This window comes from Dermacentor variabilis, chromosome 8, assembly GCF_050947875.1.
Source record: "Dermacentor variabilis isolate Ectoservices chromosome 8, ASM5094787v1, whole genome shotgun sequence".
NCBI lineage: Eukaryota > Metazoa > Arthropoda > Arachnida > Ixodida > Ixodidae > Dermacentor > Dermacentor variabilis.
The window spans coordinates 56459560-56531648 of NC_134575.1; the positions used below are offsets into that span (position 1 = coordinate 56459560).

The window sequence follows — 72089 nt, forward strand, 5'->3', positions numbered from 1 at the left end:
CGCAGTGTCTCTGGCTGCTGGTGATAAGTGTTTTCTGGAAATGTTTGTGAGGACGTGCATGTTTTTATATGTGGAGCTCGATTCTATCAAGACATCGTTGATCACTCGAACCTTAGTTGTTGGTCACAGTTACAGTAATTCACATTGTGGGCTACGTCCAAGCAACTGTAACCATCGGGTAAACGACGTTCTAGCAACTGCTGCTGGAACGGCTCAGTCGTAGGAGATGGTAGAATAGAGTAAGATGTCTCAGCTTACGGACAAGGAGGCAGTCTCGGGCTGCGAACAAACCAGTCAGGCCGAGGCCGTTCTCCAAGTTGTCCGCGCCAAAATGGGGCTTGAAGTGGCCATGGGGCTCCTCTGCGCTTGAGGACCATGACACATACCAAAGGTTGTCAAGAAGCGCGCAATGCAGTATGGGTCAAGTGTTGGGGCGAATAGCCAAAAGTTGTTGCATGGCGTTGCAAGCCAGCGTCTCGTGTCGCAGCAGTCTTTAGTACAGTATCTGCTGTACGGGGACGAAATGTAGGTGCACGGGTTCACATCGACACTGGCGATGGTTTTCCCGTTTGCTAGTCATGAAGATATTGGCACAGGCGAGGGGTTTTTCGCGTCTCAAATTCACGATAGTTCACGACATCTGAGACAGAAGTATAGTCGCTAACAACTTGAAAAGGTCAAACGAGCTTGACCCAGAAAAAACGCTTTGCACATGCACTTCACCTCTAATAGAGAGCCGAGCCATTTGGAGTTCAGTCATGGCTTAGTAACACTGATCGAATTAGAAAATATAAAAACGTTGCTTAAAGCTAAAATAATAACTTCTGCACAAGGGATATATCAGAATTCCAGCACGAAATTTTCCCTACATATTCAGCGTTTATGCTGAAACTAGTATTACAAAAACAGATCTGTACGGGAAAATTCCGCTCTCTTTATACACGCGTTACCGCTTCACGTTAGGCAAATAAGCAAACTTTATTGGTTGCAGATACGTTGTATGTAATTGTGAGAGGGCCCCACTTCTTCCCGGCTTACTTTCATGGCTGAAAAGAAGGTGCATTCCTCCATTACTTTTTGTAATTTTTAGATTGTCAGTAACTATTATTTGTTTTCTATCTATAAAGAAATCCTGAAGATTCGACGAAATGCATGATACAGGCTTCCCCAGACACGATTGAATCTACTGTTTGAGACACTACAAGAATTTATCTTATATCTGCAGTTCCCGTTTGTTTTGATATTTTGTCTTTTTGGGGTATTGTTTGTTCCATGCGCTTCCGTTTGACGTAGGAATTGCTAAAACGCTTTTTAATTTCCTTAACAAATGGCTTCCACGCTCTTAGGGAAGCCACGTAATTTTCTTACTGCATCAGTGTTGTCTCCATCAGACATGACAAAACACGAATAATGCTAGGTCACGGAAAATCAATGGTTGCAGTACCTCACGTTTGTTTAGTGTGTTAGCCACTCGTCAACACCTTCGCCTACACTTCATGTCGATGAGCGTAGGCCCACGTAGCGCTGCGTATGTTCAAGTGAAATCAAGTTTAGCGGAGGTACAAGTAGGGATGGAGTGTGTCCATCACCGTCCTAATCATGGTGAATTCGTTGTCGAGAGAGCGAGAACACGGCGGCTCCGACGAAGTTCGTCGTATGTTGTGTCGCAGCACGCACATCCCACACGATGTTACACCCATGGAAGGCGTCTACTGAGAGGCCAGCTAGACGTAGTCACGACGTTATTCACCAAGCGCCTACCGAGATTCAGTTAGGCCTCCGAAAGTCCTCTATCTCTTCTCCTCCCCTTCTTGCTTCCCGCACATTCTGTTGTGAAAAATTGATACGCATGAAGGATTGCCCCACTTTGATTGCGATTATTGTGTTGTTCGACAATCAGTCATCCTATGCTACCATAACGTTTACGGTGTGGATATGCGGGTAATTGGAGATGACTAGTTTAAGAGCTTTCTATTTCTCTAAATTCAGGCACCACTTGATAAGGAGAAAAACATATGGGTACTGAAACCATTTATTCCTTCGGAATTACCATTATTTTCCCTGTTTTTTTACCCGCGATACGTGAGATGGCTAAAGTTGCACGAATATGACAGATATTCCCAGATATAGCACAAATTTTATACTTAACGGAAATGGCTGCCATGTAAGGGTGACTCCTATGGAAAAATTGCACTGTGGGGCTGAATTAGGTTGATTTAAAATAATTTTGAATACACTTCATTTCTAATTTTCAAGTGGCATGCAAAACCTGTATTTACTTTTCCCGGTCTCCTCGGTAAATTATGCGAAGCTTGTACCTTATATTTGCTAAAGTTCGAAGGATGTTGTGATTAATTAGTTTAGGTTATTAACAGTCTCGGAAGAGAACAGCAGTTTACGATAGGTAGCCAGGCGCTGGAAGTGGTAAGGGAATGCATCTACTTAGGGCAGGTAGTGACCACGGATCGGGATCATGAGACTGAAATAACCAGAAGAATAAGAATGGGGTGGGGTGCGTTTGGCAGGCATTCTCAAATCATGAACAGCAGGTTGCCACTATCCCTCAAAAGCAAAGTGTATAACAGCTGTGTGTTACCAGTACTCACATATGGGGCAGAAACCTGGAGGCTTACGAAAAGGGTTCTGCTGTAATTGAGGAGGACGTAACGAGCTATGGAAAGAAGAATGATGGGTGTAACATTAAGGGATAAGAAAAGAGCAGATTGGGTGAGGCAACAAACGCGGGTAAATGACATCCTAGTTGAAATCAAGAAAAAGAAATGGGCATGGGCCGGACATGTAATGAGGAGGGCAGATAACCGATGGTCATTAAGGGTTACGGATTCCAAGGGAAGGGAAGTGAAGCAGGGGGCGGCAGAAAGTTAGGTGGCCGGATGACATTAAGACGTTTGCAGCGACAACATGGCCACAATTAGTACATGACCGGGGTAGTTGGAGAAGTATGGGAGAGGCCTTTGCCCTGCAGTGGGCGTAACTAGGCTGATGATGATGATGATGATGATGATGATGGCCAGACTTGGGAAGAATACGTTTCTCACCTTATACTTATATACACTTACATACTACTTCTGCCGCGAGAGTTCGGGAACGAAAAACGAACTGAAAATCTACTTACGATATCATCACATATTTGTAAGAGTGTATCGTCCTCTCACATCCATCGTTATGTCTTGCTTTGAAGACTGACTTCACACAGTGCCATGTACTGTTAAGATAATCTTCTAGGTCCATCATTTGTAGATGAATGTCTTTCTCATTTCGAAGAAACTTGGGAAAGAGAAATGAACACTGAGGCCAAGTACAGCTGCACATAATAAACCTGGGACAGTCATAGCTATTCACGAGCATATGTAATTATTCGTGCTTAGATATTTGTGATAATGAAAATCTGGCTCGAACTGGCAAAAATTATATGCCTACGATGTGTTTACGATCACAAAACAGGCGCACTAGATTGGACTCCAAAAGGAACATATTGACCGCGTGTACGACGTGAATGCCTAAACATTGCTGTAACATGACCCGATAATACGACCATATACTTTCACCTTCAGTAGCAGGCAACCCAGGAATTATGCAATGACATACACGCTGCAGTACAACATTGGAAAACGAATATACCCAAAGGCAGAGAAAAAAAAATGTAAGAATGCTCTAACCATGACATTGCTAACTGCTCGGCGCATCTGCTTTTGAAGAACTCAGTGTTACGGGCGCTGTGCAACCAGCGATGGTCGCACGAGAACGCAAGAAAATGTAGTTCTCTTTGACCAAATGGAAATAACGTTGCCGAGGAAATGCCGGATTTTCACGTGAAATATGTTACCACGATTAGAACGAGAGAAGGGACACTTAGTGCCTTAGAAGTAGAACACACACACAAACACACACACGTATATATATATATATATATATATATCTTACGAGTATAACTTGACGTGCCGCCACGAAACAGGAAATCTCCCATAAAGACGGATGCCTGCAGTGCGCTACATGATCGTTGCTGTGAACTACCCATCACAAAGTAGAGTGAGAGCCCGATTGAACACACTATTTAGTCGTAGTCAGTGCTGACGTCTTTTATACTGCCGATGAGAAGGCCGTCGTCCTCCGTGGCACTTTTCAGACATGCCCATCGAGAAGAATGATGTGATTTGTGGATGGTTACAATGTGTGATCTAATGCAGCGCTCTGTACACAGTAGCAATTACGGCAGTACCTAATGGTTAATCTCACTGCGGTTGAGCCTCGACTGAAGATGAAGGAAAATACAGCCTTATGTTTATGTTACCAGCCCCAGATATATCGTGAGGCGTGTTTTCTTCCTATCGTCAAACTTGGAAAACAAACTCAGGTATTTTCGTGCAAACGAAGCCTCGCAGCAAATACAACGATGCTGAAGCGTTAAGAGCTCATGCCATATTAAACTCTTGCTTTCTGGAGGAAACGTTCGTAGTATTCAGAGAAATGAAGCTTAATTTGGCGTTGACAGCTGCGCGTAAGAGCTAATTTCTAATCGGGTAGTGATGTCAGACCAATACACATATGAAGTATGCGCGCTTGCCCCTGAAGAAAAAGAAGTAAAATTGTGATGTTCATTATACCTGTCAGCGGAGTTTCTTGCATTTCTTGTGCTTGCATATTGTGATACATTCAGCAAAAATTACTAGAACGAAGTAACAATGAAAAATACGTACCTTTAAAACTTTTTCTAAACATATACGTGGAAATAAAGGTGTTCCTTCAGGTTCCGCCGGCGCCGCGGGGATGTCCTTCGTTTGGTCACAGGCTACAGCCCATTATTCCATGCATGAAAGTCATCAGTGTACAGTTAGCTAAAATAACTTTCACATAAATTTATCATTTGAAGAGGGTGAGTTCAGAAATCTAATAATGTTAATTATAAATACGTCGCTGAGAAGCTCCCACGCACAACTTAAAGTAGGGTTCGTCTCTACATTTTAATTATTATTATTATGCGGTAGGGCGTTCTTGTGTCAAGAGATCAAAAGTGCGTTTTACAGAAATATCTAATCCGCGCTTCTATGATTAAAGTCCGTGAGCAACCGGTCCCAATTGGAAGAACTCATCACTCTATACAGCTTACTCTATAAAGCTGGTAAATCAGCTGCGAGAAGGCGGAGAACCCTTGATGTTTTATTGATTTTCATTACATCACCTGCTGTGGACGCGCATTTCGACGACTGTATTCGAGCTACAGCCTAATCAAATTCCTTTCTTGTGAAGAACATCAGTTAGATGTAAAACTAATTAATATCAGTTAACTTGCTGGAGGTATTATCCTATAGTTATCGTGGGGTATGCTATCAATACCAACATTATGGGCCATCATATATTTTTTCAATAAATGTAGACACAGAAATTTGAATTTCTTCGCAGAAATGCCGTCTTTCTGAAGATCATGTGTCACTTATACCAAGAAAGGCTATGGCAAGCATTCGTGCAAAAGCCGTTGGTCTCTTCTCGAGGCCTACTAGGATACATCATTTTGGTGAAGGCCTTGTCTAAATGAACTTCCGCACAGTATCCAATTACCTCTTCTAGATAGGTTATTTGTTCATTATCGACCGTTCTAGCATTAGCTACAGTCATAGAGGAAAATGTACTGGAATGAAACACTGGACGGAAGCATAGACAAAATTAGATCATGTTTCCCACCATGCAAACGGTGGTCATAAAATTTATCTGAAGAGCAACAATAATTACATTCAGGCATATCTAAAATAAGTAGACCAACGACATGTTTAAGGTCGCTTTCCCACGGACAGCCTTGTGCAGCTCTGAATCGGGAATATTTAGGTAGTGCAGCGATAACCTTTAGGAAAGGCACTGTCAATGGTGAACTGTGTCGAGCATGCCCACGGTGCTTTCCTTTCTGCACAGTAGTGCTTTAGACGAATGTAGACGACTAATGAATGAACGAAATGTTTTGCACAATATCAGCAATGGCTTCAACAAATAACAGGACGTTCCGCTCAGGCAGCATTCTGCATTGTTTGTGCGCCACCGCATTCTGAAGTTGCCCTCACTTTATAGCGATATTTGGCGATATCTAATTCAATGCATAATCCACAGGCCCCATTTACAGCTATACCATGAAGTCAAAGGCTCGGCATGTACCAGTAAATAATTGTGCTAAGCAGCACTGTTACAAATTTACCCCATCTCATAAACTGTGAATCTACACAACCGAACGAATCCATATGGAACAATTTCTAAAGACTGCTCGTCGTTGAAGCGCCTGCACGAAGCGCTCGGTAGTTGTTGCTGCACTGAAATTCTGGGAACGGGAAAACACATTGCACAGAACCAGTCAAGGTGTATTTTTTTATAAAATGGCGAAATATGAATCATAGCAATAGCTGCAAAAAATGTACACTTTACCAAATGAACATATGAAGATAGTTTGACGGCTGCAGATTCTGGCCTGTAGCTAAGGCTTCAAATGTGGTACACTGTTTATGTCCGCTTAAGATGCTGAAATCTTGAAGGCAAGCATCAAGGTACGATGGAGGGCGGGATCATGAAACTCATAAGTCATAGAATTGGATGTAACCTTCCGGCACATCCCGCTTATTGGCGTGGCATATGTTGTGTTTCCACAAATTGATTTGTTATTTTCTGAAGCCACTTGATGTATCACTGGCTAAATGAATTTCGCTACCGGCAATAGTAGGATCACGGCGTTTCGGCAATGTGAACTCGTGTTAGGATCACAGTTTTCCGTTCCTTAGCTAAACGTTAAACTGCGCCAACAAGTCCTGAGACAAGAATGGCGAAATGAATGCATTGTCACGTTCAAAGGCTCCAAAGGGCGAAGAAAAATTGCTCGTGATTTTTCGAGACCTTACCGATTTTTCCAAGCTGCTTTCATACGTGTGCTCTATTAATTTGCCACGATGGCATTTCATTTCCAGCGCAAGGAATTGCTTTGCAACTTCACTTTCTGAGCAATCCTTTCAAGTGCTGTGTTACATTATTGGTCATTCTTCGTAAACCTTCACAAAGAACGTGCAGATTGTTCCTTGCTCAGAATTGTCAGTGAGTTTTACTCATTGATATTTGGCTCATTCATCCATGGACATTGTGGAGGCACATGATCCCATGTCCATTTATAGACGTGCATTAGCCGTGACACGTTCAAACGAAGATTCATCCGAACTCATCTCACGATGGTTCTCCATGGTATCGCGTTTATCATTGAATCAATATAGCGACGCAATGTATTTCTATTGTTGAATTGTGTAATGTATTAGACAAGCACTGCAGTCTGAGTCCTCTTTCACTTATCCCTACAAGTACTCTGCGCCAGCTAGCGTCGCCGCCACCAAGCTTGCACCTATCCTCGGATATTCTAGGAGCGCCGGTACCTGCTGCCGCTGACAAACGCGTCCTACAGCAACCGTGCTACATGCAAAGAATGGAGGTAGCAGCTACCGCAGCGACCACAGTTGCCAAAAATCTGATCTGGCGTTCATACGTGTCGGCTTTTCTACATCTCTCATGGAAGGGTCCACAGTAATCGCCGTGCCCACGCGCCTTCCAGAAAGTTCTCCACAATTCGCGTTACACATGAAATTATATCCCACAAGCTTCAGAACAACAGAACCATTGATAACATTGGAGAAACTTCCGATACATGCGGCGCGTCCCGGGCTAAACGATAACATTTGTTAGACAGTAGAAACCGCTCATCAGTAAAAGATGAACAAGTCCACGTGTCAGTGCGAAAGAATGTCAGTGGCGAAAATGTGTGAGAACCACTTTTGCCCTAAAGAACCCTTGAAACGCGAGCATCTCGATGCATTTTCTATATATGACATCCTCTGGCGAGAGGATACGCGAGGAACTTAATCTGTGAGCCGAAGTCGGTCCCACCACTCACGGCCTTGCTGCCGGATGCAGAACAACTGTTCTACCGCAGGCGCCAAGTTTACGTCAACTTTCAAGGCGAAAGCAACTGATGAATTAACCCCCAACCGCTACCTGAAGGCATCAAAGCTAGCGGCTTCGAGTCTCTCGCTGTGCAATGAACTAGAAAAAGAGAAAACGAAAGGCTCGATTTTTATTAGTCATATCATAGCGAGCCAGAAAACAATGACACCAAGGACAGCATAGGGGAAATTATCTGCAATGCATACTTGAATTAAAGAAGTGATAATTAATGACAATGAAAAGGCGCCTTCCTTCTCATTCATTACAAATCGATGGTTTTTCATTCCGACAGCTTTGATTCCTGCAGGTAGCATGTGTGGGTTTATTTACCAGTTGCTGTCACCCTAATGGTTCGAGTAGGCGTGACGCCTACCGTAGCAAGGATGTTCAACATCCGGCACCAAGGTTGTGAGTGGCGGGGCTGGCTTCCGCTCATAGAGTACGTTCTAGTAGATCACCATAGATATCCCAGAAAGTGGATGGCAAAACGGTGCCACAGTAGCTCAATTGATAAGAGCATCGCACGTGTAAATTGAAGACGTGGGTTGGGATCCCCGCTATTGTGAAGAGATTTTTCACTCGTTTATATTTGATTTATCTATTATTTTTTCTATTCTTATATTAACTGCAAATAATTTCTGGTATGGTGTCCCTGGCGTCATTGTTTTATGCATTCCTGTAGTATTTTCTTTACGTTTCACAGTCGGCAGTAATGAATCGGCGTCAACCTAGAGACACTTGTTTTTGAGTGCAGTACTACTAATTCCTTGAAGAATGGACCGATTCCTGCATAATGCACGCCGGCACGTGAATTAGAAGCGTCAGAGTAAAACTCCCCCAGTAAAATAATACTTCAAGTAAAGTTCTAAAAATCAAATAAAATATGACGCCCTCGATAGTGTTCTGTCACCACTAGGAACCATTTACCGTATTCTATGAGATGTCAATGCCACGTATCAATGTCTTTAAACTTGACATAAGATTGTTCTCCGGGATTTTAACCCTCTATTGCATGGTGTCCCATGTTTGGCACATACCGGTTACCATTTTCTTTCGCGTGTGTGACATTCCCAGTTGAGAATGTGATACCATCCGAGTAATTCTCATAGTGATGCGCACTTCTTATGGGCAAGTGCTGCCATCTCTTGAGCGATAAGCAAAATAGAGGTGAAGAATATTTTGGGAAGCGACGTGAAACTCGGAGGGGGCAAACACGAGCAATTGGTATGTTTTTTCTTCTGAAAATTTCCACCGCGGAAACAGAAAAATTATTTTGACATATTTTTGGTCACACCAATTCAAGCCAGTTATTATTTTTCTCAATTTCGTCTTTAACTACAGCAGAGAATGTGAAATCGGTGTGTGCCATATTTGGCACAGTATGCACTTGAAAGACAAAATATGGTAGTTTGCTGCCATCTGTTACATAGCCCCAACCTGCAGGTCACTCTATCACAAGATGGAATTTTGTCGATCGGTACGGTGAGGGTGAATCGTCTACCAAACTGCCGCCTGAAAAGCGAAAAGGAACTGAAATGTAAAGGACGTGGTGCTTCAGAAGCACTTTCAAGCACGATAGATGACGTGGAGTTATCATGTGTGCGGTGGTACGATAGCCACGCGATGACATTTCTGTCGAGCTTTGTTGGGAGAGTTCCAGTCCAAAAGACTAAGCGCTGGTTTACCTCCTCCAAGGAGGTTTGCGAAATTGATAGCCCCAGCGTAGTACAGGTCCACAACAGGCACATGGGCGGGGTCGACCTGCTGGACTCACTGATTCGACTTTACCGCATACATATCAGGTCGAAGAAATGAACCTTTCGAATTTTTACGCATATGCTAGACTTATCGGTAGTAGCAGCATTGCTATTGTGCAGGAGGGTGCAGGAGCAGCTTGGGAAGAAACAATTACTACCGCTGGCTCAATTCAAAGCAGATATTGCCGAATGCATTACCTCGCATAACAAGTGCCTACCTAACAAGCGACCACGAAGGCCTTCAAGTCAAAACATCGAATTGCAGGTTCAAGTCAAAAAAGCACAGGGACCAGTAGCCGCAATGCCACCCAAAGATGACTGATCTGACCAACTCAGCCACTGGCCAGAATTTAATGAGAAGAAGCAGAGATGTAAGCGGCCATCTTGCAAAACAAGTCGGCGGTGAAATAGAGGAAGTGCAAAACTCATCTCTGCTTGTAGGCAGCAAACAGCTGTTTCATTTCATTCCACACATCGCGCTAAAATTCCCACCGTCCGTGAAGCTTTCTTTTCCGCTCGTGGCAGCAGGAGCGCTCGGCCATCTTCATGGTGTGCCATATTTGGCACAAAGCTGTATCTTAATTAATACAGTCGTTATAACTCTGAAACTTTTTGTGCATGTGTTTGTTCATTCAATCAATAATAAAAGCTGAAAAAAAATTTTTAGAATGCCTTTTTCATAATTCATAACAATAGAGGGTTAAACACCCGATTCCTCACAAAGATTAATTACCCGAAGAGAGAGTTAAAGAAATGAAATTATGGGGTTTTACGTGCCAAAACCAGTCTCTGATTATGAGGCTCGCCGTAGCGGAGGACTCTGGAAATTTCGACCACCCGGGGATCTTTAACGTGCACGTAAATCTAAGTACACGGGTGTTTTCTCATTTCGCCCCCATCGAAATGCCGCCGCCGTGGCCGGGATTCGATCCCGCGGCCTCGTGCTCAGCAGCCCAAAACCACAGCCACTGAGCAACCACGGCGAGTGAAGAGAGAGTCGTCTTCAAGCTACAGATGCAGAATCAAACATTATTGTATATGTCACATCATTTGAGGTTACGTATGGGGGATGTACTGGGTTAGCGTCTAATTTCAGGAACTACATGAAATTGGAGTACCATTTCAGAAGTGGAGCGAGAGTTGATTAGCTACTACATGGATACTCTCTTTAGGGCTTGTTCTGAAGGCATCGGTCGCCAGATGTATACCTAGGTGATAGATAGAGTCCAGCTTATTTGAGACACTTAAAGTAGGCACTGATGCGCTATGGCCCCATTACTTAGGTTCGTTTGTACGTAGCATCTGAGAAGGTTCACGAGGCATATTAAATTACTTATTTATTTGGAATAGCTCACATGGCCATTGAAGGCTGTCTAGTAGGCTGAGTAGCAGCCTATAAAGAACAGTGAAAAGCTAGCATGAAATAAAAAGGCAAGAAAACAATGTATGCTACCTGGCGCTACCCAACCTGAAGTGCTAAACGATTTTAAAAATGTTCATTGCTTTTAGGCATGCTTTATGAGGTACTTCAGGTGGGACGTAAAGGTTAACGTAAAAATTATATAAAAAATAAATTAATTAATGTTATTATTAATTAATAAATATTAGAATAAATACTACATAATACCGTAATAAAGACGAACGTATAACTGTGCCAAGGAATATGTGTTATTTGTTTGCAGTAAACGTGAACCGTGCAGCTCAAGAAGGGGACCTAAGGCCAGGTCTCAATTTTTTGAAAAGAAGTACGCACGATCTTCCTAAGTTTAAATTTAGCTCAAATCATTTCTCTTGTGTAGATCTAAAAATTTCGCCAGACCAAAACTGAACCTGCCGCTCGCACATTGCGGGATCAGGCTATTTAAATGCCATCTGCCCATTATTGACATATGGAGAATAAAGCATACTTCTCGGTGTAAATTAATATAACAAATCCATTTTACAATAGAAAGGGTACGACTAGGTACTCCAGTATCCATCACATCGATATATATCCTGGAGATAGCACCGCAAACTAACATGGAAAGCGCTTAGAGAGAGGAGGCTAAAAATATCATGTAATTAAAACTTTTATTACCAATAGTACAAACAAGTAAATAACTTTATATCACGTGAATCATGTTGCCACACATATCTACTTCCCAGAGACCTTGCAAAATTCTTTAGCGCAATGTGATGTCATGAGCCTATTCTTTATCAAGGAACACTGACAAGAACTGTTCATGAGCAAAAGCTCAACTATTGTATGCCTGTGCCCGGAATGGAAGCCAGTAGTTGATCTATCACCTCTAAATCCGCATTGCTAACGGTAAGCCAATTTTACTATTCCTAAAAAGTGTGATCACCCGAGACTTTTCAAAGGTTTTATTGTTTGGAAGCAGTTTCCTATGCCGTAGCTCTCTTTCAGCATTTTTTTAATGTTTTATTGCATTCTCATGTAAGAATTCAAAGTGTAGTGGGCAACATATGTCACACGCCCAAGCGCGCAGCGTGCTTACTATTGTTTAGTAGCATTGATACTCACAATTATATCTGTAGTATTGCCAGCATAACTGCCATTGGCACATACACATATAAAAACATGAATTTCTCGAAAGGATGCACAACGGCCCGTATTCACAATGCTGCAGTTGCTAGAGTAGTGCTGTGCTTTCTAGTAGGCTTGCATGTTTTCTCTCTGTTTTTGTACAAGCTATCATCATTCGTACAAGTAGGCATTGTAGCAGTTGCAATTCTGTGTCCAAATACATTATTTTTTGCATAATGTGATTCCAGCATAAACCACACAGTTAACTACTACATCTCTCAGTAAAGAAGCTCGCAATACCGTCCATAGTGCTTAATTGTCTACTTGCTCTTGACCACCAAATGAATTTTACTTCAACAGCGCCTCGTAAAACATTCTGTTTGGCTGTGGCAATTATTATTCGGTGCTCAACAGTTGTTTCTTATGTGTTGAGATCCTTTCTATGTGTTCTGTTTCATCCTATGTATTTGCTAAGCGCTGTGAGCAGTTCTGCTTGGCGCGGTTATGGTCCGAATATGTTCAACCAGCAAGTCTAAATTCTAGTGCTATCTGTTAGACTTCGTTTACTCGGCGGATAAACTGAAAGCAGTATGTGTAATCCCAAAGGAATCTCTGACAAAAATACTTATGTCTAGAACAAGCATCATATGCACTGCCACTCACATGCTATTAGTTTGGGTATGCAAGTATCTATATCCATTTTCCACATATTAGCAAGTGTCTTACCTACATGAATGAGCCTATGTTGCGACTGCTGAAGTTAATTCTGTGGTTGATGCGCCTGCTTGATTTTGTTTTGTGCACCTACACGTCTGTGGTGCTTAAGCACTGTAGGCGTGTGAGAGCTGAAGTATTGCAGGAATGTCGAAGTTGGCGTCTGCCTATTATTGCTACAGTATGCAAACAGATACCTGTCACCGTATTTGTGCATGTTCTGAAGACAAACCATGTCCGCTAGGTGAAATTTGTAGTGTCCTTATGAGTTTTCCGGCCAGTTCATATAAGTTCTCAGGACAAAATTTACGTAGGGATGGAAGGGAGACAATACAACATTAGCGCTGCTAACAACTGATTATTTTTATCGAAAGATGAAAAATGTCAGTAGCACTAGATGTGTGATTATATTGTGCAATATTTTTTCCACTGGGAAGGTGTGCGTTGTAATTCAGAGGGATAAAGACTCAATAAAAGGTATGTAAAAAAAGGAAATAAGCACCATCTAATTTCTGTCGCTTGCGATTTAGAAATGATGCCTTTTCTCATGCATTGACAATGAGGGCTTGTTATCTTACGTTGTACGTTTCCCTGATTGCTCTTGTAAATTTGTACCGCTTCCCTTCGTTCAAAACCGGGGGAAGTAACCCGGCGGCTGAAGTGGATCGTCGGCGAATTTCTGTAAAGCGAACTAACGCGTAAATGCAAATAGAAGAGACAAAAAATAAAAAATAACCAGCAACTGCACAAAAACGCGTGAAGTGATTCCTGCTGTTTTAAATCAGTTTAGATAGTTGTTTAGCTCGTCTTTATCCAAAAGAAACGCGCAATGGCTATTAGGTCTCAAATCTCGCTTCATAAGGGCTCGGTGCGGGAACTTTGTACACATTGTGCTTCTTTCTGCGCCAAGATTAAGACGCGAATGCTCGAACCGAGCTCATTCGTGCCGATATTTTCTCGCGTTTAGAACAACATAACTAAGGTTGATGCACACTGCAACACACGTCATATATTCGAAAATTAGCATTTATCTAGCGCACGCTAACGAATATTGGCTAAGTCATCCCGTTTTTTAGTCTCAGCTGATTGATCTCTATGTCGCTTCAGCGGTAATTCCCTCGCACATTCGAGGCCGAACGACATTACCAGAATATGCTCGAGGCACATTGTCAACGGACAAAAAAAGCACTTACCTGTTAATTCGCCAAAGCCTCTACAATTCAAAGGTGGAAGGCACGCTCCAAGTAATGAAGCGAGAAATGATAGTTGAAATACGTTCAGGGCCGTATTTGCTCACTTAAGTGACATTAAATAATGATTTGTTTACTCAATTTCAGTTCGACGTTCACAACACAACAACACAGTTCACAACACAGTTCACAACACAGTTCATAACAATGCAAGCATGCTTGCATTGTTGTGACAAATACTTCGCGGCCAGCGGTGGTTGCTTAGTGGTTATGGTGTTTGGCTGCTAAGCACGAGGTCGCGGGTTGAAATCCTGGCCATGGCGACCGAATTTCGATGGGGTCGAAATATCAAAACACCCGTGTAATTAGATATAGGTCCACGTTAAAGAACCCCAGGGGATCCAAATTATACCGGCGTGCCTCCTAATGAGACCGTGGTTTTGGCAACTAAAACACTATAATTTAATTTAGTGATGTGATGTCCGTGCTGTGTACTTCGTTGACACGACATACATGGTTGCAGCATTAAATTTGACATCCTTTCTGAAGCGTCGCTGGTCCAAAATGGGCGTCAATGTTTTCCATCGCCTCGAAACCTCAATTTAGAACTACCGACAGGTTTCAAACGAGCGTCGCAACAGCAAGTCTCCATAGCGATGGCCGTCTCGGTGTTTCGCGCAACACACATGGTGGCGCTAACGGCTGAGCCGATCGTGGGGCCACCATAACATTGAAGGGGCCCTTCGACGCAGAGCTACCGCAGCGGGCACAGAAGTGTTGATTTGACGGTCGACCACTGCCTGAAGTCTGCTGTGCCCTTTAATTATTACGGCTCTGCTTCTGCACGCCCTGCGTAGTTTGTCCGCTTGACACATTTGCATGGTGTTTATTTTTCAGAAATAGCAGCAACGTACTGTTCCGTACTTTGAACTTAAGCTGATCCAGTTTTCCCGCAACCGTCGTCGTACAGTAGTAGGGTTTGCTTGCCTTCGCACGTCACCCTCGCCCCTTCCTTATAAGGGAACTGCCTCTTCTCCTCTCTCATCCATACAGTTCTATCTAAGTCCTCTCTGGACTCGAGCGTTAGTAGAAAGGGAAGCGCTGAAGCTTCTGCAATGCTTCCCATGAGAGTCGCGGATAATTAGAGCTGTCAAGACGTTAATGTGGTGACGGCCAGCGAGCTCCAGAGGGCATTGTGCACATTCGAGGCGGTGGAGTGAAAACGAGTCTCTGCTGACGCCTTTCCGCTCTAACTCGCCCCTGTCATGTATACACATGCTCTGAAGCACCATCTCTGACGCGGTTTACTTGACAGCAGCAGCAGTAGCAGCAGTGAGAAAGTCGAAGTAAGAGACAAAGAAAGCTTCGCTTTAAAAATTCAGAGCCATTCCACTCTGTGAAGGAATGGCTCTGAATTTGTCTATAGTTTCCAATGGTTCCTTAGTTTTAATTATTTAGTGGCAGAGTTACCTTAGTAGAAGAATTCAGTAACACTTTTATGTGCAGAAATAAAGCAATTGTATTGCGAAACGTTCTTGCCGATCAATTAAATGACGTGCATTGAATGAGCATATTAGTACTTTTATTTGAAACAGAAATATAGGTTTTTTTAGTGAGCGAGTCCTTCTAACTTTATTTAATCATTGCTCCATATATATATGGGCATAAGTACAGTTTAGTCAAAGAAGAAAAACAAACTTACGAAAACCTCCATTACAATTCAGTCATAAAACAATTCACTTACATGCCGTGATCTGTGAAACTTCGGATGTAAATAACACAATCAGCAGCAGCTTTGCCATATTAGATGTCCCTTTGTTTATCCAATATATTCTGAGGAGACACAATAACAAAGACCTTCAGTGTGGTTCGCAAAACAAAACAATTATTTCGTCCTAGAAGTATAATATTTAGGCGACAGCATTAAAGTGGCTTGTTCAATGGTAATCACTGAAATATTTTCTATGCAACAAAATGCGATGTCTCTGGAATTACCTAAATTGTAGCTTCTCAGTCCCGGGAATGCAAACAATGAAATATAATACGTATGTGTCAATTAAAACCGAAAGCGTAGTGGGAAATATTATTCATCCAAATGCAACTGCTGCTTGACTTTAATTATTTTGGGTGTGTAGCTACCATGAATAAACGTATCTTTTTTAAATTGCGGGCTGTTAGCTGAATGCAGAGCCAAATGTAATTCTTCATTATTATGCTTATTTTTGTTCATAGATTGCATAGCCCAAGCTTGCCCGGCATTACTTTTGAAGCGCGATTTACTTAAAACTGGGCGGAACTAACAAATTAAGGAAAAAATATGAGCGCTCAATGTTTTAGTTTGTGTGTTCAATCATGCTTATGTATATACCCACAAGGAAGTGAACCGATTTTGTGGATTTTTCGCGGCAATAGAATCTTTATCATAAGCCTAGTTCCGTATCTATTGCGGGACGAAATCCTCTCCGGGTGACCTTACATTGCTGCTCTCTCGGCTTGAGGATTCCTAAATGTGCTAGAAAATTTCCTGATTTCATCACTACCTAATTTTATGCCACCCTCGATTGCGTGTCCATTCCTTGAGCACGTCTTCTATGACAAGAATGGCACACCAGCTATCTGCCCTACAAATTACATGGCTTCTCAGCTCCATACTTATCTCTCAACGTCAGATAGAGTATCGGCTATTCCCGTTTGCTGTCGGATCCTCGCCACTCACCTCTTCTCGCTTAACGTTACGTCTAAAACTTTTCGTTTCGTTGTCGTTTGCGCAGTCCTTTACATCTAACGGTATGATGCGATGATTGTACATTTATTTTCAACAACAGCGGTAAAATCTCAGTCAGGATTTTGTTATGCCAACCCTTTGCACAAAAGCACAAATTTATTCTTCTGTCCATTTTCTTCACAATTTCAGGGTCCCCTGTAACTAATTGAAATTTACCAAGATAATTTTACTCGAGCAGAGAGCCTATAGGCTGCCTGGCAAGCTTGAATTCTTGTTTGCTTTCAGTGTCTGCCGAACACCCCGTTTGTTTTCTGCTTTGTAATCTTCATCATTTTTCATACTTTAATCGTTGTGACGTTATAATGTCGATAATCGCTTCTTGCTTATCGGCTTTAACACTTTAGCGGATTCCATCTCATCTGTTGAGTGAGACACTTTCATTCTCTGTCGCTTTTTCATGAGGTCATTTCTCACTTGGGAGAACATTCCAACTCGCTTGGCCCTTGTTCCTTTCCTCCTAGTTCAATTTCTGCTTCTGCTATCAGCCTAATTATGCCTTCAATAAATATCTCTATCTGATCGTTGTCTTAATGTTCTCAAGCTTCATATTTGTTTACGAGCCGAAGCCTGAATTTGACTTCCCTCATTACTGCCTCTAGGTTAGCCTGTGTCTTCTTCATTAGGTTGTGTTGAAGACGTATGCTGTTTTGGGCTCATTCCAATGACCGTTTCAGTTGGCGATGTGGCCAGTTGCCGGATGCCGGTGAAGCTATCGCCAGGAATTATGAAAAAATATTCAGTTCCCACCAGGATGGAACCGGATCCCCGGCACGGGATTCTGCTATTCTACCACTGCGCGCGCCACTGTTTTTCACATGCCCCGAAAACATGCTGTATACACCCGTCCTTGCGCGCCAGGAATCAGGCAACGCAAGATGCGCACCACGTAGGGTCGATTTCTACACATTTTGCATTGCATTTGCATATTATCACACTAGTAGGCACGCCTGTAGCAGTTGCATAAATCGCGCTATAAGGTAGATCGATGAGTTTTGAAGAACAAGAAGGCAATGAAGAACAAGAACAATGCGATGCGCAGAAAAATGGTACAGTAAAAACATTTATAGCATGTCTCAATAAATCAAGCAGGCTAGCTGACTACAAGTCACTGCTTCGTTTCAGAGGGGATGTCGAATATTTCAGATAATCATTATCAGCAGCAGCATGTTTCCGGAGCCCTTGCTAGATGCTGCGGAAACATGTCCTTTACACGTGTCTTCGCTCATGAGGAGTCATGCGATGTGAGATACACGGTGCATGGCATCAATATGTGCACATTTTGCTCTGCAATTGCGTTATGCACCAGGTGACACGCAAAGTGTCAATTGCATAGGTAGCGGCGAGAGGTATATAGAGTAGTTTTCAGGAGGCAGACGTTTACCGCGATGCGTAAAAATGCTAGAATAAGAAACATATTAGCATTAGCATACCTGATTATATCAAGAAGACTAGGTATCTCAAAGCAGACTGTTATCTCAAAAGAGATAACAATCGTTCATCGTAATCGTCTTCATCATCATAAGCAGCAGCAAAAGCATCCAGCCGTGGCCCTTGTAATACAACATCAGATGCGCATACCGTAGCATTGATACTTCCAAACTTTGCTTGAAATTGCATTCCAATTTCACCTACTGTCCCAACATATAGCACTTGCACCGTGTCGGACCACGTGTAAAGGGATGATGACATCGGCCCCGCTCAGTCTCGAGTGCTGTGTTTGGCCTTTTGTACAGGTTTTGGCACCTCGTCGCAATGTACGAACCACTGCTGAAGTACAGCTATGCGCGTGGCTGCAACCAGGCAACGTCGGTCTGAGCAGACCACTGTGCATAGAGAGCCACAAGCTGCACCTCCCCGTCAGTGGCGGGCGGAGAGTTCAGTTCGCTCTTGAGAAAACGGCACGAAGGGACTGCGCCACAATGACCCTCTTTTGCGTACAGACGAAATTGGAGCTCCTATGGAGCCGTTCCACCAGCTCACGCTGTGACTGTGCTACGGGCCCCACGCAAGCCTGTGACTTGTTTATATTTTTAAATTGATGCCAATCCTTGACCTCACCCCATGATCACTGCTTTTACCCTATCTAGCACTTCTACAGCCTTTGCTGTGCTGGGAATGACAAGGAGAACGAAATCTGTTGCATTTGTTTTTACTCCATTAGGGCTATTTGAGGCTCCAATCCTGCCCCTGAGCTTTCTGAACGACCCTATTGAAAAACCCCATGGGAACCTGCGTGTCTGATGCACCATGAAAGCACGAAAAGAATCTCATCTGCTTGCTTTGAAAAAGTATGTGTAAAACGCTCAAGGCCACATTGAGTTTTAGATGGTGCTGGCATATTTCGTTGCTGCCAAGGTACCTGCCGGCGTGTGCGATTTGTCCGCGTTCCCTTACCTAGCTTGCCGTTACTTGTCTAAAATCACTGTGGCGTGCAAGGGAAAGTTAAAAGTTGTACTAAAACGGATCCTCAGCAAAGAAGAGTTGACAAGCGATGTCGTAAACGTGCCGAAAGGGTTCGATGACGTTATACGGCCACGCAAAAAGTTTGCTATACGCAAATAAAACCATGCTATCCGGCATGTGCTAGTAGCCAGTGCCTCAGCGATCGGCGGCCGCTTTCTTTTATTCCTTTCAAAACTGGACAACCTGCGGCAATTCAGAGAAAAAATTAGTTTTGTTTGTCATGTGCCATATAACGTAATACTATTCCAATATGTTATTATTCCAATCTCCTGACGTCAAATTTGTGTAAATGCCGACGCAAGCATCGGGGTTCACCCGCAGGGTTGTCTAAACAAACCAATCAATCTATCCCCTCGTTCATAGGGAGTCACTTTTGTTTGCTTGAAAAACAAATAACATTGCCTGCTCTGAGCGGCTTGTTTTACCTAATTTACTCACAATAGGCGATGAGCATGCTCAAGTGGAGAGGGATTCATTGGCGCCGGGCCAATGCACTGAATAACGATAACCGGATGAAGAGGGTGGTGCCGGCGTCTGCGATTGGTACGCTTTCTCTTACTTAGCCAGCGGAGGACCATCGACAATCGCGGCGGCATGGAACGGAAGCTAAAGAATGACGCTAAAACGGATCCTCAGCAATGAAGAGTTGGCATAACGAGGTCGTAAACGCGCCAAAGGTTCTCAAAATCATTACACGGCCACGCAAAAAGTTTTATTACATGCAAATAAACCCATGCTCTCCAGAAGGGGCGAGTAGCCAGTGCTTGAGCGATCGGCGGCAGCCATCTTCATTACTTTCGGAATGGGGCCGCCTTCGGCTATTCAGAATAAAATTCACTTTTTTTCGGCATATTAGTGCACCTTTAACGCGTGCGCCTCACATTGACGCGGTAAGCTTTAGCAGTTTTGTGACGTCCCGTGAGATGCAGGTGAAATTGATGCAGCCCAAAAACTTTTCACCAATAGCCGAGGGCTGATGGCAAAAAGGCGTCGAATCATAAATAACCATTTTTGTTTTCTTCGTTCAAATTCTGCATAATCAGTGTGTGCACGTCATGGCAGATTGGGACCTATCACGGTTTTCATGCCGTCGTATGACAGACAGGCGTAGTGGGAGTGGTCGAAAAGGTTTTTGAACAATCGCAGAGGGCTGATTGCACAATTGGAATAGAAACGTTTGAAATAGCTTTACGTTATAAGCGCCCCTGACTGCCAATATATGCACGAGGAGGAAGATGCAGGGAAAAAAGGAACCTTCGGATAATAAATTCTACCGAGGGCTCATACATCTTATTTCACTTGTGTTGCAGGCTTTGTTATTCAAAGTGAAGCTTTCTACGGTCAGAATATCAGCATATTACTCTTAATTTTACCTAGCAGGGATAGGCTTGTTAACAGTTTCATTTTTTTCTAATACACTCTTGGGACACTAAGCTCGTTTGTTTTAATGCAGGAGTGGCTGGGCCTAGAGAAAAAGTCGAAGCAGGGTGCTGATCAGTGGTGATCTCCGTATCTGAGTTAGCCAGACAATATAAGGCACCATTGTGCTTCGCTTTATTGACAATGTATTATCATGTGGAGAACTTGCACCTCAATATCAGTTTTGAGTTAGAGTTTTGAGAAATACGTTAAGGAAGAAGACACAAGGGTTGGCCCTCGTTTTAAGAATACACACCTTCTTTTTCTGCGTACGCATACGCGCGCTCCTGAATTAAGGAGCGCATATGCGTACGCTCCTTAATTCCAAACTATCGTCGAGCTTGTTTAAGCTTCAAGCAGCAACCTTTCGCCAAGAAAAAGCCTCATTTAGTGCAGAACTCAAAAGAAAGGTAAGTGGCTGACAGGACGTAACAGAGTCTAACAAAAATCTAATTTTACTGCTTGCACGGGAATATTGTCATGTAGTAGCGACGGGTGAGAATACAGCAGCAAAACTGTGATTAAGTTAACTAACCTTTTATTGGGCCAACCTGCGCCGACAAAAGCAAGTCACAAAACAAATTACAATGATAGTGGTGAACATAGTCGGCGATCATCCAAAATCTGAAGTGCCGGTCAAGTGCGTCGGCTTTTATACACGAGCCATTAACATTCCAGAGAAATCACTGGTGCTGGCGTGTCTTCTAGAAAGTTCTACACCATTCTCGTTGCGCAAGGTTCGCGCAATGCGTCTCATGATCTGGTAGGGTCCGAAGTAGCAGCGTAAAAGCTTCTCGCGAAGTTATCGTCGCGGTATCCGGGTCCAAACCCAACACTTTCGTGAGCTTGTCTTCCGCATATCATCGTCCAAGGTTGTAGTCTAGGCTGTTTGCTCTCTTCTTGTTCTTTATCCGCAGACAGGCGAGATATCGGGCTTATTTTGCGCGCAATATATAGCTGGCGATGTCAAAGTTCTCTTCGTCGGTGACGTGCTGCAGCATTGCGTCGAGAGTCATTGTCGGGTTTCTGCCATTAATCAGCTTGGACGGCGTGATCTCTGTTGTTTCTTGCATCGCCGTGTTCTAAGCTAGTGTTACGTATCGCTGGACGGCATCCCATGTCCTGTGTTAGACGTCGATGTAAGTTGTAAACGTCTCGTCGTGGGTCTTATTTAGGCGCTCCGTAATAGGGTTTGTCTGCGGGTGGTAGGCAGTTGTCCTCCGGTGGCTTGTATGTCTGTATCGCAGAATAACTTGGGTGAGCTCCGCTATATGTGCCGTTCCGCTGTCGGTAGTGAGGACTTCTGGGCGCCATCTCACAGCAGGATGTTCTCGACTAAGAATTTCGCCACTTCGCTACCGATCTCAGAGCTTTCGTTTCAGTGAAGCTGCTGAGGTAGTCCGTCATCACGACGATCCACTTATTTGCGGATGTTGGCGTAGGAAAGGGTCCCAACAAAATATTCTCGATCAATTAAATGGTCGGCAAGGCGGCTCGATCGGCTGTAGTAGGCCCGGTGGCCTTGTCGGTGGCGTCTTCCTTCGCTGAGAGTCTCGACCGTTCAAGAGCATTCGCTGGTGCGTGTCTTCCAGAAAGTTCTACTCTATTCGCGTTCGCATACATGCAATAAAATACATAACGTTAGGTGACAATAGACAGCGAATAGAACCATCGATAATTTCCAGAAACTTCCGATGCATGCAGACGCGTCCCGTGCTGAGCGATAACATTTGTTACACAGTGAAATGCGCTTACCCAAAAAAGATAAACAAGTCCACATGCGAAAAGGGGGGAACAGATAAATCTATAGTGCATTTTGCTCGCAAAACTGCTGAAACAACATATGGAATGGCTACCATGACAGTTGTTTTACCGTGACAAATAAGCAGTCTTGCTCTCGAATAATCCTCCGAATGGGAATCCATTTTACAGGTGCCCTGTCACAGATACTAAGAGCAAAGCCTCACAGATCTCGCCAGCCCTATTGTCCTTGGACTTCTCCACAGTCGCACAGTTTTTAAACAAGATGGTGCAAGCTAGCTATGTGCTATCAGGTGACTTCCCAATGGCCTGGGCATCTAGATAGCATGGTCACAATTCCAGTCATTTATTCGGTGGCGTGTTTTGCTCACGTAGCATCTATTACACGATAGTGTTATTTGATATCCGTCGACAGCTCCGTCTTCTACACACTTTTTTGCGTGCTTGTTTTTTCAGAGATACTAATGCACGCCTCTGTACTTTGCTAGCCTACACAGCAAAGCATGCTAGTGACATTCCAAGAAAGAATTGTCGAAAAAACCGACGTGAGGCTACTTTTCTCAGCACTAAAAAAGCTAGCTTTGTTAGTTTAGATTGGCGGTCAATGGTCCTATGGGTTTGGAGCACCATATAGGTTCTTCAATTGCACACACTAAGGCAGACCAGCTTGTGGGATGTGGTTCTGGAATTTGTAAAGCCCACTGTGCAAGTTGCATTAACGAGTAACAAATTGCAGTGAGGAAGTGCAGTAACGGCATTGTTCACGGCGCAGATGAATCTCATTCAATCGGCCAGGGCACCAGGGTTGTTGTTTGTTTCGTGCCTAAAATATCAAGTTTGCGTTAACTATATTTATTGGAAGACAAGTTCACCATAACATCTATGGTTTGAGCGGGCGCCTTTGCGTTCGAGCATCAAGTATTTTTTTCTCGGATCTGTCTGTACTGGTGCTTCCTTATCATCGACATGAACTTGGCATGAAGTTGTGCAACTGGAAACTCCTGAACAATGACCCTTTAGTTGGCACATCTCGATGAACCAATTAGCTTTGATGATCTTTATTTTATTTTGAAATACTTCACATGTGCTGTCCGTAAATTTTTCTGATCTTCCTGAATTATTTTGAGGCCAGATGCTGACGGTACTAACTCACTGTCAAATACGGCCTTTTCAGGATGAACCTCCTGACTTTACTAGTGTGGTTGAAAAAAAGGTGGCACTTGTAGGTGTCTATCTTAGACATCAGTGAAAAGAACCGGCGAATCTTGGATACATCTTGTGTTCAGTTCTGTGGTAGGTAAAGGTATGTCGAAAAGCTTTCTCGTCTCTAACATGATGGCAGAGATTTACTTGGTCAGTGGCCACAACTTCACAATCATGTTAGCTAAATAAATGAATTTTTGTCTAATCCTCGATAACACTTTCTACAGAATCCAATAACAGAAAATGCTACCTTTAGTTGCAATACCCACCTCGAAGAGGTATAACGTGTGCTAATTGAGCTCCTGTGCAACATTTTGCAAAGTGATGAACGTGTTATAAATCCTAAATGCGGGACTTCGTAGAGGGACGACGTAATGCTGATGCATTTTCCTTCAGTTATTGCCTAAACACAGGTAAGTTTTTTCAGTCACACAACATTTTTCTCCAATAATTATTATTAGCGACATTAATTTGCTGTTCATATGTTGGGTATACATTATCGATAACTGAATTTATCAACATTACTGTTCACCATTTTGACCCGTCTAATCTGCATTTAGTCTGACGTTGTTCATATTGAATCCGCTAAGTTTATTTCGTTGTCGGTTACCTGTGTTGAATGAGTTCCGGAATACCACTATCACATGAAAGCTTAAAGGTGGCCCGGCAATTAAAATATCCCGATAAAATTGCTCGATTACTATAACGATATTGACTTGCTATCTTTTTCAGACACCGAATAAGCTAATTCCTGGGGCACGCATAGTTTTATGTTCTCCAAAAGTTAGCAGGACTCAGTCAACGCTATCGGTTTTTGAAGTATCAGTACACAAGCTAAAATATATTCGTAACCGGCACTGATTACAACGATCACAAGTTTCGTATGACTACACAAGCGTACTAACGTTTTTTATTATTATTCTATAAGCATTTCCATTAAAGGCATGCGCTTTTATGTGATGACTAGGGAGAGCTTCATGTGATTATTGCTAAAAAGTTTGTTCTTGGAGCTCTTCAAAATACCATCACATCTTACTAAATTTAACGCGAAATAGTTTGTAACTCAATTCGCACGTTTTTGAGGACTAGACAAGAATACTGTCCATTGGCAAGCTCTCTCTCCCGCGCTCTCTCATGCGCTCATTTCTGTTTCCATTCTTCGTGCAGGCTCGAATGGCAGTCGCAGAACTTTTCTTCTATGCAAGTCGTTAGAATGCCCTATTACAAACTGGTTCTCTTGCTAGAACATAACAACTTAATGCACAGCTCTTAATGCACAACCTAATGCACAGACAGTGCAGCGGTGGCGTAGAGGTAGAACGCCCGCCTCGCGTGCAAGAGGTCCGTGCTTCGAATCGCAGTGCCGCGCAATTTTCCACCACATTAAAAAAAATCCGCGTGTTGATAAAATTGCATAAACAGGCCTGGAGTGTGGCCTCATCCCGGTGACCAGAACCGGTAACGCACCCCCTCACCAGAGCAGGATTGGCCACCCTGGTGCAGTACTTGGCTGAAACCTCCTATATGAACACAACAATCAAACCCCGGCCCTCAGTCCCTAGCAGCTGTGAAGCAACTGACCACGGCGGCAGTCAGACCTGCGACGCAGCAGGGGGTGCTAAGGATCCCTGGCTCCGGACAGGTCGCCATTGGAATATGAACCTGGCCACGTTTACCGTTATCTTGTGAGGCGAGTCTAGCAGTGCCATTGGAGGAATTAGAGGGCAGTAAATGGGATATAATAGGGCTCAGTGAAGTTAGGAGGCCAAAAGAAGCGTACAGAGTGCTAAAAAGCGGGCACGTCCTATGCTACCGGGGCTTAGCGGAGAGAAGAGAACTTGGAGTCGGATTCCTGATTAATAAGAATATAGCTGGTAACATACAGGAATTCTATAGCATTAACGAAAGCGTGGCAGGTCTTGTTGTGAAACCTAATAAGAGGTATAAAATGAAGGTGTACAGGTCTATGAACCTGCATCCAGTCATGATCACCAGGAAGTCGAAAGCTTCTACGACGACGTGGAATCGGCGATGGGCAAAGTCAAAACAAAGCATGCTATACTAATGGGCGACTTCAATCGCAAGGTAGGCAAGACGCAGGTTGAAGACAAGGCAGTGGGGGAATATGGCATAAGCACTAGGAATAGCAGGCGATAGTTATTAGTAGAGTTTGCGGAACCGAATAATATGCCGATAATGAATACCTTCTTCCACAAGCGGGGTAACCGAAAGTGGACGTGGAGGAGCCCGAACGGCGAGCCTATGAATTAAATAGACTTCATACTCTGCGCTAACCCTGGCATGATAAAAGATGTGGACGTGCTCAGCAAGGTGCGCTGCAGTGACCATAGGATGGTAAGAACTCGAATTAGCCTGGACCTGAGGAGGAAACGGAAGAAACTGGTACATAAGAAGCCGATCAATGAGTTAGGCGTAAGAGGGAAAATAGAGGAATTCCAGATCAAGCTACAGAACAGGTATTCGGCTTTAACTCAGGAAGAGGACCTTAGCGTTGAAGCAATGAACGACAATCTCGTGGGCAGCATTAAGGAGTGTGCAATAGAAGTCGGTGTTAACTCCGTTAGACAGGATGCCAGTAAGCTATCACAGGAGACGAGAGATCTGATCATGAAACGCCAATGTATGAGAGCCTCTAACCCTAAAGCTAGAATAGAACTGGCAGAACTTTCCAGGTCAATCAACAAGCGTAAGACAGCTGACACAAGGAACTATATTATGGATAGAATTCAACAAGCTCTCAGGAACGGAGGAAGCCTAAAAGCAGTCAAGAAGAAATTAGAAATTGGCAAGAATCAGATGTATGCGTTAAGAGACAAAGCCGGAAATATCACTACTAATATGGATGAGATAGTTCAAGTGGCTGAGGACTTCTATAGAGATTTATAGAGTATCAGTGGCACCGACGACGATAATGGAAGATGAGAATAGTCTAGAGGGATTCAAAATCCCACAGGTAACGCCGGAAGAAGTAAAGAAGGCCTTGGGAGCTATGCAAAAGGGGAAGGCAGCTGGGGAGGATCAGTAACAGCAGATTTGTTGAAAGATAGTGGGCAGGTTCTTCTAGAGAAACTGGCCACCCTGTATACGCAGTTCCTCATGAATTCGAGTGTACCGGAATCTTGGAAAAACGCTAACATATTCCTAATCCATAAGAAAGGGGACGCCAAAGACTTGAAAAATTATAGACCGATCAGCTTACTGTTCGTTGCCTACAAAGTATTTACTAAGGTAATTGCAAATTGAATCAGGAACACCTTAGACTTCTCTCAACCAAAGGACCAGGCAGGATTCCGTAAAGGCTACTCAACAATAGACCATATTCACACTATCAATGAGGTGATAGAAAAATGTGGGCAATATAACCAACCCTTATATACACCTTTCATTGATTACGAGAAAGCGTTTGATTCTGTCGAAATCTCAGCAGCCATGGAGGCATTGCGGAATCAGGGTGTAGATGAGCCGCATGTAAAAATACTGAAATATATCTATAGCTGCACCACAGCCACCGTAGTCCTCCATAAAGAAAGCGACAAAATCCCAATAAAGAAAGGCGTCAGGCAGGGAGAGACGATTTCTCGAATGCTATTCACTGCGTGTTTACAGGAGGTATTCAGAGACCTGGATTGGGAAGAATTGGGGATAAATGTTAATGGAGGATACCTTAGTAACTTGCGATTCGCTGATGATATTTTCTTGCTTAGTAACTCAGTGGACCAACTGCAATGCATGCTCACTGACCTGGAGAGGCTTAGCCGAAGGGTGGGTCTAAAAATTAATCTACAGAAAACTAAAGTAATGTTTAACAGTCTCGGAAGAGAACAGTAGTTTACTATAGGTAATGAGGCATTGCAAGTGGTAAGGGAATACATCTACTTAGAACAGGTAGTGACTGCGGATCCGGATAATTAAACTGAAATAATCAGAATAATAAGAGTGGGCTGGGGTGCGTTTTGCAGGCATTCTCAGATCAAAAAAAAATATTAATATTTGGGGTTTTACGTGCCAAAACCACTTTCTGATTATGAGGCACGCCGTAGTGGAGGACTCCGGAAATTTTGACCACCTGGGGTTCTTTAACGTGCACCTAAATCTAAGCACACGGGTGTTTTCGCATTTCGCCCCCATCGAAATGCGGCCGCCGTGGCCGGGATTTGATCCCGCGACCTCGTGCTCAGCAGCCCAACACCATAGCCACTGAGCAACCACGGCGGGTATTCTCAGATCATGAACAGCAGGTTGCCATTATCCCTCAAGAGAAAAGTTTATAACTGCTGTATCTTCCCAGTACTCACGTACGGGGCGGAAACCTGGAGGCTTACGAAAAAGCTTCTACTTAAATTGAGGACGCCGCAACGAGTTATGAAAAGAAGAATGACAGGTGTAACGCTAAGGGATAAGAAAAGAGCAGATTGGGTAAGGGAACAAATGCGAGTTAATGATATTTTAGTTGAAATCAAGAAAAAGAAATGGGCATGGGCAGGACACGTAATGAGGAGGGAAGATAACCGATGGTCATTGAGAGTTACGGAATGGATTCCAAGGGAAGGGAAGCGTAGCAGAGGGCGGCAGAAAGTTAGGTGGGCGGATGAGATTAAGAAGTTTACAGGGACAACATGGCCACAATTAATACATGACCGGGGTAGTTGGAGAAGTATGGGAGAGGCCTTTGCCCTGCAGTGGGCTTTAACCAGGCTAATGATGATGATGATGATGATGATGATGCACAGCTCTTAGGCGCCCGTGCCTGCGTTTCGCGTCGGTGTTCTCCCCCGGCGTAACTGACTGAAGCAGCACAGTGAAGGATGAAAGAGCGAACGGGGAGCGCGGCGGAAGATTAAAAACGGCGATAGTACAGCGAGCGGGAGGTGCATAGCGTAGCCATGAGACGGAAAGCCGAGGAAGTGAGTATGGTGAAAGCATGAGTAGAAAAACGCGTTGCCGGGCAAGACGGACCCTGCGGCGGCGTCCGCTTCGACATAGAGGCATAGTAGAGTGCCGTCGTCGGTTCTCCTATGGCATGCGGCGAGCGCGTCCACCGATACTCTAAAGGCAACAAAGTGCTGCATCAGTGGATGTTTTTCTGCGCCGCCACACAATTGTGAAATTAAGTGCAATTAACGGTATAAATGACCTACTCTAATGTACTGATTCTTGTATAGTACAGAACAGAAAGATGCACAGATTCAAACCCTTTCGTGCAACGAATGGCGTCCGTCACCGGTTCTGTTTCTTCCCAACGGTGGTTTGCTGGGCGAGATTCACAAGTATCTTGCCGAGGGCAGCGGGAAACAACAGAGGAAAAAGGTAAGCACAGATTTTAAATAGCCTGCGCACTGAGGGCCTCTGCTTCCTGCTTTATTAATAACATCCTTGGATTAGTCGGAAAACTTTAGCGTCGTATTCAAACAGCTGCCTTCCGCTAACGAAGTTTTATTCACGTCTGACATTTGTATCCTATAGTGCAACCTGTAAAAATGTTTCGCCGTATCCTTTGAAAATTTAAGAGCTATCACGAGAAAGCACGTGTAGCGTGGTCATTAAGCTAATTGTACGCTCATTTTTCTTTTCAGGAACATCGATCAAGCTGCTGCCGTCTAAGTGAAGGTAATATGCAAGACAGTCGGTACATTAAACTTGACTGCGCTTTAGGGGAATGAGGTCCGTTATTATAATCACTTCAAAAACCACCACATTTAACTTAGCTCATTTAAATTCATTCTTCATTAGCGAACACATCTTCTATTTAGCAAAGATATGAACAGACAGACCTTTAAGCTACGTACCGTATTTTCCACTTACATTTCTACCGCGACATAGGCACCACAGAACTGTCCTGAGGATTTATCTATGTTTTGTGATGTAATGCTCAAGTAACGACATATTGGTATCGGAATTTTTCGTAGCACAACACATCTGAGAGTAATCATCTCGAAATTGCCTAATCGAAGGCCCGCATAGGAGTTCAAGGGCAATAGTCAATACAGAACATGTGTTCTGTCAGCACATAATTTTTCAACTTGTAAGAGCTAAGGTAATAACTTCGAACCAGTTGTTATTTCATACATTTATCTCATGTAGCTCACTTAACGAGACCAACTTTTACTCTTTGGAGAACATGTTCGGTGCAGAAACGGTCCCCGACCGATGTTGTATAGAAACTTCAGGTAAGTACTTGCCAACATAGATAGTATGTTGACACTGAAAAATATTTTACTACTTTGGCGTGACCAATGCGTCCTATAATTGTCTATGTCATTATGAATTTTTAATAAGAACGCTTTTATATCATAGAAGGTTTAACTATTGATAATGTAGCTCTTTCAAATTCACGTACGTAGAGATAAACTAGCCTCATAACAATAGGAAATCTTCACAGTCTCGCCATGTCAGACATTGCAGTTTTTTCGTACGCGTGGCCAAAATATTACGTTACCCTCGATATTTCAAGTGAATATTATTCTGCCACGAATAATATTTGCCTTTCACCCGCCATCCACTAAAGTTTGAGGACGTTCGTAGAATTCTATTTTAAGTGTACTTTCTCTCCACATCCGTGGACCTTCATGAATTCTCTATTTTGGTGTCCCACTGTAGAAACCACTGGTTTGCTTCAATAATATTTCATGTTGTAACGATGTGTTCATCTAGTGCACTGTTTTCAAATGTGTGTACGTATTTGTCTATACTATAATTTACATATAAATCATATCTAAACTACTTGCAATCACGTCTAAACTCGTATTCCGTAAGGTGTGTCGCCGCCTCCTGTTGTCACGTTTGGCGTAATGGGGTACGTTAGGCGCAGCATTTCCCTGACGTCAATTCTATTCTCTAACAATGAAGTGAGACATAAAACGGTCATTTCACTTCGTTCTCCTCCTCCCAGTGAAGAGCCATCAATTATTAGCCAGAAAAAGAACATGTGAGGCGTAGCAACGCAAGAACAACTTGTAGAACCTTTGATTTAAGAATAAAGCCCGAGTTCGGAAATTACCTTCCCACTTCCATCAGCTCCATCACTAGTAATTGGTTCTTAATGTCGGCTGTTTGTGACGATATTGTTGGTTATGAAAATCGTTTATAGATGTTGGAATGTTGGGGAAGAAAGACAAATGCAAAGAAACAAAAGAGCTTACATTTTGGAAATGCCTATGGGCCAATATTTCTAGCCAATAAAATTTGCGAAAGCGTTCGTTCGCATTTCACGTATGAGAAAGCAGCTCCACACGGGAAAACACGACGAAAGGGAAAGATGAAAAGTGAATAGAAATTGAGGTAGCAAAACAAGTTTTTGGAGGTGATTTTTCTAGTGGAAGCGCATATGTACATAAATCAAAACAAACAGCCTGTGCAAAACAGATCCCGTTAAGTGGGAAAATATAAACACACCAAGCAAACGCCAAAAAAAATACCGCCTTGGAAAATTGCTTTTTTTTTCACATAGTAAGGCCCATTGCTCACAATATTAAGTACCCTACTCACCTCCGACGATGAAAAAAGGCTTCTACTGTACGCACCGACACTTCTCGGCATGGAAGACGCAGCAGCTTGAGGTACATTTGAGAGACAGAGCGCCTAGAGATTGCTTACGAGATATAATCGCGCTATACCACGTTATGTCTTAAGGAATGCTAGGCAAAGAATTGTTAGGACGCTTAGGCTTTGCCTTTAGGAGTTGAACGCAACAACATTCAAAGATCCCTGACTGCTTCTCACGCTTCCTCGCAACCGCCGCTTATTTAACCCTAATGTTTTCTGGAAACGCTGGCGACGAGCGCACAAAGGCGAACTTTCTGGTTCTCTATTTTTTTCTCCGCGGCGGGTGCTGCCCGCTGCTGTGAATTCACGGAGACGAGTTTCATTTAGATGGTGTTGCAAGGAACCTAGCGAGGCGCGCCGGTCCTACTCGGACAGACCTGAAACGCCACTTGGAAAAAGGGTTTCTGTTTGAGTTTGTACGTAACAGAAGTTTTTTTTTCGTATTTTGATATCAGAAATTGACACTATTTTGCTTGTAGGTTTTGTGAATATCGTTCTTTACGAATTTTGTGATGTACTTGGACAGATTGAATTGGTTCAACAAAGCCTAATAAGCACGTGCAGGGCTAGCATCCTTCCAGATGCGTAGTTCGCCATGATTTTTATGTAATGGACAAAACCGCCGATACCGGCACTGGATTTTCTGCGAAATGGGACGCTTAACATTAGTGCGGTAAAACAGAGAACAGGCAGGTCGTTTTCAGTTCGTTCGAAGAAATGTCCCCACAGCGTACGTGGCCATCCTGGCATTCTAGCCGCGTTGAAATGCTAATGCTCAAGCTGAGGTTTGTGTGTCAGGGCTGGTAATTTCTGTCGGGCTTTCAGTCCGTCGTGCTTTCTGTGCACTGTTAGATATCAAAATGGTACATTCCTTGCCGCGAGAATAGCAGGAGCCGCAAAACAGTGGCACGGCCCCAAAGTGATTCTCACGGAGAAAATAGAGCCCACACACCAAGTTGTATGCGGGCTTCTGTATGCAAGGCGTCGCTTTGTGTGCATCTTGCTTTCCATATCTTCACATCCTCATTACAACTTGTGGATTGCGCAATCAGATTACCTGTACAAATAAGTACGCGTGACCCCTGATCCTTGTATTTAAGCAATGGCACATCCGGCCGATGCCGCCACACGTAAAGGTGTCTTCACCATGCGCCTCACCTTTACATTTTTAAACCAACCATGACCTAAATAAAAGGTCCACGAGCACGTGTTCTCATTCATCATACGCAATCTGACGACATACTGTGAAAAACCTTGGCTGTGACCTTGAAAAATTTTATATATGTTTTCTCGAGAAAGCTGCCTTTGCTAGTTTACAATAACCAGTGATAATAATAAATCATGCTAAAACTGAATACCAGCGCATTTCAGGTTGCTAAAAATTATTTATAAGAGAGTGGTTCTAAAGCATTACATTTCTGTTTGTCCGGCATTTAGAAAGCGTATTCTACAAATTTCTAACGTAGAAGTTCCGTATGATATTACATCTGCCTTGATCGTTCAAATAGGTTCTGGCTAAAGTGTTAAGAAATCGTAAGGTTGTTGTTAATGTAACCATACTTGTTAAGTACTCCTAAGGCCTTCTTTGTGTAAATTCAACATTTTCATCTTCTTTTGCTGCCAATTCCCAAGGTAATACGCGTGAATTAGGCTTTGAACAGAAACAGGGTAACACAAATTACCTGCACCGGTAACTAAGCGAAGAAGGTGCAGCGCTCACAAGCATGAGGTTGGTCTTTGCTTGCAATCACAGCCACACTGGCCGCATTTCCATGGAGGCACAATTGAAAAAAGAACTGCGTAATTCAATATATGCACACTTTATTGAATCACACGTATTTCAAGTACACTGACAGTCTTCTACAGCCTGGCTCATACAAATTTTGGTTTTAACAAGAGAAGGCCCTTCATTTTTCCAACGCGAGCTCTTTCGAATGGTTTCGTGACAAAGCAACCGTTACGAAAAATAAATCCCGCAAGGTAACTTTATGACTGCTGCTATAGACGACTACTCAATAGAAATTATCTTTGAACACTCGCCAATTTTTTTCCAAAGTATTCCAGGGTTACGCGGATAAGGTTCTGATATTTTCGTAAGGACTACTGCTTTGTGGTATAAATACTAGACTGCTTTCACTCAAGTAACAAAATGTCAGAACTGCTCCTAATGTTCCGTCCAAATGGAGCGCCGAACTAGTGTTGGATTTTTAAGCTACGCCATTATTTACGAATATCTTCGAGGGGAAAACGTTGCCAGTTGGCGAAGGCACTGAAAACCACTAAATTAGATTATCTTCATACTACGAAAGTATTCTATGACAGCGCCCATGTTCTCACGGATTCGCGAAAATTCCTGCGGACTGGCCACATGGCCAATGGTCTTATGTTCGTGCAAGTGGTAGTTGTGTTTTTCTGGATAATTAGCTAGTTTTTGTTCGAGACAGCTGTTAAACTTTCCCTGCCGGCCTTGAAAATGTCGTTATGTCTCGAAAGTATACACCCTGCATCTGCCACTTTAAATTAATCTACGTGATTCGGTGATATCTGAATTGGACAACAGCTCACATGGAAAGATAAGTGAAGGTATTTTAACAGATAGCGATCTTGGGCTTGTCATGTGGGGGCCCGTTTTCTCACCGAAACAAGGTTAATTTTATGTGAATGTTAGGAAAGAAAGAAGGAAACGGACATAAATATCATTAAAGAAAATACATGCACGTGACCAAAAACGCCATTTGAAGCAACTAAATTCACTCGCCAAAAGAAAGAGTTTCTATGCTGATACTTAGTCACCCTTCTTGATATACCAAATTAGCTCTCGTGCCACCACATCACGACGGCTTTCTAGAATGCCCTTTCATGATCATTACTCACGTTCTTTCGTAATTTTTGCGCAACAGCAATGGACAAATGAAAACATCTTGAATTGCAATAACCTAAACGGCAGGCAAGAACAGTTTTATTTTCACAGCCACCCTTTCTGTCTTCTACACGGTAAGAAATGTGCGTCAAATAAGAGGTAATTTTAAGGAAATCTTCTGTTATTATACACAAAAAACCTGTTTTACGCCCTTAAGAGAAACCGGTTCACAAAAAAAACCAAATTTTTTCGAGTGACTACCCCGAAAATACCGAATGGTTGGTCACGTGGGCATCTCTGTTGCAAAAAAAAAAGTGATTGGAAAGACACCTGGCACTTTTTATCGGCTACTTCGCTCATTTGAAGCGCCAAAATCCTTGTGCGTATTATTAGCCGACAGAATGAGAAACAGTGTAGATTCTTCCGCCCTTACTTTATCTGCGTTCCAGCATTCATGCAACGTGACAGGCGGCAATAGTGGCGGGTTGCGTCTGTGATTTTCACCGGTCAGGCTGTTCACACAGAATCTGAGTGGTGCACATTCTGATCGACATGAATGCTACACTATATTTTGTCTTTCGGAATTTTCGTTGGGGGCTTGTACTGCTGTCAAAGGGCTGCGAAAGCGAATCGCTGAGGGATCTTGCAAAACCTTGAGTTGTCGGATCGCTATAGTTTCCACTAGAGACCTTAACACTAGGAGTCTCCCTGACTAGTTTGAAGCACCTTAATGCAAGGCATGCCTGCGTTTGCGTTAGGAGCGAATGCTATTCTTTTCAATTAACGTGCGCAGGGCATCCGCTTCACTACCGATTCGTCACTTCGGCTTTACTGCGCCTTATAAAGAATACACAGCGCGCACAAGAGAGAGAAAGAGAGAATGCAAGTGAAGAATTCGGAAGTGCACTTTAGTCTGCGGTAAACTTAAAGGTGCAGAAATTTGTTAGCAGCTATCCGAACCACAAAATCCTAGTAAATAAACTTGAGAATGTTTAGGCTTGGAGAGCACGCGATTGGTTGGTTGTGGAGTCTGTCAAAAGTGCGGGCTTTTCAAACTCTTTTCTCGCCCAACTCACCCAAACAAACTCTTTCTCGCCCCAACAGCGGTAAGTACCCAGTTCACTTGTTAACTGTGCTGCGATAGCCTTGTTTGTTTTGGTTTTTGCACTTCTGACATATGGAGTGGCGACCAACGCTATCGACATATTAATTTATCATAGTACATTTTTTATAATATTGCTGATACGTACAAAATCAATCTTAAGACGTGTTTTCTGGACCCAAACAACTAATCAGCTATAGAATGTAATTTGGATGATGCTATTGCTTTTTTGCATTTCAGCAATAAATATTTGTTCTTGCAGCAGTGAATGCATCTTTTGCTGCCATACAAATGTCTCTGAATTGGGAAAGTGCCACAAAATAGATCTTTCCTGAAAACAAAAATGTGTATGAATTTGTTTTTTGTATCCCTTTAACACCCAGTGATGGTGTTAGGTGAATAGATTTAATCCAATTAAGAAACATCTAATCCAAAACTCGATCCAAAGGATCGCTTAGGAAAGGTTCATTTTGTGTTTGAAATAGCCTAGTTTTGTACTGAATACTAAATATTCCTGAAATGCGGAATATATAGGAATCAAAGTTTAGGGTGGTTGGGGGCAGCAATGTTGTTATTTCCTTGAAAGAAATACAGATATTTCCACTGTGCCAAGTGTAACGACATTCTATGGTTGCATAAGAACCATTGCAGGTATAAATCCTGGCAGGGGGAAAATGTAGAGTGCACAAAGAAAAAGCAGCATTGCCTCTCTCTAAGAATTGCACCCCTCATCACATCGTTGCAACACTTCAACTTGTAACTGTTCTGAAATTTCACAACATTCTAAATCAATGTGTTGTGGGCACATTGTGATAAATCAAATAGCCTGTTTCATGCAATTTGTCGTGTGGCTTGCATATTACTGCTTCATGCAGTACTAGTGTTCAAGCGAGGCACAGTTTGCTATTCTGCGCAATTTTCTTTATGCACATACTTGGCGTTACAGTTTCGGGACCGGTTCCATTCTTTGCATTTCTACTTTCTGTGCTGTATTCGTAGCACTGTAATGCAATTTTGATATCGATGTTTAATATGTTCTCAAAATTGAACGTACTAAGTATAGTGATAATGCAACAGCTCTTGGCATGTCTTATGTCTTCTTTGTATCTCGATGCTTACTGCAGTACAAGTCTCAAGCAAGACACAGTTTTCCAAAGACACATTCGTTATGCATAAACTTGCCATTACACTTAGTGACTGGTTGTATCAATAGTAATACTAATTTCTCTGTTGTATAAATATATAAATTTTTATATAGATATTGTAGTTGCAAGGTTGGACGTACTAAGCAGATTGAATCAATGTTTTATGCTTACACTGTGAAAATACAAAACACTGTATTATGCCGTATGTCTTGTTGCTTGTATCTCGCTGTTTCATGCAGTGCTAGTGACATGCAGAATTCATGCTTGTTGGCTCGTAAGTTGCTGGTTGGTAATTGCTAAAACGGAGCGAAACAAAATGGGGCAAAACAGAGCTAATGACACGAGCACTCACTGTCATTAGTTCATTTCTTGCTGTTGCCATTTATAAATACACGCACGAACCATCAGCATGGATGAAGCGCCATCGATATAATTCAAGCCATTGCTGATTACCAGCGACATAAAACATGACCTCTTTTATGATGTCCCAGTGAGGCCATGTTCACGCACCTGTTACTAGCGCGTGCAATATTTATTGCGTCGATAAGCTTCCTAACCAACATGGCTTTGTGGCGTTTGGTAATCCGACTGGTCAAACAAAGGCACGCATGGCCTAGAACGGCCCCATCGGCTAGATTGAGTCCTGCATTGTCGGAAGTACAGGCTACAGTGACTACGACGTTAATGAGAGCAACCAGAACCACCTCAGGCTACACTGTCATCAATGCGGCACACAATCTAGATGACGGAGTCATTCTAACCCATCTTTGCCTTTGTTTGAAGTCATATTATCAACTGCCACAGAGACAATGCGGCTTAGCAAGACTATCGAGGTAATGGATATTGCATGTGAAGGTAACAAGTGTAGGATAGTGTCATCGCTATCAAGAAAAGAGTTATACAGATGTGTGCCAGTCACCTGTATTGTTCTTGTCAATTTAATGCTGGCGGTTCATGTGTGTATTTACACGTGGCAACATCAAGGAATAAACAGTTGAAAGTCGGCACTTATGTCATGGTTTGCTCTTTCTTGTGCAGTCTTGTTTCGCGCTGTTTTAACAATTACTGTGTTGCAAGGCACATTTTTTCAATATACACAATTTTTCTTACGCATGTGCTTGACATTACTGTTTCATGACCCGTTGTGCTCGTTGTATTGCTACATTGATTTTTATATTTATTGTAGTCACAAGATTGGACGTACCAATTAGAGTGACGCAATTGGTTGCTTCATAGCTACACTGTGATAATGCAAACATCCTCTCTCATACCTGATATCTCACTACTTCATGCAGTACTAGTGTCAGGCAAGGTACAAGCTGCCAATGTGCTTGATTTTTCTAATGCATATACTTGCAGTTACAATTTAGTGACAAGTTCTATATTGATTGAATTGTACTACTATTTCCAGTTTTATAATTATTTTGGTTTGCAAGATTCATTCGTCCCACTTAGTACGTCCTATATTTTTGTTATACTGCAATAATATAAAATACCTGTGGCACGCCTTATGTGCTGTTGCTTGTATCTCCCTAGCTGCTTCATTCTGTACTAGTGTCGAGCAAGGCACAATTTCCCCAGGACGCTCCCCTTGTGCGTATACCTGTCATCACACTTTAGTCACTGGTTGTCTTCATTGTACAGGTTTACTTATTTCTGTGTTGCCTCCCCTGTGTTGTATTACTGTTTTATAGTGAGTCATATGTGCGCTGCTGTATACTTGCTATTACTGCATATTGTGCATGCTTTTGCTGTGAACATTATTTACCAGCTTTGCCATATAGCCACTGCAGCAACGGCAAGTGTATTTTTTCTTTGGTCACTCATATACCACTTACCTGAATTGCGTGATGTTGAAAGGCATAGCGAAATTCTAGTCAAGATGACATTGGCTAATTTTGTACATGCATTTACCTCTAATGTTCAATACTAAATTATCATTTCTAGCAGTCGCATACAAACAGTGAAACAGTTCTTTGCGTTGAAACGTGGCAGCAGTTGTAACGTTCGCTATATTATGTCAGTCATTAAAAGGTGGCATGGAAGAAATAAAGTGTGTGAAATGACAGAAAACTTGGTGACAAAAAATGGAGCTTTACATAATTTCTCTCTTAGTTTCTGAGAGAAAAACCAGTGAAATAAGAAAAATACACCAGAAACCTGAACTTCACAGACATTTTCTATAAGTTGCAAACCGAAAAACCTGTGAAATGGTCGAAAAATGTTAAAAGACAAAAGAAAGCGTGCCAGAAATTTTCCGGCAATTTCACAGAAATGCTCTGCTAGTTGCAAACAGAACGAAGCCTGCGTTTTGACAGAAAGAAGTAAGAACCGAAAACAGCATATCAATAATTTCCTGGTACGCCAGCTGCCAGAAATTTTTTTCTTAATAAAACTTTTTTACAGTGTAAATTCAGGTGTTTCTATTTCAAATATACGGGAGACCAGTGTGAACAGCTGCTTTACATGACAATACCAGTGAAATGAGGGCTGGCGTAAGAAAACAAACACTGCCAAGACGAGACTAGAACATCTGGAGTTGCACTTCATGGCACGGAGTCCCTAGAGGGCCTTGTACTTTCGGCGAAAACTCTGTTAGACCCCCGAAGGTGTGAGGATACGTGCTGTAACTACGGTTGGCATAACTGCAGAAAGCGCTTTTTGTGGTGAAATATGTGCCAGACCGTGTTCTTCTTTTGTTTCGATCTTCTGGTTTTTAAACGGCAAGCTACCAGGCTTCAATCACAGTATCAAATTTGCGACATGTGCTACATTGTACATATGGTAGAGCAAAGTGCGCAAGCTACGTTTCTTATATTTGTTCCTAAATTGCTGTCGATTGTATAGGGTGGCCGAGCGTTCATGAAATTTAATGTCATGCTGGAACTCAATGTGCGGCCATTTGTGGCACCGTAGACATTCCACTGCACAGCCTCTTGACTGCGCCGGTCGAACTTTATCTTATACATTTTCACATTCAGTAAAAGTGAAAGCTGGCCAAGAGGCGATCATTTCAATAACGAATGATATCCGGAGAGCCAGAAAAGAAATGTCGTTTGTGAATCTCATTAATGTCACTTGCGGCTGCAAACAGTAATTCACAGAAAAATGGTTGACTAATTCGGATATTTTTAGACCTGATTCTTCTTTACCTAGCGTTAAAAAGACGTGGAACGAGATAAGTAACCTTGCAGCATCACGTGTCGTGTCTTGTGCGCGTTGGGTACTTCTCACACTTTGCAGGAACTATTCATGCTCGTTTTTATGTTTTTATTTATGTTTGTATCGAACCGCTTTCCTGCCTACTTGCGTTAATTGGTACTCCATCGCCGAATTGATAGTGCATCGTTCTGCTCTGCTGAGGCAGCGCAGTTCCTAGCAGACAGACATCAAATTGGGAAAAGTGAGAAGGCGGCGATTTGCACAAACGTGCCGCTATTCAACGAACCTCTTTCACGTCGATGTGTGTCACTCTAGACGAGGAATTCTCTACTCATCGCTTATCGAATAAATGCCTTGACACCAACGTGCCACACTGGACACTGGACATGTGCTGGATTTCAAATAAACCCATTGATATCAACTTATGCAACGGGATATATGCCAGTAGGCCTTTGTCGCTCTAGAATGAACGCCTTTCGGGCCAACTTGAGTAATTAGGTTTTTGCAACTGGGAATGTGGCACCATAGAATGAAGAGAATGACCTCCAAATTACCTCGCTTCTGAGTGCAATCTAACCCTCGTATTAAGCATTCCTCGGCATAAGCAAGCAGAAAAATTTGCAGGCTTTTTTAGGTTTTCCTCCAGGCCACCTTCATCTTCATGATGAAAAAACTATTATTCACTCGTGCAAAAATGCAATAACTCCAACTCAGAATATACATCATGCGGAAATGGTCCTTCGCCTTTTTATCACTTTTACTTAGTTTGTTATGAATTTCGTATCAGAAAACGTACCGTAAATTGGTTACGCTGCCCGCCTTGCTAGCCTGTTTTGCCTCTTGACGTCCGCTTGCAGATATGACACGTCACTCTCAGTCTGCCGTTGCTACGAGCAGCGTTAAACCTGAAAAAAATCAATTTAAATGATTGCGATCAATGAAGTACGTAGAATGTTAGACACTACATGGAGATTGCTAAGGTAGTAGCAATTTGTTAAGCGTCGCTACGGTATTTCAAGGCACGGTGCTTAAGTACCGCCCTGGTATTATGTAGCCGTACGCTATGTAGCCGTACCGTCTTGTTAGGCCCGCACGATTAACGCTTTGTTCACCATGAAGGAGACTACACTGCCGGCTGCCTCAGTAGACACCAGTATATTGAGCTTACTATGCAGCGTTTGGTGTGTTTATATATTTCGTAAAATCTGTGTGCTATAAATATATTGAGAAGGAGGCTGTGTACACTATTTCATGTTTACGTGAACAATGAATATTTCAAAATGTTTTCTTAGCTACTACATTTAGCATTGGTTGTCGCATTTCTCGAATATTTTTTGTTTCATATGAAAGCAATGCATTAGTGCTAAGAAATTACATATCTGTTCTGATATTTATTCCCTGCTTTCTGGTTATTCACTCTCGTAGATGACGTTTGAAATTTTATTAAAGGTGAGGTTATTTTATCCTGACCCATTGTTCTGACAGATTTTGAAGTCGGTAACCTTAGCTTTATTCAGCAAGACGTATGACGCAGAGACAGAAAAAGACGTCAGGAAGTTCTTCGACTGACATTTCGTGAAAAGTTTAATGTCAGACCTGTTATTGTTCTTCAATTCAAATGAAGTGCAAAACTACCTGTGTGAGATTACTGATATATTCAGGAATCCATGAATATTTATCAGCGAAAACTTAGCAGTTAGTGAAGGCAGTGAAAAGCGTTTAATAAAGCCTTTTGCCATTGTATGAAATATATGACGACCGTGCGAATCTTTTTAGCGTCGTCGAACATCCGGGGGACTGACCACATGAACGAGAATCTTGAGTTCATGCAAGTCGTAATTGTATTTTTCTGGATTATTACCTCATTATCAATCAAAGCAGGTGCTTGACCTTCGCTAACGTTCATGAAAATACCACGATGTCGTAAAAGTAGATGCCGTGCGTCTGCCAATTCAGATCAGTACACATGGCGCGGCAAAATATCAAGTGAAAAGCGGCTCAAATGGAAAGACAAGTGTAGTTAGTTTAATAATTTGCGGTGCTCGCTTAGTTTGTTGGGGGCTGGGTAATTTTCTCAATGAAAACGTGTTTTTTATGTGAATGTTAGGGAAGAAAGACGAAAACAAGCTTAACTATCATGAAACAAAATACACGAACGCGGCCAAAAGCTCCATTTAAATTAACTAAACTCTCTCGTAAAATTAAATGGATTGTATGCTGGTAAATAGGTCACTCTTCTTAATAAACTAATTTTTGCTCTCGTGCCACCGCATCGTGTATCCTTTCAAGAATGCCCTTTCCTGTGCGTTACTCCGGTTATTTGGCGATTTTTGCGCAACAACCATCGACAGACGTGAGCACGTTGAATTGGCATAACCTAAGCAGCAATAAAAACACTGTTTCTTTTCCTAGTCACTCTTGGTGTCTTCTATGCGGCGGTGTCTCTGTTTCAAATATCTTAGCGACCAATGTGAGCAGCTGCTTTACATGACAATACCAGTGAAATCAGGGCTGGCGTAAGGAAAGAAACACTGCTAAAAAGAGACTAAAACATCTGGAGTAGCACTTCGTGGCGCGGAGTCCCTAGAGCACCATGTGCTTTCGGCGACAACTCTCTGAAAAGCATTCACGGCACGTGATATAACAACGGTTGGCAGAACCACAGAAAGCGCTGCTTGTGGGGTAATATGCGCCAGACTGTGTTCTTCTTTTCATTCGATCTGTTGGTTTTTAAACGGCAAGCTACGAGGCGTCATTAGTAGTATCATTGATTTTGTGACATGAGCTACTTTGTACATATGGTAAAGTACGCTGTCTACTTTTCTTATAAACGCTCCTAAATTGCTTTCGGTTGTATAGAGCACCTGAACGTTGAAGGAATTGAATGCCATGTTGGAACTACATGCCCGCCATTTACGACAGGGTATACAATCTACTTACTGCACAGGATCTTGACTACAGCTGTCGAGCATTGACTTATAAATTGCATAATGCGTAAAAGTAAGAGCTGGCCAAACGGTGATCGTTTCAATAACGTATAATATTCGGTGATAAAAACAACAAATCTCGCTTTGTGAGTCTCGCTTGTGTCGCTTGCGGCTGCAAATAGGACAATCAGAGAAGAATAGTTGACTAATTGGCGTGTATTGAAACCAGATTCTTATTTATCTAGTGTTAAAATGACGAGGAACGAGATGAGTAATCTTGCAGCATCATGTCTCGCGTCTTGTGTGCGTTGGGCACTTCTCGCACTTTGCAGGAACCATTCAAGTTCGTTTTTTTTTGTTTTTTTATGTTTTTATCTAATCGTTTTCCTGCCTACCTGCGTTAAGTAGTAGTCCGTCGTCGAAAGGGTAGTGAATCGTGCTGCTGTGCTGAAGCAGCGCAATTCCTAACAGACCAAAGCACCAAATCGGGCAAGTGAGAATGCGGCGATTTCAACCAACGTGTCGCTTTTCAATATACCTCTGTCACGTCCATATATGTCACTCTAGAGGATGAATTCTGTACTGATCGCCTATCGAAGAAACTCTTTGACGCCAACGTGGAACACTGGGTATGGGCCACTGGACCTCTGCTGGTCTTCAAATGAACTCTTCGATATCAACTTATGTAACGGGGTATATGCCAGGAGGACTGTGTCGCTCTTGGATATATGAACGCCTTTCACGCCAAATTGGGTAATTAGGTATTTGTAACTGGGAAAGTGCCGCCCTACGACAAAAATGACCCGTAAATTTCTTCGCTTCTGTGTGGTATCTATCCCTCGTGTAAATGATTCCTCGAGATCAGCAAACAGACAAATTTAAAGGCTGTGACACAAATGAATTAGGTATGTGCTGCTTTTTAAAGAACACCCTTCGCGCCAAGGCTTTAGTCGCTGGACAATGAATTCACTGGGCACGTGCTGTTCTTTAATGACGATGTCGCCAACGTGGCGTCACGCAGTGTCTGCCACTGCGTGTGTGGCAAGTCGGCCAGAAATTCTGAGCGTTCGCAGACACCGTGGTGCCATGTTTCTCGTCTCGGAGTCCACACACGTACTTTTTGGTGGTGCCACAAGTTGCCACGACGCGTTATGAAAAAAAAAGGAAAAAAGTTGGAGGAGCTCGGTTACCGTCACACGCATCATTTGGCATTCGCACGCATCAACGCCATTCATTTCTGAGGCCACGCTGAATGACGCAGATTGTTCTCCGGAAAGCGCAGTAGGATTGTGCTGCAGTACACGCATCCTACATAACTCGTTTCGACAGGGGAAGTACGTTGTGTAGCTATATTGATTTATAGCGGACGCAATACCTATCACAGTTGTCGTGAGATGGATTCTAGCATACTTTATTCTTCCCAAATCATTTTAGCGCTACGTAATTTAGTGCTGCGTAATTCACCCCCACGTAATTCTGTATGAAGCCAGCAGTTAGCACACATTGTGTCTATATAGGTGTTACAGTTCTCCTAGATATATTGCATAGGCTTGCTCTCCAAGTCGTATTATCTACCCATGAACCGTAAACATTAAACGCAAAATCCTCAATTTTGTTTCGGAGATGAGGAAGTATGCTGAGAAACCTCCGTAGACGTGTTAATGCTAAGGAAACAGCACATATATCGTAACGCCTAAGATTTCGTATCGGCTTTTCTCGACATGCCTATACAGTGACATCTTGTCGAATCACAGACTGTGAACTGTTCATGAAACGGTGCCAGAATTATAGTTCATTTCGCAAAGCAGTCACTGTGCTAAAAATTCTTGAGAAAAAGACATGTGCTGAGAGAATGTATGGAAGAGTGTTACAATCTTGAGAATATGATTAAGGCTAAGAGAATTTTACTTAGAACGACGCATACTTGAAACAAGGACCACAACTACTGGTATGCGGTGCACAACAATGGCAGATATTCATCAGGTAAAAGGATGGAGACTAGACAAGCTTTCTGCGCAACGTTGCCGAATTAGAGAAAATAGAATAATATCCCTTCCATTCTAAGTGTTACCGAGTTGAATATCAATCGTGACATCATCTGATTGCACAGAAACGGATGAAATCGAAAAAAAATGTAACCATGAGGTCTCGGGCTATAAAAATGTTCCATTTCAATACACAATCTGGTGTAAATAAAGCTTTAAAATTAGAACTATTTTCGATCAGCTAGATAAAGCATTAAACGCCCTTATGTTCGCTGAAACGTGGTATGTTGAAAAAGAAGATATCAGTTTGCCTAAGTATCAGAACTTCCTTTCAAACAGAATAGCTATCAGGAGAGGAGGCGTATGTCTGATGGTGAAAATTCAAATTCCTGGTCAGGTGTCACCTGATTTCTCTCGCATGAAGACTGATTATGAATGCTCCTGTCTAATTTTCAATCGAACCAAAGTAGCTCTTGTTTATCGACCCTTAAGCGGCAATCCTCAATATTTTTGCCAGTTTACTTGAATCACTCCACTCTTGTGCAGGTGAAGGTAAGTAGGACGCTGTATTGGAGCATATTTTAATATAAATATCTTAGAAGATACCCATACACAAAGAGAAGTAGAAGAGATAATTCTTTTTTTGGCTGCAATAATGTTATCACCACTTTTAGAAGAATCACCTTCTCCTCTTGCTCTTCAGTTTATCTGTTTATGACAAATATACAGCCTCCTTGTTTACAGCCGTGTATTCTGAGAAGGGACATCAGCGATCATAATAGTATATATGTATGTGTACATGAAATGCATTAAGAACAAAAACACAACCGGTGCCCTTTCAAGGAAGAACACCTCGCACAGTGGAAACTTTCCCACAGAATGTTCAAAATTTTGATTGGGGCGAAATATTTCATCACAGCGATCCTGACTCATTTTATTTCACTGTACAAGGGTTCATTTCCAAACAAGGTTTTACGAACCTCCATTATCAGAATAAACTACACCGGAAATATTAAGCAAGATTCGGATAAAGGATAATATGTTTGAGAAATTTGTTAAAACTCGTTCACTTATTCAGAGTTTATGAAATGTTTCGGAACAGGCTAACGAAAGAAATCCGTACAGCAAAAAAAAAAAAACATTTCTGCGAGCTTGTTCAGTTTTCAGCGTCAAGACCGGATATAACATGGAAAAATCCAATTACCACACTTAATCGTTCACCGTTTTCAAGTAATTTAGCAAATATAGGTCTGAATTATGAAGACTTCACTAAGAAAAGAACATCAGATTAAATCAATGATTATTTTGTCATTCGCGATACTCCCGAAGCTAATGAAAACGTTCAGCGTTACTTGGACCATTGCAATGATAAAATATTTTTTTTATTCAACCAGTAACAATGATTGAGGTGATCTCCATATTTACTAGAGGCAGATGTAATTAAGAAAGTCCCGTTAAATACTTTACAGACATTTTAGCACCGTGCATAACACATGTTTTCAATCTCTGTTTAGTAGGAGTTTTGAAGCGAAAAGCTTCCCTACGCTAGTCAACACTGTGCTTCTCGCGAGCCGGCGTATGTCGGAATTGGCTCCGTAGGCGTGTTCGGAGTCTGCGCAGGTGGCCACCGCCGGCTCCGTCGCCTGACCTTTCACCGCTGCCGCGCGTGACGTCACGCGCGGCGCAGGTGGCCACTGCCTCGCGCTATGCGTAATCGTTTGACGTTCACCACAAGCGCGTGTTTATCGCGGAGGCCGACTACAGTGAACTCTCACTTGAGTGAACTTCAAGGGACCGAAGGAAATGGTTCACTTAACTGAAAGTTCAATAAACTGAATATTCACTAGACCAACATAAGACATGGCATACAGAGTCAAAAGTTTGAAGTGCAATTCAAGGAGCAAAAGACATGGCATCCATAGTGTTAGAAATGTGTGAAATGAAATTTGTACATATGAACAAGTACAAGGTTCATAACAGTTATAATGCTGCCTTTCTCACTTAAAAAGATCTGTAATCTTCTTCTGCACTTGTACATTTAAGCACAGGAAGTAAGAAAACTGTCCAAATCGTGAATGTTTTGTGCACTTCTGACACAGCTTGCTCTCTCAACTTTCCAATGTACCCTACAACCTCATTTAGAATTATAGAGCTTGAAACTGGCTTGGCAGTTGACTCTTCTTCGTCTTCTTCGCCTCTTCTTCGAAAGAAAGAGACGACGACCATGCCACAACTAGCCAATCGAAAAAAAAAAACACACCACATGGTTTGTGGTGTGACAGATCGCCGCTTTGCTGTGGCGGCGTTGTAAGCACCAGCAATGTTACTTTGTTCATGGCCTCCGAGATTACATGCTTGCTCGTTTTGTGCAAGCGATCTCAGAGGCCATGCCTCGTTGTCGTTCGTTTTCCGCGCCGCCGCTTTGCCCAAGGGTGCTGTAGCGCCAGCGACGTTACATTGCCGCTGGAGCGGCGGTTTGACGAGGGCGGGCATCGGTTCTGATCGGGAAAATGAGCCTTGATCCTCTGAGCGAGTTCGTTAAACTGAAATATTGACCGTTCAGAAATTCGTTTAAGTGAAACAATTTTGCATAGAATCCATAGGAGACCGCCGGGGATTTTTAAAAAAGTTAGTTATTCTGAAATATTCGATAAACGACGTTCGTACAACTGAGAGTTTACTGTATATACTTGCGCAAACTATTTCCACAAAGCTATGAATGCTAATCTCCTTAGAAAGAAAATTGTAATACACATATATAGCGTAGGTTTCGATCATCCTTCCACGCAATTATTTCGTACGCATGATATTTTACAAAAACCCTATCTATACTCTAATCATCTTACCGTAGCAACAGATTAGAAATTAAAGGAAACAATGGAGACTTTCTCGCTCAATTAGCCTGCTTGGATAGGAAGATCCACAAATAGTCTGCTCATCAAGCAGAGATTTTGAAAGTAGAATTACGTAGTACTAATTACGGGCACAAATGGAAAGACGCAAACATCCTGATTTACGGAACTTACGTAACAGTCAAAACATCGCACCGGAAGGGTCATCCAGAACGGGATTGCGTGCTTTCTTTTCAAATTTATAAGTGTTGCTTTGATTCATTGGTTTGGTAAATTAGTCTCCAATCATCTACTTATTCCCATAATCTAAGTTGCTTCATTGTGTTCTTTTTAACATTTCGTTGCATTGATGGTTGTATTGATCTTGATAATGCTGTTATTTTTCAATTCCTCTTTTTCTATGTTTCGCTGTACATGCAGCCTTATCATGTTGACTATGTGCATTTTGGTATCCTCTGCGACGGGAAAAGAGTATTTTCTTGCAGGCCGGAGCTGCTCAGTGTGCTTTTAAGCTTTTTCACGAGCCTCCGTGATATTTATTACGAAAAAGATAATTATTATCTCACGCAATTGAGTTAAAACTTCATTTCAGAATATATATCTCGCGGGAATGGTTTTCCGCACTTTTACCACTTTTCCTTACTTTATTATCAATTTTATACCACAGAACGCACCACAAATACGTTACACTGGCCATCCTTCTGGCTGATTTTACCTCCTACCGTTCGCTCGCAGTTATCACACATTCCTCCCAGTCTGCCGTTGCCTAGCGCATTGTGAATTTGAAAAATTCAACGTCATTTTAAATGGTTTCGTTCCATTAAGTACCACGAAAGTGAGGCACTAGACGCAGATTGCTAAGATGTTTATTTTTACGTGAACAAATAATATTACAAAATGTTGTCGTGGTTACAACCTTTAGCATGAGTTGTCCTATTTTGCAGGTATGTTTGCTTCATATGAAAGCATTGTATTCGTGCAAAGAAATTACATACATAATCTGACAGTTATTCATTCCCTAGTGGTTGTTCTCATGGATGACGTCCGAAATATATTTTTAAAGGTGAGATCATTTTATTCATACTAATTGTTCTGACATATCACGAAGTCAGCAACTTTAGGTTTCTATATGAACGTGTATGACGGCAGCGACACGAAAAGACGTCAAGGAGATCTGTGACATTTCCTCAAATGTTAACGCGAAATTATGGCCTTGTTTTATCAATCAAGCAAGTGTTTTTATGGGAACAACGTTAGTGAGAGATTTAGCACAATGTGCGAATATAAAAATTATGTATCTTTATTTGTGTAAATTCATTTTAATTATCGCATCGTTGTTAAATACAAATAATCCTTTACTCTATAAGAATGCAAGTAAGATATGTGCGCACTCTGCCGCTAAAATCCGCCAATACCTATGAAGCTAACGGAAACAGGCATACACACGCAGTAGGAAATCTCTGCCACGAGCTCAGAGAAATGCGTCATCACAGAAGTAGAAATGAGCGAAGAGCCGCTTACAATGACTTTTGGTCGCCACAGCAGCCGCAGGCTAGATGACATTGAACTGGGGAAGAAAATTAGAGCGGAACGCAAAGTGAGTAACGTAATTAATATTGCCTCAACGACCACAGAACCACGGAACCAATCACTTAACAACTCACGATTACATACCGCAACAGCAGCAGCAGCAGCCACGTAAGGATCAGAGTGCGCCAGACAAGAAAACAAAACAAAGCATCATCCTGGGCTCGTATATAGTAAACCAGCAAATGTTACCCGAGCCGCTCAACAAAGAACAGAAAGGAAACTTTGTATAAGACATAATTGTTCATTTTTTTTATACTCTGGTCGAGTAACTCTAACTAATGATTTATAAAGCTTACAAACAAGTCAGTCAATTTCATTGTTTTCAATTGTCAACCAAATGGAAACATCCCACCTGTAAAAGCTACGGTAGGCATTACTTCAATTGCCAACGGCGGAAAACTCGCACGTTTGTATCTGTCCCATAAAGTGCACTTCCACAGAACGATGCTATGTGTGCCATCCATAACGCCGGAAACTTCTAACTCTTCCTTAGTGGACCTTCGTCATGAAGTCTCCAGTCTTCCACACAGTACAATTACAGAGAGCCACTAACTTATTGAAATAATAGGTACGCGGACACTGCGGACGCATTTCTGCCGTCAGCGACGCTGTGCTTTAAGGGCGGTAGCGACGTTGCCGCGCGCTGTGTGCACGAGTGAAAGCGTGCGAAGGTTAGCCGAATATGGTGGCTCAAGCTCGCGGGCACAAGAGTGGAAAGCGAGGAGGAAGCCCGCCATCTTCCATCATCCGCAGGACACCGGCGGAGGGGAGGGGGGCGTTCTACTGCGACGGCTGCTACGTATGGCGTCAGCACTCGTGGCCTCGCAGGACCTACCTTCAAAGCGATCTGCGATGTGTTCAAAGTCCAGTTGCGGCGGGGGCTCATAGCTTCGCGTGCGCTGATAAAGGTGGTATTGATACGGAACAGCAGCCAAAGTGGCTGCACCGAGGAAGACGAAGACGACGCTTGCCCGCTTGATACTGCGTCGCCATCTTTGTCACCGTTAGTCGACGTGTAAATATATTGTAAATATACTTGTACATCAACTACACGTAACATTAATTTGGTGGAAGTGGACGTGCCCTGTACCCGTCATGGAGCTCCGCAGCGGTCACAACGGTGACGTGTATATTCGGCTCGTGCTCGCCGCGCTTCACCTACGCAAGCGTCCCCGCCTGCAGCCCCGACCTACGTCGCCGTTCCCCCCCCCCCTATAGATCCTGCTGTTTTCACCGCATTCGGCAGTCCTGATGTTAACGACTGGCTCCGCTTATACGAACGTGTCAGCACCAGTCACAGGTTGGATCCGACTTTTATGTTTGCCAACGTTCTTTTCTATCTCGACGGAGCTCCACTGGCATGGTTCCGGACTGACGAAGTGGATATTTTGGGCTGGGATCTTGTCAAACAGAAACTCCGCAACCTTTCTGGCAATCCATTTGGTCACGAAGCCAATCCTAAGAAAGCCCTTGCCACACGTGTACAGACGTCGTTTAAGTCCTACGTGTCGTACATTCTCGACGTACTGGCCTTTTGTGCCAAGGCTCACCCGAACATGTCTAAGGACGATAAGGTTAATCACGTCCTCAAACACATTGATGACGACGCCTTCAATTTACTGGTGTTTACGAACGTCACCAGCATCGATACGATCCTCAAGGAGTGCCGCCGTCTCCAGCAAGCTAAAAGCCGGCGGGTATCCTAGCACATCACGCCACTTCACGACACAGCTGCTACGTCATCTTGTGACATTGCGATATGACAACTTGACCCGTATCATTCATCGTGAGATCGAAGCAGCACAACCGGCGGCCCCTTCATTCCCGTGACCTGATCATTCTCCGGTGACAATCTCCTTGATCCACGCCGTCGTCCGCCAAGAGTTGCCCAACGTCGGCCTGCAATCCATACGTTCCGCAAGCTCGGAGCCTCTTTCTCCATGCACGTCCCCACCCCGCTATTCTTACTCCTTTTATGGACAGCGCAACCCCTCCGAATGGCGAATCGTAGACGACAAGCCGATCTGTTTTAACTGCCGACATGTCGCTCGCCACTGCCGCAGCCGCTCGACTTCTCCGACGCGCTATTCTCCTGAGCAGCACCCTCGTCCCTCTAGCACGTCTTTTTCCTTCGCTCCTACTATGACCGCCCCATCATCGGACCCTGCGACACCTTTGACACGACCCCGCTACTCCCGCTCGCCCTCTCCCTCCCGCCGTCAATCTCGTTCACCCCTATCACGCGGTGATCCTTCTCCGACGTACTCACTGCACCCCCGGCAGGAAAACTTGTCAGTGCAGCTTCGGGAGGTGAGGCTGCAATGACGACATTGGCACCAAATTCTTGCTTCACCATACCCACCAACAAGAATCTTTTGAACGTTCTCGTCGACAATGTTCCTCTGTGCGTGTTGATTGACACCGGGGCGCATGTGTCCATTATGAGTGCTGCTCTTCGCCGTCGGCTCAACAAAATTCTGACGCTTGCCCCGAACCGAACTGTACAAGTCGCCGACGGAGGGACTGTCTCTTGTTGGCATGTGCACTTCCCGTCTCACCAATGCTGAGAGACGCACCGTCGTCCTGTTCACCGTCATCGAGCATTTCCCTCATGAACTCATTCTCGTTCTGGATTTCCTTGCAAGTCATTCTGCCCTCATTGACTGTTCGGCCGGCTCACTTTGCCTTGACTTTCCTCTTCTTGCCGACCCTGTGGACCCGCCTCCAAGCCATCTGAGCTGCACGGATTTTATTCGCCTACCGCTTCACTCTGTGGCATACGTCGACTCATTGTCCTCACCAGATGTACCTGAGGGCAATTACGTGGTCACACCAATTCCGGCCGTTATACTTACACATGGTGTTACTGTGCGGCACACTGTGCTGACAATTACTGGCAACCACGCCTGCCTTCCCCTTGTATATTTCGTGTTACGCACGCAAGTTCTGCCTCAGAGAAACTCATTGGCTATAATTAGCGCTTTGCAGGATGATGAGGTCGAGCCATTCACAGTGGAAGATTGTTACAGCTCAGCACATGCCGTGAGGTCATCGCACGGTACTGAAGACGACATTAAGAAAATGGTTTTCTCTGACCTTACACCTGCTCAAACTGCACCCCTTTGCCACGTTCTCGAAGGCTATCCAGCATTTTTTTTTTACTTTGACAAGCGGCCCTTTGGTCAAACGTCCGTTGTGACCCATTGCATAAATACTGGCGATGCGAACCCTATTCAGCGGCGTCCATATCGTGTTTATGCGTTGGAAGGAGCTGTCGTCCAACAGGAATTAAAAAAGATGCTTGAAAAGGACAGTATCGAGCCTTCCTGTAGTCCCTGGGCTTCTCCCGTGGTGCTTTTGTGTAGAATATCGCCACCTGAACAAAATTACAAAAAAGGACGTGTACCCTTGCCACGTATTGATGACGATCTAGACTGCCTGTACGGTGCCACCTATTTGTCTTCTATCGACTTACGGTCTGGCTACTGGCAGACATTCGTCGACGACATGGACCGAGAGAAGACTGCATTTGTTACACCTGGCAGCCTTTATCAGTCCAAGGTGATGCCTTTCGGTCTCTGTAACGCGCCCACCACCTTCAAACGAATGATGGACTCTTTGTTTCAGGGGTTCAAGTGGTCCACCTGTTTGTGCTACGTGGACGACGTTATCGTTTATTTGAACCGTCTTTGAGCGATTCTTTACGTGTTCCGCCGAGCCGGTCTCCAGTGGAACTTGTCAAAATGTCACTTCGCTCGCCGCCAAATCACCGTCCTTGGACACCTCGTGGATGCCAGAGGCGTGCGACCTGATCCGGGCAATATTCGCGCCGTTACGAACTTTCTCGTTCCGAAGTCTATCAAGGATGTTAGTAGTTTTGTAGGGCTGTGCTCTAATTTCTGACACTTTGTGAAGGATTTTGCGACCATCACACGTCCCCTTACCGACCTCTTGAAGAAAGACGCCCATTTTTCTTCGGGTCCTGTCCATGCCGCATCTTTTTATCAGCTCACTACTCTCTTTACCACGCCTCCGATTCTGACCCATTTGACCCGTCTGCCTCAACGGTAGTTCGAACTGATGGCAGTGGTCATGGCATAGCAGGAGTGTTACTACAATGCCAGCGTAGCCTTGATCGCGTTATTGCCAATGCCAGCCGACTTTTATTACCCGCCGAGCGCAATGATTCAATCACAGAGCGCGAGTGTCTCGCTCTTGTGTGGGCTGTTGCAAAGTTTCGTTCATACTTGTACGAACGCTCATTTTGTGTGATCACTGATCACCACGCTCTCTGATGGCTATCCTCGCTCAAGGACCCCCTGGGACGACTCGCTCGTTGGGCGTTACGCTTGCAAGAATATACCTTCTCCGTGGTATATAAGACGGAACGCTTCCACCAAGATGCCGATTGTTTGTCCCGCTACCCCGTCGACGAACCTGCTGATGCGCACGCCATCACTTGCATTTTCTGTTCGTCCCAGTTGCTTCAAATCGGCAACGAGCGACACCGCGATCCTTCATTAGGAGCCCGCATCTACCGTCTGGAACCAGCGCCTGGCAACGCCTCTCTCCGGATGTTTCTCCTCAAGGAGGGGACATTATACTGCCGTAACTTCTATCCACATGTCTTTGACCTTATGCTCGTCATTCCATCGCACCTGCGTTCGACTGTCCTCCGCCAACTTCACGACACTCCCTTGGTTGGACATTTGGGCGTCTCCCGCACATACGGCCATGTACGCCGTCGATTCTTTAGGCCGGGTCTCGTCCGCTCCGTGCAGCAATACGTTGCCGCTTGTGAGCCCTGTCAGCGCCGGAAGAAGCCCTTCAAACTTCCAGCTGGATGTCTCCAGCCGACCGACATCCCACCCGAACCCTTTTTCCGTGTTGGTCTAGACCTTCATGGACCATTTCCTCTCTCGGGCTCCGGAAATAAATGGGTCACCGTCGCTACTCATTATGCTACGCGGTACGCAATCACCAGAGCCCTCCCAGCAAGTTGTGCTACTGACGTTGCTGATTTTCTTCTCTTCGACATCATTTTAGTACACGGTGCTCGCCGCTGATTACTTACTGACCGTGGCCGCAGCTTTCTCTCGGCAGTCGTCGAGGACATCCTCCTCTTCTGCTCGAGAAAATACAAGTTCAGCACGTCCTACGACCCACAGACCAACGGCATCATGGAACGCCTCAACCGGACCATCACCGACATGCTGTCTAAATACGTTGCGACCGACCACCACGACTGGGGTCTTCACTTACCATATGCGACGTTCGCGTATATTTCATCACGTCACGACACCGCCAGCTATTAACCATTCTATCTCCTATATGGCCGAGAAACCGTGTTGCCCTTGGACACTTTTCTGCCCTCGGCCACATGTTTAACCGCTGAATACGCCCGAAATCCGATTGCGCACGCCGACCACGCACACCAGCTCGCCCACACCGTTCTCGAGGCCTCACAGGAGCATCAGAGACGTTTCTATGATTGCCACCATTGCAATATGCACTTTTCTCCGGGTTCTTTGGTGCTTCTCTGGTCACTCATAAGACTTGTGGGCCTACCTGAAAAGCTGCTGTCTCGCTACACTGGCCCATACCGTGTGTTCTGACAAGTGACGAATGTCACGTATGAAATCATCCCCGCCGACCTCGCAGCGTCATCGTCATTTGCAAGTGACATCGTTCGCGTGGCGAGACTGAAACCATACCTCAAACCTTTCACAGCGGATGTGCAGATTAAGCACTGGGAGGGTGCTTCTACTGCCGGCGGTGATGATACGGAACAGCCGCCACAATATGGCTGCACTGAGGAGGAGGAAGAAGACGACGCGTGCCCGCTTGATATAGCGTCGCCCTCTTTGCCTCCGTTGTTCTACGTGTGAATATATTGTAAATAGACTTGTACATCAGCTACACGTAACAGTATTTACATCAGAAATCAAGCCCGTCTTGCCAAGCTGTATTCAAAACAATTCTTTACGTTCAGTTAAAGAACCTTAGAATATTGCCACAGCTACAAGTGAGAAATGATTTTCTCAGCGTGCCGAACATGAGCTAGAATGTTTAAAGGACGCGAAAGAAAAATGGCAAATACAAAGTTGACAAATTCTCTTTAAATGCCAGTTCAGAAACCTCGCAATGCTGGTTTCGTGCCAACAAAAGGCCTATTTTGGCAACCGAGGCTTATGGCAACCGAGCATTCAACATGGCTTAGCCAGATAATCCCACAAGCGGTGAGGCTATCTTATCGCCGACAAGTACAGCAACGATGGCCCTACATTCCAAAATACTTTGAATTATCCGCGCAGAATTGTTTGAAATACGCTTGAAATTTTCCGCTCAATATTAGCTTTGCTGATCGCAGCATGTGACCAGGCATAGTATTCCTCATTGGTTCTAACATCGTGGTTCCGGAGTCAACCGAACGCATGCGGCCATGAATGCGGATAGATATACGGTACATTTTCGGCGAACGTGAACAATACATAAATGTAGTGTGGAAAAAAAAGAAAATGATAAAAATAAACATTTTCAGCGCTTACCGCGAATTTACTAGTCGCGTGTTGACAGCGGTACACCAAACAACTCAAAGGCTTGGCTGCCTGTCTCACGCATCGGAGAAGTCATTCCTAACGACGTGGATCTGATACTGAATCCTCGCCCAAAACTGAGGCGCCAAAATTATAAATACTTTTTGTCCATGTTCAATCAATTCATTACCCGTGTACGATACTTCAGTTGAATCAGATTGTTGAAGACATCGAGGCCAGATTCTTTCACGAAGTGGATGAACCACTGCTTTTTTCCGGCTTTGAGATGTCTACGTCAAAGTCTCCACCGACGACCACCGATGAGGGATGGGCTGCAAGATACGTTGATCAACGCGGAAATGCGCACGTGTCGTCAATAATCATTATGTTTGATGGCGTTTTTTTCTTGTTCGTGCGTTTCATATCGAAACGAAAGCTGAGCTTCATGCTTGCTTCACGCCTCTAAGGAGGTTATGAGCCTTTGCACCTGATGCTTCAGTGCCGCCGATATCGGCCCACTGGTTTTCCTGGTGAAATGACGGACTCAAAAAAAAAAGATACAGGGTTTCATGCCATAGACAGCTTTGCTGCAATACTCAGCACCATTTATGAGAGTCGCAGTTGTATTTTTCCGAAGGCATTGAGGATGGCGAGTCACCTTCAGACGATCGGCTGCCTGTTTTATCCCAATCATATGGGACGGCGAATGCAAGTGAACCTCGCTTGATCATGAAGCTCTTCGATCGGAAGAAGCGTTTATTTTTTGCCTTTAACACATCTTATTTTCCGCGCAAACTTGAGAAAAATAAAAGTGGTGAGGCACGTGGTGGCACCGGCGTGGACTAAACAAAGCTGGATCTGATTATATAAAATCCTAGCATAGCTTTACATTGTTCCCGTAATAACGTGAAGAACGTGGATATATTGTACAACTTGTGCAGCCCTTCAGACAGTTGCGTCGCTGTTTATTAAACACATTTATTTAACGTTTTTAATGTGCTAGCATTCATAGGGCACATTACGCATTATAAGTGGATAACTGGATATCTATGTGTTTATGTTTTTCTCTTAACTATTTGCCTGCCTGGGCCACTTTGTAATCCGTGATCGAACTGCTAGCACATTGAGTGGCTGTGCAGAGCGTTCGAAATCAACAATTCCACCGGAATGGGTCACATTGAACATGTGGGTATGAGTACATATGTGCCACTATTCAACGATACCCTCTCACACCCACATGGTTGATATGCTCTGGACTGGGTATGTACCACTGTTCAATGCCTGGCAGCGCCTATGTGGCAATTCAGTGGGGACGACGAAGTAAGCCAAGAGAGCACCAAAGGAGCTAGTGTGCCAACAGTGAAAATAAAGATCAGAGATTTGCGTAGCGCCACGTGGCAACATCTTGTCTTTCCTACCACCATAGTAGAGATCCGGACGGGATGGCACGGCAACTTCCAGGTTGCTCCACCGGGCCGCCCCTAAGCAGTGACTCAGCCAATTGTGTGACCACATCGATGAGATAACGCGCAGTTCGGCTATCTCTCTTCTGTCCTAAGCACCGCGCCCTGACATATGGCAAATCTTAAAGTAGAAGTCTGTTTTCAAATCCCCAACTTCATTGCACATCGGACAAGGCACGGCCACTTGGTGCCTTGCTCAACCGCTGGACAGATATCTCCACAATCTAGTAAACATGCTCCATCGTTTCCTTAGCTTTGAGGCAGCAAACACTTGCGTTTTCTTCCTTTTTGTATCTCGTTCTATAGGTGCCTGTTCTAATGTACCCTGCTCTCGCCTCGAAAAGTAACCTGCTTCGCTTTGAGTACTCATAAATTTTTCTTCCATGATTTTGTTTTTTTTTCTTTTAATTAGTAACTCCTAGCAGGTTTCTTTGGCATTGCCGCCACCCATGAGATTATCTCAGCCTCTATGTTTTTTTGCTGGAAGTTTTTTGTTGCCAGGTTGTCCACCATACATGTCATGTCCTTGTCCTCAACTGTGAATCATCGCTTTCCCTGTACAAATACGTAAATAGTCTCCCAGCCGATTTTATTTATTCCCCATTCCTCAGTCGTTCTCCATAAATAATTTTGCTGTGAGCCTCCCTTACATCAAAACTTGTCTAGCCGATATCACCCCGCATAGCTTCATTCGTCGCCTCGCGTGGCGTCCCGCTGACCATTGGTTACCATCGATTGCTAATTGTACCTCTCATTTCAAGCAAACAACCGCCCTTCCAATTGTGAATCCTAGAACTATTAGACCTTTCCATATACCCCGGAGTACCTCGTACCTTTAGTATACCCACAGCGCTCTGTGTATTATTATGGCCGCATTTCTCTTCCGCTTTGCTGCTTTTTTTCTTTTGTTTTGATGTATCTCTTGCCTTCGTTTAACCATATAAGAAAGTATTTGTAATTTTTTACTCGAGGTATTTCCTGGCCCTGTATTGACACTGTCTGTTCACTATGTTCACTGAATATCACAACACCTTTCTCATGATGCGTATCAACACAAAAGGTACCTGTAAACGCCCTAATGGGGAAGCTAGAAATGAAATTGACTTCATGCTTTCTGGTGATCCCAGCATAGCGCAGCAAGTAGCACTGATAGGTAGGGTAAAGTGCAGTTTCCATAGGCTAGTGAGGGCTAGGATTTACCTCAATTTGTAAAGATTGAGGTCCAAATTGGTCACGAAGAAACATGTCAACCTAGAGGCAGTAAGGGTAAAAGCAGACAAATGCAGGCTAGTACTTACAAACAAATCTGCCGCCTTAGAAGAGAGAGATGACAATGACATAAAGACAAGGAAAGAAACTGTAACTAGGCTGTCTTCAGGGGCAGCGATTGAAGTGGGAGGCAAGGCACTAAGGCAACCAGTAGGCAAGCTGTCCCAAGTAAGAAAGAAGTTACTAAAGAAACAATAAAGAATGAAAGTGTCCGACTCAAGTGATCAGACAGAATTCACTGAAATGTCAAAACTGATCAACAAGTCGCAAATAAGTGATATTTGAAACTGTACTGTAAGACGGACTGAAGAAGCCATGAAAAATGAACGCAGCCTGAAATGAGTCAGAAAGAAAGTTGGCTTAGGAAAAACCAAGATGTTTGCACTGAAAGATTAGCAGGGTAATGTCATCAGCAATCTGAAAGGTGTAGTAAATGAAGCGGAAGAATTTTATACTGACCTGTACATTACCCAGAGGAGTCAGGATACCTCCATGAGAAAGAGTAAGGAACAGGATACAGAAACTCCTCCTATAAATAGCGATGAGGACAGAAGGGCATTGCAAGACATGAAATAAGGAAGAACGGCAGAAGAAGCTGTAATAACAGTCGATTTATTCGAAGATGGAGGAGACCTAATGCTTTGAAAACTGGTGTCTCTTTATACGAAGTGTCTATCGACAGCAGGCGTCCCAGAAAACTGGAAGAATGCAAACATTATACTAATCCACAAGAAGGAAAACGTAAAAGAATTGAAAAATTATAGGCCCATTAGCTTACTCCCAGTATTATATAAAATATTTACAAAATAATCACCAATAGAATTAGTGCGACACTACACCTTAGCCAACCAAGGGAGCAGGCTGGCTTCAGGAATGGATAATGTACAAAAGATCACATCAATGCCATTAATCAGGTTATCGAGAAATTGGCGGAGTAAAATGAGCCTCAGTATATGGAGTTCCTAGATTATGAAAAAGCATTTTATTCAGTAGAGGTACCAGCATTTATAGAGGCATTACGTAATCAAGGAGTACACCGCGCTTGCGTAGATACCTTAGATTATGTACAGACATTCTACAGCTACCTTAATTTTGGACAAGAAAATCGGGAACATTGCTATAAGGAAAGGGGTCACACTGTGAGACACAATCTCTCCAATGTTATTCAATGCCTGCGTGGCAGAAGTGTTCAAGCTATTAAACTGGGAAATCTGAGGAGTAAAGATCGACAGTGAATATCTCAGCAACCTTCGCTTTGCCGACGACATTGTTCTATTCAGCCACAATGCAGATGAGTTACAACATATGATGGAGGACCTTAGCAGAGAGAGTGTAAGGTGGGGTTAAAGATTAATAAGCAGAAGACAAAGATAATGATAAATTGCCAGCAAAAGATCAAGAGTTCAGGATCTCCAGTCGGCCTCTAGAATCTGTGAAGGAGTACGCTTATCTAGGTTATGTAATCACAGGGAACCCTGAACATGATAAGGAAATTCACAGAAGAACCAAAATTAGTTGGATCGCATACTGCTGACACTGCCAGCTCCTTACTGAAAGCTTACCATTATCATTGAAAAGGAAGGTACACAATCAGTGCATTTTACCAGAGGTGACATATGGGGCAAAGACTTGGAGACTGACAAAATAGCTTGAGAACAAGTTAAGAACCCCACAAAGAGCGATGGAGCGAAGATAGCTAGGCATAACGTTAAGAGACAGAAAGAGAGCGGTTTGGATCACAGCACGCGGATATAGTCGATATTCTAATCGACATCAAGAGGAAAAAATGAAGCTGGGCAGGTCATGTAATGCACCGGTTAGATAACCATTGAACCCTTAGGGTTACAGAATGGTTACCAAGAGAGGGGCAGCGCAGTAGACGACGGCAGAAGACAAGGTGGAGCGATGAAATTAGGAAATTCGCGGGCGCTAGTTGGAATTGGTCGGTGCAAGACAGGGGTAATTGGAGATCGCAGGGAGATGCCTTCGTCCTGCAGTGCACATAAAACGGGTTTATGATCATGAGGAGGATTTTTAACGCTCAATTTGAGGCCTAAATTATCTCTTTCTTTTCGGCAGGGAGGCGAGAAAAACACTCGGGCTAGGCTTACCTGAAGCTAAGGAAGCGCTAAAGCAAACGCTATGAATTTCTCACTGGCTGGCCGTAGAATGAGTGGTACATACTCGGCGACCCAAGTTGGCGGGACGTTGATTCAAAAACGGCACATACCCAGTGCATTTATAGAGGAACAACCTGTATCCCAATATAAGCAGGCACTCGTGCTACAACAGAAACGAGCTCGCTCTTAGAATATTGACCCATTCTGAATGCACAGACCCGACGAGACTTGTGTTTCATTCTTCCCACATTTTAATTATCAAATCTGTCTACACACTATAAGTAGAATTACTGCAAGTTTTCGTCTCCCCGTCCTGTTTAAGCATTAGTTACAATGAGCATTTCATATAATTGACCTATCACACGAGTTTAGTAATGCAATATCTATAGTTTCTTCATGAGAATCAAAAGGAATACAAGGGCTGTAAGTACTAATGTTGAACTTGCCTAATACCTAAATACTTAAAATCAAGGCCACTTGAGTTTGTAGCCCTCTCGAATGGAATGAAATTTGCAACAATGTAAAGTTGGCCAGGATTTTAAGCGATCATTTAGGCGTTATATTTTAGACCTATAAAAACTGCAAATGAAATAAAATTGAGGCTTTTTCACTTTTTTAGTGTGGATCTTATATATTTCAGTTCTGGTGCGAATCCTCAGTTTGTGTATTATTCACTAGATTCCCCAAATATTCGTTGAGTATGCCATGTCTGCTTCAGTCCATTCGCTGTTTCTTTTTTGGGCTGTTTTGCTGTGGTTCTACAAGCCTTATGTATATGAGTGGACACTTCGATGTCTTTGTTTTGTACAAAAATAATGAATGCTAATCTCTGAAGGAAAATGAAGACAAAAATGTTGCTAAAATTTTCACTAAGACTATCAAGTTGGTTAAAAAATTACTTTTTTGAACACTACAGTGTAGGTTAACGTGACCTGAATCAGTTACGTAGTAGCTTCGCGTTTGTGTTCTGTGTTTGCATCTGGCGATAAAACAGTTAATCAAACAGTAGGGTGTAGGTGGCTCTCACCTTGCTAATATATTTTGATAATGGGTGATGACAGCTGAAATTAAGTGCTTGCTTTCTGATTGGAAGTTTTTAAGTACACCACGCTTTAAAAGCAAACATATAACCTAGCTTTTCTTGAACAAAATAACACCTACTCTACATTATCTCTCAGTTTTTCGAGTTCATGAATATTCGTGGCTCAATTAATTTCTGTGGAACACACTTGGCCGCTTGCTAACACGGTGATGGCAGTTGCGCGAGCTTTATACAGCTTAAATATTACGCTTCCGTCCTTGATCAAACTGAAAGTCGCCGTGAAGTATTCATTATACAGAAATAGGTGAGAAACGGAAGCGATGTGTTCAAGTTTAAGTAAAGTCCAGCCGCACCGATGCCTACACCTGCCTATGCGGCTGATCGGTGTTATTCACCAGCTGTGTTCTACATACGAAGATCAATTGCGTTTCGATAGCTTCTGGTCAATGAATTTAGTTCTGCGTTTGCAAATGTGCGCCAATTGACAGCATGTAGTTATACTACAGATTAAAATGGCTTTTATAAAAAACTAAACAAATTTTGTGAGTCTGTGATGAACACTGTGTTCTGAATTGCACAACAACCTGAAGGCGACGAGAGTAAAGGCAACAATTCCTTTAATCATTCACGAAGCCTGCGAGTCGTGCAGAAAGTCACGGCTGCTTAAATCTAGATATAGATTATGAAGTGCTTTCTAGAAGAATATTTAGGAAGGAACTTTTCTGCCTTCGAATTGTCGATTCAGTTTGCTTGCAGGTCGCCGGTTGGTAAACAGAAAATATTGGCTTAAATAAAAAGGAAAGTCGCTAAGTCTAGCGGGAAAACTCCTAAAATAGCTACCCTGAATAATACACATGGCGCCCCCCCCCTCTGTCAAAAGTGGGGGAGGGGCACCCTCTATTTCGGTCACAGTTTGGCGCACATGCGGGTCTTGTAACGCTGATCATGTGCACAAATATATGCGTGTGTTTGCGATGTTCTCAAATTGTTCTCCCTTTGATTACCCCTACCTCTTTCCTTTTTTGCTCGTCCTGAGCTGCGCTAATAGCCTTAAACACTCAAATTAAACGTTTTGCAAGTAATAATACAGCATATGTGTTTAAGTGGGTGAAGAGCCGTGGGCATACGTGCCTATGTAAACAAACTTGCGGCTCTCAGGTGCTGGCGCACTACGATTGATATTGCTCTGTGCCAAAAATTGTGAGCTTAAAAATTAATGTAACTGCGTTTACATTGAACAACAAATGGTCTCGCAGGGAACAGGCCGCCTTTGTATCTAAGCACAACGGCCGGATGGAATTCTCGAATGCGAGAAGCAATTAACCGAAGAGTGAAAAGGCTTTGCTGAACTATAATGTAGTTGTTCTAATTCTCACAATATTTCCAATATATCTCCTCTTTTTCAAGAACTTTCCGTTCACTGACACACAACAATAACTCATAATCTTCACTCTTCATGTGGTGTCAATTCTTTCGGTAAGATGTAATCGCAACCATTTGGCGCTTCATCTTGAAACAAGACCGTTCAGCGCGCATGATCTTGTGCGGCAGTATAAATATTGCGAACATGCGCCGACAAGTGTGCAAACTGCGCGAAGTTGGCTGAAGATGAAGGACGAATTACCGAGCTAGTACTGTGTGTGCTGTCAAAAACAAAAGAGAGAAAGGAAAGAAAGAACGCCTAGGGCCAAGTTGTGGTAACGATTCGAGCTTTATTTATTTTTAGCCTACCATGCAACACCATTTGTTCTGTGTGCTTTACCCATTTACAAACCCGTTAATTACGTGTGCCAACCAGCCAATATTAGCACTATACTAGAGCTTATTGACGCATCGCAGTGCATTCATTTACACTGCATTGCAACACTGGGGTTTGCTATCCGCAGAAGCAAACCGCCTGGTTTACCTCCAACACTTTCTTCTTGCATTCGCTACCTCTTTGCATGAAATGCACTATCTTGTAGGAGAGAAATCATTCTCCTATTTCTGAATTCAATTATTTGGCTAGAAATTATTTTACTGTTCCATCAACTAGAGCACAAATGCGAAAGCGAAACCAATTCTGTTTTGTTCTCTGTGCTCACAGAGTGCGGCATCTGGGTGCAGCTCGTGCTGCGCTTCCAATTTCTGCAGACCTGAATAGCTTTAAAGGTAAGTGATATGCCAGTATAATTTTTTTGTAAAGCATGCAATAAGGTTCAGTGTTTTAGGCGGCTGGCATTAACAGAGGTTTATTTACTGTGAAGTTTGAATGAGGCGTTCCTGTTAAGATGACTAGTAAAATTTATGCTTGAGTTATAATCTTGTATGAGGCCGACTTTGATATATTTTTTTTCTTTCTAGACAATGGCAGAAATACATGGGTAATACTTGTATACATAGAAAATACATCGCTATTGTTTAAACAAGTGGTGCCCCTACATGCTAAAACTTACAAGGCTCTGATTGAATAGTGTCATCTTTTGCTGTAACATTAAGGCAACACCTTTTATATATTGAGACATTTTTGCGTACCATTACAGTGTGATATCTTCACTAATTTTATTTGACTTTTTCTAAAAAACCCTGCGCACTGGTGCATCATTAAAATTTATCATGTGAAGCATGCCACGCCGCTTACGAGTTTGCATAAACATTATGCAAGTATTTTTTTTCAATAGCTTGTGGCCTCACAATGCAATTCACGTTGTATTATTGTTCACAAACATATAATACAATTTTCTCTATATATTTTCTGGCACTCCAAGCTGTGGTGAGATAAACCAATGGGCAGAAATACTCGAATCCCGACCTCGTGTGGAGCCGTTTTTAAACACACACGAGAAAACATGGCGTTGCCTTGTTTGACTGGTCCTGGGCACTTCTTAACTGCCGCCTAACCAATAACCTTGGTGGCACATAAGCGCCTTCCGCTTCTCTGCGTTGATTTCTGCTTCATTGTGGCTTCATATCACATAATAATCATATATATCTGTTCTTTTTATAAGATTTCCATAATTCTCCTCTTGCGTTGTATTTGCAGTCTCAATAATTATGTGCGGATGACCAGTGCTCCAAGGTCCATTTTATCGCAAGGTAAGCTACTAGCACCTAAACAATATTGTGTAGCAGAAAAACAAAGCCGAACGGCCGAACAGTACCCAGCAGCACCCTCAGTGCAGTTTCAAATCTACACATTGCATGGATCATGGAGAGGTGCAAAACATACCTCTTTATTTTTTGTTGGAAAATTTAGCTGTGTGAAAATGGTATATTTATGTAGCTTCAACTACGTGCTATTGGCCGTTGATCCTGCCCTCAGCAAATGTGGAAGATTATCACGGCATTTCTTTTTATAACTCATTTTTATTATTGCAGTGGTATTACTACCAGTGTAAGAAGGAAATGAATCACATAGGCAATCAAAAGCCAACAATGTGTACACTTTGAACTTCCATTGTGCAGGTTGATGACTCAGAATAAGTAGAAATACGCCATAACGACTTTACAATTACTTTTTACTTCACACATCGCTAGGGCATACAGTAATCATACTGCATTATCATACCGTGTCCAAGAAATTAAATTTGTTGTGTAGTTTTCCAATGCATGCTTCTATTGTTGCATTCTGGCTGGTAACATGTTTCACACGCCTAGCAACTAGCCTGTCACGCAAGAGTAGTAAAAATGTGCCAACCGTATGTTTTAATAATTTGATAGAATGTGGAGGCAGTTCACGTCAAGCAAATGACCGGGCAAGGAAAGGACCAGGCAGGATTCCGTAAAGGCTACTCAACAACAGACCACATTCACACTATCAATCAGGTATTACAAAATGTGCGGAATATAACCAACCTTTATGTATAGCTTTCATTGATTACGAGAAAGAGTTTGATTCAGTCGAAACCTCAGCAGTCATGGAGGCATTACGGAATAAGGGTGTAGACGAGCCGTATGTAAAAATACTGAAAGATATCTATAGCGGCTCCACAGCCACCGTAGTCCTCCACAAAGAAAGCCACAAAATCCCAACAAAGAAAGGCGTCAGGCAGGAAGATAAGATCTCTCCAATGCTATTCCCAGCATGATTACAGGAGGTATTCAGAGACCTGGAGTGGGAAGAATTGGGGATAAAAGTTGATGGAGAATACCTTATCAACTTGCGATTCGCTGATGATATTGCCTTGCTTAGTAACTCAGGAGACCAATTTCAATGCATGCTCACTGACCTGGAGAGGCAAAGCAGAAGGGTGGGTCTGAAAATTAATCTGCAGATAACTAAAGTAATGTTTAACAGTCTCGGAAGAGAACATCAGTTTACGATAGGTAGCGAAGCAGTGGAAGTGGTAAGGGAATACATCTACTTAGGACAGGTAGTGACTGCGGATCCGGATCATGAGACTGAAATAATCAGAAGAATAAACATGGGCTGGGGTGCGTTAGGCAGGCATTCTCAGATCATGAACTGCAGGTTACCATTATGCCTCAAGAGAAAAGTGTATAATAGCTGTGTCTTACCAGTTCTCACCTACGAGGCGGAAACCTGGAGGCTTACGAAAAGGGTTCTACTTAAATTCAGTCGACGCAACGAGCTATGGAAAGAAGAATGATGGGTGTGACGTTAAGCGATAAGAAAAGAGCAGGTTGGGTGAGGGAACAAACACGAGTTAATGACATCTTAGTTGAAATCAAGAAAAAAAATGGGGGAATGGACAGGACATTTAATGAGGAGGGAAGATAGCCGATGGTCATAAAGGCTTAGGAACTGGACTCCAAGAGAAGGGAAGCGTAGCAGGGGCCGGTAGAAAGTTAGGTGGGCAGAAGAGATTAAGAAGTTCGCAGGGACGACATGGCCACAATTAGTACATGACCGTGGTTGTTGGAGGAGTATGGGAGAGGCCTTTGCCCTGCAGTGGGCGTAACCAGGCTGATGATGATGATGATGATGATGATGATGATGATGATGATGATGGTGGTGGTGGTGGTGGTGGTGGTGGTGGCTGTTCACTTAGGAAAAAAAGTCATAGAATCAACGCACAGTGTTGTGAATTTCTTGGCATGGGGTGAAAGGACAGAAAAGTAAGGTGTGAGCTGTTGTCAAGGTTCCTACCACAAGGCAAAGCCAGTATAAAAGGGTTCACACTACTGATCTCTACTATTGGGGGTGAATACCACATGGAGCTCTATCGGCTGAAGCCAACTTTGTCCCGTAAGTTCCCGCTTCACTACTTTGCAGCAGCACTTCCTTGGCATGGGAGTGGGACATTTCTTCCCCTGAAATTCTTTTCTCTTGTGCCGTAAACAACCCAAGCAGGACAGAGGAGTGTTTGCGAGGAGATATCCAGAATTTTTTACATGGCCGCGTCCACAACGTCGATAACATAAGGGGCGCGCACTGGAAACAATAGTAAATGAGAAAACACTTTATGTAAAAGAAAAACACTATCGTATATGGGCTCCGACTGTCGTAAAAGCAGTTACAGTAGATGTACAGACAACGTCTCCTAAAATGTGGAAAACCACGAAAAAAAATTTTTACAACAGCAATATAATCTGATCACTTGCACTAGTTAGTGCACGATACGCCCTGCTTCCTGGACAAGCTGCTGAATGACACTACATTTCTACTGTATTCACCTGCGTCTAGCGCGGCGAGCCGCATGCAGCAAAATATATTAGCTCTCAGGGGTGCCCCCTGTTCTGTGTCCCCTTTCTCAATGTCAACTGAACACATGGTAAACTGTTTCCAAAGCAGAAAAACAGAGGGCAAGGGTTCTAAACGCATTGCATTTTAATGTGGCTGGTAGTGGACAAAGCAAGTACTGTGGCATAGTAGATTTGCACGAGGCAAGCCAGGAGCCAAAAGGTAGGCTGGTTGCTTGTAAATGGCCAACCTATTGTAAACATGTTGAAGTTCTTTTTTTCTATTTTCATCGCTTATTTATGTAATGGAGACAGCTTTCACAACTGTGGAAGAAGCCTTGGACGCATGAAACACTTCACGAAACCAGCTTCAATTCAGAATGTGTCTGCATCACATAATCTCATGTCTTCATTAGTGAGCCCAATGGTTTACACGTAAGAGTCAACAAAGTGGGTGACATAGTCTTTAGCACATGTACCTTGACTCCACGCGTTCTTTACCAGCCTGCACATTCTTGCGAGCTTCAGTGGCGCTGAAAGAACAAGACTGACACCACATTTGTAGATCACCTATTATAGGCGGTTGGACACCCCGTGTACCTATGGCACGGCCAAAGGGCGCCCCTAGGGCGTGCATTATTGCACCGAGCGGCTACCGGGTCACCTTTTGCCTCTTTTAGAGACTCTCAGTGATTGACACGGAGGTGCCGTCAAGATACCCGACCGTACGTAAACGGCTCGCTAATTGCTGAACGCCACCGGAAGTCTGGTGCACAGAATAGTTTACCAGAGCAGCTTTCAGGCAGTTAGCAACCATACTAATTTTTACTAGCTTGGAGTGGTTTAACGGTAGTCAAAGACTTCTTACACCTGGGGGAGCAACTCTAACAAACGGAACTAACATTAATAGTGATACAGATATCTAGGAATTTTAGGCGACCATCTACTAGCAACTCGTCTGTGAACTTGACCTACTCCACACTTTTCAAGAAGACCGAAAACGTTTTTAACAGCATGGCCACTCCATTTAGGCTTCACACCTTCACACCTCAGGTGTGAATCATGAGGGGATGGGCCATGCCGTTAAAAACGTTCTGGGCATGTTTGGAAAGCGTGGAGTAGGTCTTAAGTTAACACACGTGTTGCCAGTAGACGGTTACCTAAAATTCATAGATATCTGTATCACTACCAATGTTAGTTCCATTTGATGGATCGACTCCCCTAGGAGTAAGAAGCCCTTGGTTGTCGAGCCTTTGGCCCATTCCAACCTAGTAAAAGAGGTACAGCCGCTAGCTATATGAAAGCTGCTCTGGTAAAATGTGTGCCCCAGGTTTCTTGCGCAGTTCAGCAACAAACAAGCAGTTTTCGTAGGGAGAGCTTCATAAAAGAGGTAAAAGCTGACCCGGCAGCCGCTAGGTACGATAACGAACGCCCTAGGGGGCGCCCTGTGGCCGTGCCATACGTACATGGCGTATCCCACCGCCTATGGAAGGTGGAGAACAAGCGCGGTGTGGGTGTTGTTTTTTCAGCGCCACTCAAGCTCACAAAAATGTTCAGACTGGTAAACAACGCGAGGTGTCAAGGTACATGCATTAAAGACCATGTCATCCGCTTTGTTGACTACAACGTCGCGGTTGTCTACAAAATTGCACTTCCCTGTGGAATGTGATATATCGGACAAACAGACAGGTGCTGAATGATCGGCTTAGCGAGCACAGGAATGCTGTAAACTCTGTGGCAGGCGTTGGCCACTTGTTTCACTACTACCGTAGATGTACACGAAAATGCTCCCCGTGTTTTCACAATACGGAAGGGCTCAGACGGTTCACTAGGGAAATATTTGATCCGCATTGCATTTCACAAGCTTCTGAAGAATGCGTAAGCTCTGCATCACTGGCACTCACTGTTAAAGAATTGCATCTTGAGAAGAACCTGATCAATGCTTTGTATTGGCTTGCTGTGGGCACCGATTGGCTTCTTTGCGCAGTTGGTTTTCTCCTACGTGGCACATTCGTTCATGCGTCTGTCTGCTCATTTATTGAGCATACAATGATTGCTTGCATGATTTTTTTCTGAATAAAGCCTGCCAGTTTAAGTCTAGCGGTCTGTCCTGTCCCCCGTTTTTTCGATTAGTCTTTTTAGCGCCAGTAACTATGTCTCAGCAAATCATCCAGGATGATTTCGCGTATATTGGATAAGGATTATGAACGTATCGGGTGAAGGTAGTGGTAGTAGACTGAATAATCAGAGTTTAGATATAGATTAGGAGAGAGATTTCATTTCGCTACCAGAATTTTAAATCATCCCAATAATTCTTGTCTTTGCTAGTCTATCCTTTTCGAGCGACAGTGCTTCCTGATTCATTGCTTCTTGATGCTGGCTTCTTGCTGGCATCATTCTTATGCTGCATAATTCCCCTGTTAAAATGTTCTGTTTCTCCCGTACAAAAAATTACATTCATAAGAAGCCTTGTAGATGATTTCCGGAGACTTGCTGATCAGATCAGAGGCTGCCATGCACCCCGGGGTTAGATATGCATTCAAGCGCCTGGTATCTTGCAAATGTTAAAGATATCCAGCTGCTAAGAAAGTTCTTGGTATCATCTACAAGGTTATTTGCGAATACGAATTAGCCTAAATTGGGAAAGCAGTCAATATAAGAAATGTCAAGAGATATCACTGACGATGCCTACACATTCCAACTGAAACAAATAAATATATAGCACCAAATGCAAAATCATCGGCTTGATGCCATTTTTTTTTCAGTGGAATAAAATCTGTCTTCCGACTTGAATATGGAATTCTTAATTATCAGAATACTAATTACCTCGTGAGGGTTGCGGTATGAAATATACATTTATTCCTGTTTTTTTTTTAATATAAGACCCGATGATGCGTAAATAGCAGTGAAAGAACCGAGATAAGAGTACTTATATTTTATATCGCTCCAGAAATCAGTTTCTATGTCGACCGCAGCACCCCACGCTAACAGTTTTTGACAGAACATATGTGACAGAGGGCACATAACACTTAGGAAGCTGCTATTCGCTTTGATTATTTAGCAATGACGATCGGAGTGTACATGTCATGGCCCTACGTATTGTTACCCATGAACAACAAAAAGAGGAGTTTTGCATTTCGAAAAACCGTATAGATGTTTTTACTGTGTGCAGTTTATTTTACAAACCGTCACGAGTGACACTAAATGCACTCACCACAGCATTAGGCTATACAGGCGCACTAGTTTACAAAGAACACACTTTTCACCTCGCCACGGCCCAGTTGACGATTGATGTCCTTCAAAGGTGTTTCATTGTTCGGGATGGCATATATGTCGTCACGTAATAGCAGTAAATTGCATTTAAATTGTGTCATATGACAAAACCTAATTAGATTTTTAACTTGCCCTAAATGTTTCAGCTGTGTATCGGTAAACCGGAGGCGTCTTGCAGGGACTACAACTTGTGGAAGTGCGATTGCAACTGTCATATTATGTATATATGCTAGTGCACAGGCATCGGCAACAACGATGATTAGGGTGCACTAGTTCCTTCTATTCTGGAGTATGCATCCTCCACAAGAAAACAGCTTTTTCCCTCCTTCTCCTCCTCTAGCAGATTGGAATGTCAAGTGGGGTGTAATTTGTAGGGTGTACTGTTGCGTGGACTTCGTAAGTATTTCTCCTTTTCTGGGCCACAGATCATTTCTGCTACGACTGTAAAGACAGGGTGCCTGTTTACAGCACCCGTAGGGAACAGTCTGTAAATCCTTAACGATCAGTAAACATATTGAATAATTGAATAATTGTTAGTAATGATTAATAAATTTAGCACTTTTTCTTCCACTGTGGTGTTCTTGACACTAAGGTTGGCTCGACTGCATAACGTTTGACTGCAGGATGTCATTTTCCATGAAAGACTGCATTTGTGTGCCCAACACTTCATCGCCAACGTTATGCTGCGCAGAATGTTATGAACTTTCGTCTGCATCGGTCACCACATCAAAAACTGACTGCTATTTTGTTGGAATGTAGCACTAATCTAAAGCACATTTGATATTCTAACAAACAGAATTTTGGCCTCAGATCCCGTAATTCTCCTCATTTAATGCGTAGTGTTAAAACAGCAGGACCGACACCATGAGAGTCAGTGTGGTTTATAATTTTTATGTGTATGGTGGGGGTGTACATTAATTTTAGCAACATTTCTACATGACTTGAATCAGTATTGTGGAATGCGTTTGCTAACTTTCACTTATTGTTACCAAACTTCTTTGGTTGTGGCAACAAGCATATGTAGTTAGCTTGCGCTCCTGCCATCATATATAATCTGTAGGCGTCTGTGTAAAAAAACAGCTAATAGTTTGCCAGGACCTAAGGTCCATTTAGCTCAGTAAATTTTCAGCTTACACGAGTGAATATTACTGCTGAATGAAGGGCAACCCAGCAGAACTACCCATAATATTTTCTTCAACTACAATGATGCTAAGTATAATGACAGAGCAGCATTCGAACATAGACTTGCTTAAAAAATGAACCATTTTCTTGCTCAAGTAAGACGAAGGTTCCACACGTAGACAGAAACTGAAACCATCAACAGCGCCATGAAAATAAACAGCTCTCAATGTTTCGCAATCTCGCACCTCGTTGTCATATTGCCCATCCTATTTTTTTCACAGGCTGTTCCTTACTGTTTTGTGGCCATGTGCCGTTCTATTTTGATGTCCTTATTTTCGAATATTTGGTGAATATATTTTTTTTCACATGTTGAATATACGAAATGTGTATTCATCATGTGCCTTCTTTTACCATTTCCACTAATCTTAAGAAGATGCGTCTTGGTACAAAATGTGTTTTACTTAATTCTTCGTTGCCTTTTTTCAAATGGTCAAACAGTTTATCTTAATTCATATTTCGACTTCCGGGAAGTCTAGGTATACTGGAATAATTGTTGCTTATATATGTACATAATTTTTTTGTTTTGGACTCCGCTACACTTTGCAAGAATTGACAGCAGTGCTCCTCCCAGCTCCACCACGATCACCACTTCTAAGCACA

The 72089-nt window shown here is 43.1% G+C and overlaps 1 long non-coding RNA gene across 1 annotated transcript; it reads right to left on the minus strand.

Moving 5' to 3' along the window:
- Positions 1-3142: 3142 nt before the first annotated feature.
- On the minus strand, positions 3143-29141 carry LOC142591039 (uncharacterized). Its single transcript, XR_012830312.1, has 4 exons — positions 29010-29141; positions 15910-15998; positions 4719-4810; positions 3143-3288 (listed from the first exon to the last, which is right to left on the minus strand). It is a non-coding gene; the product is annotated as an uncharacterized LOC142591039 (long non-coding RNA).
- Positions 29142-72089: the final 42948 nt, after the last annotated feature.